This window comes from Lissotriton helveticus, chromosome 10 (genome assembly GCF_964261635.1).
Source record: "Lissotriton helveticus chromosome 10, aLisHel1.1, whole genome shotgun sequence".
NCBI classification, from domain to species: domain Eukaryota; kingdom Metazoa; phylum Chordata; class Amphibia; order Caudata; family Salamandridae; genus Lissotriton; species Lissotriton helveticus.
The window spans coordinates 328,586,438-328,658,526 of NC_136071.1; positions in this window are offsets into that span (position 1 = coordinate 328,586,438).

Below are 72,089 nucleotides of genomic sequence, written 5' to 3' on the forward strand. Positions count from 1 at the left end.
TCCTATTTCCCTCAAAGCAGATGGCTGGATTAAGCCCAATGAAGAAAGACTCTGCACTTGTGGGGGTGTTCTACTTCTTTGCGGGTGAGTTGACCGGTCTGGGGCATTGCTGTGAAGGTCTAATACCGGATAAAAGTGGTTTGGAGAAAATCAGAGCAGAAAAAGATTATTCTCTTTTGATCACTTGCCTGTCTTTGGGTGCTGTTTGGCGGGCTTTTAGGTTGTTGTGGGTGGGTTTTGGGGTCTGGGAGCACTGCTGGCACAGTCTAATGTTGATTGCATTTGTTTTTCAGGAAATCCATGGTGAAAAAGGGGAGTTAGGGCCTAGCTGCACAGTGTATTTGGACAGAATTGAAGGTAGTAGGGCCATTTTTGCTTTTTGCCTGTTTGGGGGTGTTCTGCTTTTTTGCGGGTGGCTGCAGGGGTCTGGGGCCATTGCTGGGAATGTCTAATACCGGATAAAAGTGGTTTGGACAAAATCGGAGGTGAAGATTTTTTTGCGTTTTTGCTTTCTTGCTTGTCTTTGAGGTGCTGTTTGGGGGGGTCACGGGTGTTTGTGGGTGGGTTTTGGGGTCTGGGAGCACTGCTGGGTATGGATACTTTTGATTGCAAGAGGTTTGAAGCAAATCCATGGTGGCAAAGGGGAGTTAGGGCCTAGCTGCAGAGCGCGCGCGGAGTGATTTTGGAAATTTGCCTGAAAATTTCAAAGTCCCCATTTTTGTAGTTTTGCTTTTTGGCTGTTTGGCGGTCTTCTACTTGTTTCCGCCTGGGTTGACGGGTCTGGGGCCATTGCTGGGAAGGTCTAATACCGGATAAAAGTGTTTTGGATAAAATACATGGTGAAAAAGTTTTTCACTTTTTATAGTTTTCGCTCTCTTTCGTGTTTTTGGGGGCCTGTTTGGGGGGTTCCTGGTGTTTGGGGGTGGGTTTCGGGGTCTTGGAGCAATGCTGGGTATGGATACTTTTGATTGCAAGGGGTTTGAAGCAAATCCATGGTGGCAAAGTGGAGTTAGGGCCTAGCTGCAGAGCGCGCGCTGAGTGATTTTGGAAATTTGCCAGAAAATTTCAGTTCCCATTTTTGTAGTTTTGCTTTTTGGCTGTTTGGCGGTCTTCTACTTGTTTCCGCCTGGGTTGACGGGTCTGGGGCCATTGCTGGGAAGGTCTAATACTGGATAAAAGTGTTTTGGATAAAATACATGGTGAAAAAGTTTTTCACTTTTTATAGTTTTCGCTCTCTTTCGTGTTTTTGGGGGCCTGTTTGGGGGGGTTCCTGGTGTTTGGGGGTGGGTTTTGGGGTCTTGGAGCAATGCTGGGTATGGATACTTTTGATTGCAAGAGGTTTGAAGCAAATCCATGGTGGCAAAGGGGAGTTAGGGCCTAGCTGCAGAGCGCGCGTGGAGTGATTTTGGAAATTTGCCAGAAAATTTCTAAGTCCCCATTTTTGTAGTTTTGCTTTTTGGCTGTTTGGGGGTCTTCTACTTCTTTCCGCCTGGGTTGACGGGTCTGGAGCCATTGCTGGGAATGTCTAATACCGGATAAAAGTGGTTTGGACAAAATCGGAGGTGAACATTTGTTTGCGTTTTTGCTTACTTGCTTGTCTTTGAGGTGCTGTTTGGGGGGGTTCCGGATGTTTGTGGGTGGGTTTTGGGGTCTGGGAGCACTGCTGGCACAGTCTAATGTTGATTGCATTTGTTTTTCAGGAAATCCATGGTGGAAAAGGGGAGTTGGGGCCTAGCTGCAGAGCGCATTTGGACTGAATTCCAGGTAGGCCCAAAGTTTTTTAAGTGTGGCTTTTCCCGGGTTTTGCCTTTTGGCTTGTTGGGGGGGTTAACCTTGTTTTCGCCCGGGTTGACAGTTCTGGGGCCATTGCTGGGAATGTCTAATACCCGAAAGAAAGTGTTTTGGAGACAATCCCTGGGGAAAAAGGTTTTGCATTTTCTGAGATTTCGCTCACTCTACCGTTTTCGGGGGGGCTGTTTGTGGGGGTTCCTGGTGTTTGTGGGGGGGGTTTGCGAGTCTTGGAGCAATGCTGGGTATGGATACTTTTGCTTGCTTGCAAGTGGTTTGACTACAATCCATGGTGGGTAAGGGGGGATTTGGGCCTACATTACTTTCAAAGTACGTTTTGTCACCATTTTCTACTAGGCCTCGTTTTTGGAGATCTGATTGGGGGTCTTCTACATTTTTGCGACTGGGTTTAGTAAGGGTCTGGGAGCACTGCTGGGAAGGTCTAATTTAGTTCTAAAACACAGTTAACAGTACACCTAGCTTGAGGGGAAAGATCCGCTAAATTAATTCGCCCATACTTCGCCCATACTTATTTATCCTTCAAAAGGAGACTCAGACAGAGTAGGCACTTTCAAAAATATTGTACTGTCTATTAGGAAACTCAAAGTGTGACTTTTTGCGCTACACAGCGTACATACCTTATATTTATTTGTCAGTGGTGTTCTAATATCACTTCCTGTTTTTCCATCAATAATTACAGGCCAGGTTTCAGCCTGTGCAATGGGAAAAAAAGGATGAAGTCAGGCTTCACATTAGCGAGCCGCAATTCAGCATCCGCCAGGCAGGCAGTGGACAGGGTGTCTTCTGGTCACCAACATTGATGGACGGAGCGACAGATGGAATGGAGGAGTCCCGCTAATAAGAGGAATGGTTGGATGCATGCAACTTACCAAATTCAACAGGACAACTACAACAACATACAGATACAGTATCCGTTCTTTTCTAATTATCTTTTAAGTAATGTTATTGCTGTGAACTTCTATGAGTGTGACTCTGCATTTCTTTGATCTCTGCTTCTAAATTCATCCCTACAGCCATTCTATAGGTTTTTCTTCTGCTATTTTTTAAACCTAATTTAATGTAAGAAGTGTTTCTCTGAGTGCAGAGATAGGCAAGTGAAAACGCATAATTATTACTGCAGCCCTGTACTGTCGCATTCTTTCATTCACGGTTGTCGAAAGTACTACTTACTTTTCAGTAACCATGCATGCAGTAGTGCATGCACTTCCTTTATGTCACTTAAAAGATTTATGGATAGCTTTGTACCCAAAGATTTGTTTATCTTCAATTATTGTTTGTCCATGCTGTGCTTTTTTTTTCTTCTCTCAACAAAACTTTCCCAAAAACCCCCATTCCCATCCATTTTCCAAACCCTAACCCTCTTCCCCCGGGCTGTGTGGTTTTGATTGATGTTTTACTAAATGACAGCAATAATTCCACACACTTGCTGCGGAGGATAAGGTCATAGCAACAGGCTGGTGAAGGAATCCGAGGATATATTCTTACTCAGCTTGACACTGAGTCACTATTGGCAAATGAAAGCAGATTTTCATGTGCGCCATCAACTTGATTGGTCATCAAGAACATCCTCCTCCTAGACGTGGCAAATTATTACGCTGCTGTGTCCTTCACCTTCAGTACTATTTCTTGTAGTAGTAGCCAATGTCAAAGAAATTCAACGCAAGTACTAATTATACTTTCAATACTTTACCATTTGTTAGGCTACATTGTGGCACTGTTCTAGTGTACTGTCACCTGCTATATTCTCTATCGTACCGTTCTAATGCTACGGTAAGGACTAACAAGGTTTCACTTTCTTTTTTTCAGATGCTGCAACTGCCACTGTGTAACACCACAAGTACCACCGCAATGATGACATTTCATCCGCCCAGGATTGGCAACCTTAATCGCCATTTCCCGTGCAGCCAGCCCTGTGCCTAGCCCTATTTCCAAACACAAATTACAGGTAAGATAAGTGTTTGGGGGGAGGTAGTATAATGGAGTATTAGGAGAGACGAGAGACTGATGGTCCTAGGACTATTGAATTCACTTACTCTGTGACAGGCACTTAGTTTTGAAAACATTTGGGCAATTACTAGTACTTACACAACTTGAATCAAGATGCCACTTAAGTTTCAGGAAAACAAACTTACTGTTAAACCCCCACCCACCAGCCTCAAAAGCAGTAAAAAACACGTATGCACAGATAAAGTTTAAAGTATATTTATATATCCCTAACATAAATAATCTCCCGCAAGACCACACCCACCCCCCTCCCGAACCCCAACGAATGTCCGTGAAAACGAAGTCCAAAAAAGTAGAAAACCCAACTCCCAATTCCCACCCCCCAGAAGTCTTTAAAAAAAGGGCAAGGGACAGTCTCCTCCTACTGCTGGCTGCTGTTGACTTTTCGGGCCAGGTCGGCATGCTCCTTGCGGAGGGTCTCGAGCAGGGTTTTGGTGTTGAGGAGCTCCTGCTCGAGGAAGGACACCCTAAGTGAAAGGCGGTGCATGCGTGCCTTGCACCTGCTGTGGGGGGCAGCTGATTTCTTTGCTGCTCGGCGGTGGCGGGTGGCTGCAGTACCCCGGCTCCGTACCGCTGGAGACCTGCTGCGCTGACTGGCTGACCCAGGGAGTGCGGAGGAGGATGCAGGTTTCGCCGTGGATGTTGTCAACGTACTCTGCGTGTCCTCTTCCTCCTGGGCCACCAGCCGCCGATATTCGGCGACAGTGGCCTCCAGCCTCCGTTGCCGGGCCCTTTTAGCCAGCTCCTTCCGTGTTGGTTTGGAAGGAGCATCTATATGAAGAAAGAAAGACATAGTCTGTAACCAATGCTCTTTAAGATTAACACAAAATGATTCAGCAGAAAGTGGTGTCACAGTAGAACTAGCAACTTGCAAGCGCAGTACATAACTATTGTGGCCAGTATCTATCTAACCTGCCACTTCTTCATCCTTGCTCTAACATTAGTGGGAGTTTAAGGAATCAATTCTACGATCACTATGGACTCACTCCATTAGAGTCGACTATGACAGTACACCAGTCTTCTTCTTCTTCTTCTCTCTTGTTTAGCAAAATTGGTACGTTAACTTCTGCAAGCCGGCATAATGCCAGCGCAGTCAACTTGCACCCGAGAAAAACAGACGCCCGCCATGATGAGTGAGACAGACTTGAGTTACTGTACCAGTCCAGTACATGTAGGTGGTGATGCTCTTACTTTTCTATTACGGGTGGCACTGAGAATACTCTGTTACAAGGGCTACTGCTTAATTAATTTAACTTTCACCCTACAGTGCCAATGAATACTAGAAAAGGAAAATGAAGAAGATAAATAATCTGATTATCTATCACTGCACATGGTATGTATTTGCTTACATATGGGATGACTTTAGGTGCTTTCCTTTTTATTGAGTGAACAGTGATACATCCACACATGAATGACCGAGTTCTACTAAACTTATTAACAGAGGTAGTGACTGGCCATCGTAATAGCCGGATATATGCTGTGCTTGCAATACAAACTACTGCTACTATTCATGGTAGTATTCGGACAAAATTACAACTTCTTTTCCTTGCCTTTTCTACACTGGGACGGACGTGCGGGTGCGGTGTTACATGCTCTTCAAAGTAACACATAGTTCATCCAGTGACCGTCTACTCTCTCAAGATACACATATGCTATCTAAGAGTCAGATAGTACCATGATCCAGGCATCCATCCATTCAAAGTAAATGTCAATCATTCTTCTTAATGTCTCAAGTGGACAAACCTTACGTTTTCTCACGGGAAAACAACCTTTTCATTTTATTTGGGAAACCGCAAGACATACATCCGTGCTTGACTTGCATTTGAATTTCACTAAAAGCATATATTGCGCACACATACAGTTTCTGTTTCACCCACCCAGGCTGTTCTCCTTCCACCCATCCTTGCTTCATCCTTCACCCAGCCATGCATCATATTCCTTCCCAGCCACCTCGGGCACCAATCAAACACGTATCATTCTTCTTTGTCAGTCATCATTACTTTTAACTTGCTCGTCCTTCCACACTTACTTACACCCTTCTTTCGCTTTTCGTTCATCCCATCCATCAAGTTCATCTCAGATCTGATTTGGATTCTCGAAAAAAAAATCACCGCTGAGTTGAAGTAAATTTAGAGGAGGCTACTACCTGGTTGATAAAAACTGTGTTCTAAATTTGAAAGTCTGCTTAACAGTATAGTAACTTAACTGTAGAACATATATACTACACCCGTGCAGAGAGCACACTATGCAGTCTGCAATCTCAATAAGTAAGGAATATAAGAGCTTACCACTGCCCGCCACTACCGTGGCAACCCGCACAGCAGTTTCGTCCGGCACTTGCACCGCCTCCTCCCCAGAAGTGTCCTCCTCCACCTCCGCGCTGGGCCCAGCACCAGATGTTCCACCTACAAAGTACATTTAAGAATGTTAGATGTCATAGACATACACCACTCACTAGTATTTTGTCTAGGAATGTAGAAATTTGAATACAGAAACCAATCTAATAATTTGTGACTGTCTACTCTAAAGTAAAAATGTCCCTTTTTCCAGGGAAGGGTGTTGTCTTGCTGCACTTTTTGGCACAACTGATGAATGCTTGCTTTTTAACACGCACCATTTTTCTCATAACAGACAGACGCTTCACTTCTAAGAACAAATCATCATCACTAGGACGGAGTGACCAACGATTCAGCACCAAAAAAAAAATTAAAGTTCAAACCAGGTGAGGGCTCGGCTCGCCCACAATAAATGTGTGAAATAAATCACTAAGCACTTTTCCATTTTTAATCAACCGTTTATGTTTTATGACAAGCTTGATTTTAATAAATATTTTTACTTTTAATAAAGCTTTAAAACTTAAATAGACTCTGTGGTTTTTGGTCAAGAGTGAATGAGCAAAAGGTTTTGCAATTTGCAAGCATGAGTCCGTGCCTCTGACACTGCTGGACTCTGACTCCGTACTCTTGTCCTGCGTTGGATAATCATCATTGGGGATCAATCATCGATGAATTCGGGAGCTAAATGACTCTGCCACACTATCTAGTCAGTAAGGAGATTTGGGGTTCTTCAAAGTCTGATATCACTGAGGTATGTGGAAAGTCTACCTGCGCCTATTATAATTGATAAACAATGCACTATTTAGTGTCCATAGTTCTGTTTGTGCAGATTTGTCCCTGCAACAGTAGTAGTATGGATTGTCCTCCTATCCAAACCAAAATTAAAGTTGTATCTTATTCTTTCTTGGTGGTCATTCACCTTTTTATTGTTGGTAATTGTCAAAGCATAAACATTTAGAAGACTTGAAAAGACATTATGGACAATCCCAGAGGACTGCACTCAGTGCATAGAGCTATTGCTCACTAGAATGGGAGTTTCGTTTAGCACCTTTTGCCAAATGTGCAATCTTAGTTAGCTACACAGACAGACTAATAACTAAGAATAATCTAGTAATACCACATGGAGTCATAGTAGAGACAGGATAAGAATATAGATACAGTCTACAAGAAGATCTAAGACGATTTAGAAAAAATCGAATGAGGAACGCTAGGAAAAAATAGGTACTCTATATTCTATATACTCGATATTCGGCGACAGTGGCCTCCAGCCTCCGTTGCCGGGTCCTTTTAGCCAGCTCCTTCCGTGTTGGTTTGGAAAGAGCATCTATATGAAGAAAGAAAGACATAGTCTGTAACCAATGCTCTTTAAGATTAACACAAAATGATTCAGCAGAAAGTTGTGTCACAGTAGAACTAGCAACTTGCAACCGCAGTACATAACTATTGTGGCCAGTATCTATCTAACCTCCCCCTTCTTCATCCTTGCTCTAACATTAGTGGGAGTTTAAGGAATCAATTCTACGAGCACTATGGACTCACTCCATTAGAGTCGACTAGGACAGTACACCAGTCTTATTCTTCTTCTTCTCTCTTGTTTAGCAAAATTGGTACGTTAACTTCTGCAAGCCGGCATAATGCCAGCGCAGTCAACTTGCACCCGAGAAAAACAGACGCCCGCCATGATGAGTGAGACAGACTTGCGTTACTGTACCAGTCCAGTACATGCAGGTGGTGATGCTCTTACTTTTCTATTACGGGTGGCACTGAGAATACTCTGTTACAAGGGCTACTGCTTAATTAATTTAACTTTCACCCTACAGTGCCAATGAATACTAGAAAAGGGAAATGAAGAAGATAAATAATCTGATTATCTATCACTGCACATGGTATGTATTTGCTTACATATGGGATGACTTTAGGTGCTTTCCTTTTTATTGAGTGAACAGTGATACATGCACACATGAATGACCGAGTTCTACTAAACTTATTAACAGAGGTAGTGACTGGCCATCATAATTTCTCAGGCCAATGAAATGAACACAAAATCGAAAACAAATAAGCATAGTAGCAACGCTACTAAGAAGGAGAGCAGTGCACCTGAAATGCACAGAAGATTTTGAAATATAATTTACCTACAATGTAATCGGCAGCATTATTGCTCTTGGTAAAAAACAAAAAATTGCAATATAATAAGACACAGAGCAGGACAAAACAGAGTAGTGATGAAATAGCTACTACTACTCACAAAGCCCGGGGATCTCGATGCCGAACAGGTTGAGCAAGTCGCGTTCCCGGTCCAGGAGATCCGTCCAACGGTGGCTGGCCTGGTTCTAGGTGCGCCGGACCCGAGAGTGTTGATACATGGACCGGCACACCTTCTCCCACCGCTTCCGGCACTCCCGGAGCCCGGAGCCGCTAGCGATCTTGCCGCCTGCCATGATGGTCCTGGGGAGGCGGCGCTGGACATAAAACACTAGTGCGGCCACCTCCTTCGCGCTAAAGATCTCCTGGGCTATGACTTGCTCCCCCCTCAAACGCCCGCACGAGAGCCGGGCACAGGGTGCGGGACCCTTCCCCTTCTCAGGCTGCTTCCCGGCTCCCTTTACCATGGTCTGGGCAGAAAGGAAGGTAAATAATAAATAAGAAATAGAATAGGGAAGAAGAAAAGAAAAGAGTTTTAAAAAGTAGTTTAAAATTAACCAAAAGTAACAGAAAACACAAAAATTTAGAGCTAGAAAAATAGAGGGATAGATAATAAGTAAAATAGATTAAAAAAAACTTCCAACAAGCAAAGGATGGCAGAGATTGACAGAGGATACAGAAAGCATGCCCAGAACCATAGCAATGAATGAAAAACAAGATGGCCGCGCCCGTTCACGACCGTGTGGGTAAGTTCGCGCGAGATTTCCCTCGAGATCACACGCAAACTTGTACTAGCGAGCCGCACACTTTGCGAGATTACACATAGCGCCCGGAAACGGAAATACGTCACGCAAACAAGATGGCCGCGCCCATGTACGACCGCTAGGGTAACTTCGCAACGTTGCGCTACAAGCGGCTTGAGAAAACGCAAAAAATCACGCGAACTAACACGGCGCAAAAAAAACAAATCGTATATTCGCACGAATTCGCGGCTACCAAATTCGATCTCGCACGAATTCGCGCCCTGCTAATCGCGCGAAATTGCAGAAAAACGATTTTTGCAAAACTGAAAGCACTCAGCAGGTGCAAAAGTTCAATCTTACCATTAGTAACCATTCCCTGTAGTGCTTCCTGAGGGGCACCTCCAGAGTTCAGTTGCCTACTTGCAACTATTCTATGACCCTGCTCTGACCCTCATAGCAGGCTCAGAGAATAGCTACAAGTATGCCACAAAGGTCCTGTTTAAAAAAAAATTACACTGCAACAGAAAGCAATTACAGATAAGGAAGCAGGTGCCAGACTGGAAGTTCAAATGCAGTGACACATTAATCAGCCCCTAATTCATTCATGTCAGTTGAGGCAGGGCAGGTGTGCTAACGAATTTTACAAAACTGAAAGCACTTAGCAGGTGCAAAAGTTCAATCTATCATTAATGAGGAAGCACTTACAGCTAAGGAAGCAGGTGCCAGCTCAAATTCAGTGACACATTCATCAGCCCCAAATTAAGTCATGTCAGTTGAGGCAGGGCAGGTGTGCTTTTCCCCCCATAATCTACAGTGATGAACCAGAGGGTGGCATGGGTGAGCCAGAGGGTGGCAGTGGTGAAACAGAGGGTGGCAGTGGTGAAACAGAGGGTGCTGTGATGAACCAGACGTAGAAAAAACATGGTCGCGACCGTTGCTACCCGACAAGTAAGTTCGCGTTTGCGAACTGGTAAAAAACCCTTGCGAAATGGCAGAAACACTTGCGAACACAAAAAAAAAATCCGCAAAATTCACGAGAGTTCGCAAATTTTGGGGATTGTGAATCTGTAAATACGCAATTTCGCGGATTGCGAATTCGCAAAATTCGCCCATACTTAATCAATATGCAGCATGTCTACGAGCCTCTGGGAGCAAGATGCCTGTGTGTAAATGCAGCACTTTGCAATGGGAGAAAATTCAACCGAAGAGTCAACTTGATGTTCATATCTACTTCGAATTTGGAAAAGCACCGCCTGATAAATGAATCCAATCAATGAAAGAGATAAATAAATGACTCTCTTAATGTCCATATACATATATACGCTGAGTCTCGATGTAAATTTCAATGCTTGTTTAATATTCCTTTTTTAGACAAAGCCAGCCAACGCGTTTTGTTCTGAGACAGAACTTCTTCAGGGCTGTAATGTTAAAAACACATAGAGAAACACAATTGGTAATATAAAGTCCACATTTGTAAAGCGCACAATCACCCGTAAGGGTCTCTAGGCGCTGGGGGCCGTCGGGAAGATTAAGCGAGCTATTGCCCAGAGTCACATGGTGCTGGGCTAACCTGCCGCCGGAGCCAGGGATCGAACCGTGGTCCCCAGATTCCAGCGTCAGTCGCCCTGGCCGCGGCGCCACACCTCTCCCACCTATACTATACATAACCTAACATAAATATATACATCTAATCACACATGTACAAATACAATAACATAAGAACATACAATAATCACATATTATATATACAAGATTGTATCTACAATAGAAACATTCTTTCATAGTGTGAGGTATATTCAAATAGATTTTTTACTGTGATTTTTTGCTATTAATCTATATATAAAAACACATGATGTTTTACGAGCATGGGAAGCAATATGGATGTTCATATCCTTTCCTTAAAACTCATCATTTTAATTTTCTCCCATTTATAAGTGTCACATTTGCAAACAGCAAGCACTTCACTCCCAGTGGCCTTTACATATGGTGCCTTATTTCTAACAGAAAAATATTTGTTTGAATGGGAGGAATTTAAAGTGAAAAAGCAGGCTTCATAAAATATTAAGACTTAAGACTTAATTGACTTAGCTAAAAGTAGGGGAAAAAATAAAGACTTGATGTTTCATAGAAACATTTTTCTTCACTTTACATTTCTCCCATTTAACAAATTACTTTTTAAGTGATGAATATGGCACTGTGTCTTCCAGCTACAGGGAGCAAGATGCCTGCTGTTTTTAAATGCCATTTTGAAATGGGAGAAAATCAAAATGAAGGTTAACTTTATCATTAAGTTAACATTTCATTTAAATTTTTTCCATTTAAAAGCATTCAGAAACATCATTTTGTTCGAATGCTACAAGGACTTTTATTTAAAAGTGAAATACCTCAATGTTTCAATTCTTCACCTCTGTGGCCTACCTGGGTCATAAATCTTATTGAGCACTGCTCATTATCAGTGTCTTCTATCTGCAGCCTGGAATAATGCAAAATAAGCATTGCATTTCCTTATCTTTAAAAGGAAACCGCAACACTTATTTACTGAAGTTCTTAGTTGAAAAGGAACCCAAGGCTGGGAGATACTCTGAAGGTTTCTACAAACTACTGGTAGCTCACTGGTTGGAGATACCTGTCCTACACTATTTAATATATATGTCACAGCACCGGCAGACTTGATCAGCTCTTTTGGTTTTTCTGTAGTCACTTATGCTGATGATACACAGATTGTAGTCTCAATTACCAGTGACAATGAAGAGGTAGCAAAACTGTTTAATAACTGTATGCTGAAGATAGTAGGTTGGATGAACAACAGATGTTATTACATTCAATTCAGACAAGACTGAGGATCTTCTTTTTGGAAATGATACTTCTTTCTGGACCCACATCTGGTGTCTGTTGACCACAGAATCTCCGTCCAATTCCCAAAATAAACTTGAGTGCCCATTTTGACGTAAAGGTAACCTTTTCTGATAAATCAATCAAGTTACATCCTCTTGCTTTCTGCTCCTAAGAACTCAAAAAAAGATTTTTCACTTTATCCCATTTGAGCTACAAAAACAGTTATCATTGCTATAGCAATGTCTAGGATCAACTACTTTAATGCTTTCTATGTTTGCATTCAATAAAGACTGTTAAACTTCAGGTCCTCCAAAATGCAGCAGTTCGCCTTCTTATGAAGATACCCAAATTTAAGTTGGTTTCCCAGGCCATTGCTGATCTACATTGGCTTCCAGTTCAAAAGTGTGTCAATTTTAAAGCCCTTTGCTTAGCCCACAAAGCCCTCCATGATTGTGTCCCGAACATCTTAAGAGAAAACTCAAATAGTATAATCCCAACAAAACTGTGGTGATTCCCAAAATCAACATGGTCTTATATGGGCAAAGGGGGACCAGAAGCTTTACTTTTTCGACATTTAAACTCTGGACGGAACTTTCTGCTTTTCTAGCTCAAAGCTCAGTCCAATCTAACACAATTCAGAAAACAGCTCAAGACTTGGCTATTTCTATGCTCTCTACCCCAGTAGGTTTCATTCTGGTTCCATAACAGACACCATCACCAAGACACCTATGAGCATATGCACGCTCTAAACACTTACTTACTAAACTCTCTCCAAGCATTAATGATGCTTTATATTATTATGACCTATTTTTGTAATGACTTTCAGACCTCTAATGCCATACTAGTTTATAGAGTAATGTGTACAAACAAAAGGTGGATGATGTTATTCGTAATGGCATAAATTATGTCATATAATATGTCATGAGTGATGTAATATGTGAGGTCACAAGCAGTGAGTGGTGGAGGCGCAAGTTGCTCTGCTAACTATAACTGGTGAATTTCTGTGTTTTCTTTTAGTTCAAAATGTTAATGTGATCATCCCCTGGGGCCCACATTAATTAAAGTTGGATGTCCCGGTGACCACCCAGGGCACCCACAGTGCACAGCACAGGGGGCTGTAGAGGAAAAGCCAGAGGGCCCCCTTGCACCAACCGGCTCTCCGCATGCTGCGAGCGATGGCATTGCTCTCGCCTGGAGGGAGCATCTATTTACGTTTCTCCCTCCGGTCGGGAGAAATATCTTAAGCCGTTTCCCTGCCCGTATCAACACAGATAGGAAACATATCACAAGTCTGCTCCCAGCTGGTGGAAACATTTTGAAAACTTCCGCCTGCAGGGAGCAGACTTTGCATTTGCCCCCGTTTGGTGGGAGCTTTAAAAATGCTCCCATCAGGCAAGAGCAAATACATGCCTTCCTGCCTGCAACAGTGTGAACTGTTGTGTTCCAGTGGTAACCTCCCCGAGACACACCATGTGTGTCGGCCACAGAGGATGGGGTCCTCAGGGCCATTAATGGCTCAGGGAGAGGGGCTGTGCGGCTTTTTTGGAAGTGCACCGGGGGTAGGCTGTTAGAGGACTATAAAGGTTGGAGGGTGGGGTCTCATTGCCCCTTTCCTTCAATTAAATATATGCTCCCAGTGGATGGTGCCCCCGGGCTGTTCAAAGTTTGGGGAGAGGGCTGTGTGGCCCCCTTCCCCTTTTGTGCACATTGCACCTTTAATTTATTTATTTGGTCCAGGGCTGACATTTTGTCTTACAACAGTTTCTGTTTTTTTCAATTTTGATTCCATGGGATCCCTCTGGGTCCCTACAATGGGACCCGAGGGATCAGGGTATCCCTACCCTGCTATATTTCTCAAGAAGTACTCCACTGGTTACTTAACCGTTAGGACAGGTTAAGTGTTAAGGACAGCTCCTGAACGAACACTGATGGAAAACCCTATGTGAAGCAGTGAATGATACGCCACTATGAGGTGGGAAAGGAGTCCCTAACCTGCCCCTTGTATCTTTATTTCTATCAAACTTCAGGACAGGGGACCAAGTCCTGGAGTTCTGAAATGTTTCTGATGTTGCTGGGAGCCAATAAGAAAAATTGGTACCACAGGAGACTGACATCCACGGGAGCAAAGCGGCCCAAGGGAAGTAATGCTCCCTGGACCAATCAGAATATACAAATATGTGTGACCCTTAATAAAAAAAACTAATGAACAGATTAACACTAAATCACAAAAAACACAATCTGTGAACTAAGATCTAGCTTCCTGTCAAATTGGTGTAAATTTGTTAAGTAGTTTTTGCTGTATCCCTTCTTAAAGAAGTCTATGGAAAATGCATAGAGATTTTGCATTTAGGGATCCCCCTTTTCTTTTTCGTGGCCCACGCTTGACTGATATATAATTTGTCGACTGGCGGTCACCAGTAGTTAGTTATTGTTGGGACCAATGTTTCCATAGGAAAAGCAGTTTTTGTTTTGCCGATAACTTTGGTGCTGCTTGACAAATTATCACCACATTTTTTGAAACTTCCCCTTTTTGGTTCAGCTGCTGTGTTGAAAGTTTCGGGAGATGTGGCACACCCTGGACAACTATCTGGGCTCACACAAACATACATCATACATAATCAAACATAATCATAAATCACACACCATAGGCAAATTACAGGGCTCGGGGCTCTCACGCACTCCCCTCACAGACGGAGAACTCCAGTAGGATGGCAACCAACAATAAGCGCCATCCATCCTGTCCTCTACTCTGTCTATCTTTCCTTACTTTTCTCTTCCTCTCGAGGGCAATATATAACATGGCCAAGTGCTAGTACGCTTAGTCCACGACAATGTCTATCTAACGATCGCGTGAACAAGCCTGACGTAGTGACGCCAACTGTAACCTCACTGGCGTACACTGACACCAATATTGCCTTTTCTATATCTGTACTGTACTTACAAAACGCTTCTAATAAAATCTTTTGAAATAGAACAAAAAAAGAAAGTTTCGGTTGATCCATCAACTGGGGGCGAGAAAAAAAAGGGGTGGCCCAAAATGCATTTTCCCCATATTATCTCCATGGGGATTTTCCATTTTTGGAATACGACTACAGCCTGAACCACTGAACGGAATTACTCCAAATTTGGCAGAAAGCTGGAATGGTTCAGAAAGTGTGTTTTTTGTGATTTGGAGTAAATTCATTAAATAGTTTTTGAGATATTTAACTTTACAAAATATAGATATCTGGGGACACGATTCCTTGCAGTGAACCTTTGGGTCCTACAAAGGTTACAGACATGTTATAGTTAGGAATTTGCATTTAAAAACCTTAAAAATTCACTGAAATAAAGGTTACAGGGACATTATAGGTAGGAGATAGAATAAAAAAAAGTTGAAATTCACTGGGAAAAAAAACCAACGTTTTTTAGGCTCAGGTTTCACACGTAAAAAATCTGTGAAATTCAGCAGTTATATATATAACTCGCGCCCCGGCAGTGCACTTCTTATGACCTCACATATTTAATCACTCATGACATAGTCAGTGACATCACTGATGACATCTCAAATGACATCACTGATGACATCACTGATTACATCCTCCACAAAATCATTAACACACCCACTCACACCCCAGAAAATAATTCATACACCTACTCCTGCACAACCTTTCTCAAATGTGTTCACAGACCCATACCAGTACTTACACACCCACTCACTGATTAATAGATCTGACCACACATCCACTCACCCATCCATACAACCACTTATACACCCCCTTACTCACTAATACAACCACTGACATATCCACTCATATACCCATGCAGCCACTCACACCATGAGTCAGTCACCTATAGAGCCACTCCCACACTTGCTCACTTACCCATAGTGTCAATCACACAACCACTTACTCACCCATACAGTTACACACACACCTGCTTACTTACTCATACGGATACTAACAAACACTCCAATTCAATTTTTTTTATTTTTTATTATGATTTGGAATTCCATGGAATTCCACATAAAATACAGAATAAAAACAGCTTTTTCATACAAGGCAAAGAGATAAAAACCAATTTCACAATTACACCTATCGATACAATATAATTAGCCTCGTAAATCTGGTTTACTAAAAACATCAGTTGTTAAAATACAAAAGTTAATACCTCATTTTCACTAAATTTCAACTGCGAGGGTAAGTAATCTAGTACGTCACATTGAAGGGCAAAAGCATCATATCAATCGGCTTTTAGTCTAAAAATCATCGGTTATCAGCAAAGATAAACATTTCGAAAGACAAAGGGTTTTAAAGAAGTTTTTTTGTTAGGAGATGATCTTGTCAAGAAGAGAATCGAAAATAGCAACAACTATTTTCAACAGTACTAACTAAAGTGCTAATGCATTAATTAAAGTGCAAATGCTTTACTAGTACTTTGTAATGCAACACACATAACATTCCCACAAATATGATCTGAAGCAGTAAGGGTTGAATGGTATTATTATTTTTAACGGTCTATCAAAGTGCCAATAGTGCTTCAATAAAAAATGATCACACAATATTTTTTACAATATCTACAGTTCACCCATACCCATTCATTTTTTCTTTTAATAGACATTTAAAAATTCTTTAAAAAAACAGAAAATTTTGCAACACATCAGTTCGCATGGGGGGAACATAAGAAAATTGCGGGCCTGTTCTGCCGTTGCAATGTTATACTGTAAAAAACCATGCCTTAAATATTTACGGCGAATTAGATGGAGTGCTGGACACACTATCAGGACATGATTAAGGTCTTGTACACCGCCATTGCATAGATTACAGCGTCTTTCATTTTTGGGGATACCCTCCCAAGCACCTGTCACAATCCTCAAAGGAAGCATGTTCAATCTCAATAATAAGAGCACTCGGCGTGCTCCATGATACAGGTTCCAAAATACATATGGCTGAGGTTTTTTGACAATAAAGCTCCCCATAATGCAATCTAGCCTTCCATTCACATTACATGTTTGCTGATCTCTTCTACTTGAGATCATATTTATAGATTTTTTTAATAATAAGCTTTAGAGCTGATTTATCTAAACGGAGTACTTCTTCAAAATCAAGATAAAAAATACTTAAAGATTTTAAATAATTTCTAAAAATTACGCTTTTCTTTAGCAGATTAACAAAAATTTCCTTAAACAATGCAGCCCTTAATAGATTCTCCTGCCCATTCTGCAGAGCCTTACACCACCGCAAACACGCTGCCATCGAAAGCACATATGTAGAAAGGAGGCCAAATTCAAGTCTAAGAGCTGCAATGGGCGCGGAATAATTTAGATTACATATTTGGCGCCAGATTTTTCCTTCCACCTTCTCAAACATTGCCCACTCACCTTCATCTATTGTTTCAATTGCATAGTTTAGAGTCGGAGGAATCTTTATTTTATATACTGCAATAGTGTGAGAAAAATGTATTTTTCCACATTGCAAGTAAAGGCGATTAATACCAGATGCTTGCGAGATGGCTTTACTTTTGCAATGGTCCAAATGTCTCTTAGCAGAGCATCTATTTGTAAAAAATGTTCCTAAGTACTGATAAAATTTTACTATTTCCATTCTTTCATCTCCTAAAAACCATTTCAAGTTTGGTCTAACCTTACAGCCACTATGACTAAAAATCATCACTTTGCTCTTCGAAATGTTTATCTTTAAAAAATAATCCTTAGTATACCTGACCAATTCCGTTAATCGCCTCTGGAGTCCAATTGGGGTTAGATCCATTAATATTGCATCGTCCGCATATAGCAGACAGCTTATTTTTAGATCACCCACTTGTGGAGGATCCCCCTTACATTCCCCTAACCGGCTTGGTAGATCATTTATATAAATTGAAAAAAGCAATGGGGCTAATAGGCACCCTTGCTTCAGGCCATTATTAGTGGGAATTTTCTTTGAAAGGCCCTGAGTCCCTTCTAACAAGACTTGAGTCCATGTTGATGAGTGGAGTGCTATTATTACTCTTAACAAGTTCCCGGGTATTCCCACAAACACTCACACACCTATACAGTCACTGACACAAGTGCACACTCACCCATTCAGCCACACTCACTGTCACTCACTCACCCATACAGTCACTCACCTATACTGCCTTTTACATGCCCAGTTACTCACCCATTTACCACTGACACATCCACTCACCAACACAGCTATACAAACACTCACCCATACCACCCCTCAAAAACACACTCACTAACCCACATAGCCACTGACTCACCCCTCATTCATCCATACAGGCAGTCACACTCCTCCTCACCCACCCAAACAGACACTCAGACACCCACACAGCTACTCAGCCAACCAATCAATCACCAATACAGCCACTCACATACCCCCTCACACACCCATACAGCCACTTAGACACCAACTGACAGACTGATACAAACATTCACACAATCGGTCACTCACCCATGCATTCACTGAGACAGCTAATCACTCATTTATGCAGTCAGTCACACACCCACTGAATCATTCATACAGGCACTCATACACCCACTGATTCACTAATACACCTTGGTATATATTTTTAACACTCATAAACGTTTTAAAAATACTCACAGTCATTAGATGATGCCATCAGGGATGTCATCAGTGATATCATTTGAGATGTCATCAATTATGTCACTGGTCATGTTATGAGAGATATAATAGGTGAGGTCATAAGCAGTGCATTGAGGGGGTGAGTTATAGTTATCTCAGCTAGCTATAACTGCTGAACTTCACTGGTTTTGTATGAGTGAAACCTGTCCTTAATTTAAAGTCCCTGTAACCATTGGCATTTTCAGTGAATTTCTAAGGTTTTTTAATTCCATTCCCTAACTATAACGTACTTGTACCCTTTGTTTTTTTCAGTGAATATATATATTGCATCTTGTACTGTGATGTCCATTGAGAAAATAAGGCTTGGTAAAAAAAAAATTGGTGACCCTCTTCTGGAAACCACTCCTTTCTGTGTCTCTCTTTAGAATGTCTCTGCCATGTACAGGACCTTTTTTAAAGGAACCTTTCTTCTTTACTCTAAGGATCCATGCAGACTGGTAAGCTTGATAAGAAAGGTGTAAGCACCTCTCTTCTTTGGGACAGCAGCGCTGTGGAGCTGGATGGCTGGGCAAGAATTCATTCAAAACCAGTGGCGGCTCCTATTCCACGGCAAAGGAGTGTTGCCCCACTGCTTTCTCGGAGTGCGAGAAGCAAAAACATAAAATGGAAATAACTTTTAGTTATTACCATTTTATATTCCTTTGCCAGTAGGAGGGTGTGCGGGGCTGCCCTGCTTATGGAGCAGGGCAGGGGGGGAGGGCTCTGCCCACTCTTGAGTGTGCAATGACTGTTTGGTCAGCCCTCTCGGACCACCCAAACCAGTCATGCACACTTTCCCCTTCTCCATGCAGGTTACATTGCAGCCTGCATGAAGGATATGCCCACCTGTCCAGCCGACACAGCACCCAGACTAATCACAATGCTGCATTGCAGTGTCGTGATTAGCTTAGGTAAAGAGCCTGGCTACCTGCTTCCTGTTCCTGCCGGATGCAGGAGAGTAGGAGAGCAGGAGGAGAGAAGACGAGGGACCCGGCATCGAGGTAAGTTTTTTTTTACTATGACCCCACCACTTGCCTGACACCCCTCCCCCCCATAACCAGCCCCTCCTGCGTGCCTCACCACCCGTGAGTCATGCCGGCCGCAACTGTTCAAAATAGTTTACAATTGACACTGGAAGCACACTCTGTTAAATGGACTCACTAGAAGGCAATCATGAATCTTCCAAGGACAGGAGGAACAGAGGTCAGTTTCAGCCTGCATTGAGTTTGACAAGATGAAGAAAACAGCTTCTTAACTGGGAATCACTTTTTTAGTCACATTTTTTTTGAGTAACGCTTTGTAATCACATTTATAAACTAAGCACTGCTAGCTGTCAGTTGACATGAGGGTCCTTGAAGTAAAATTCAGTCACTAAAACTAGTTAATTAGTTAGTGTGGTTCTGAAAAAATCTGGATTCATATTATAGTACTGGACTCGAGAATAAAAACTTCGTCGAAACAGGACGAATTTGGTATCAAAAGACCGAGAATGACGAGTACATCAAGTACATGTATTTTCGGCATATTCGAGTGACGATTTCACCTCGAAATCGTCATTTACCTTCTCAAAGCCCTCAGCTGCATGTTGCCCTCTACATAGGCCTTAATCCAGTCGAATTTGATTCCACAAGGACACATACTCCTTAATCGACTTCTCCCTGACCCCAGTACAAGTTAGAACCATTGCCCCAGGCCGAGCTCGTTAGGTCAGTTCCCTCCCAGTGGCCGAGCAAGATAGCATCTAGGCCCAACCAGCCATAAAACCATTTCAGCGCTCACACCTGCCATATCTCGCTCACATCTTTCTCCACTCCTTTTCTTCACTTGCTTTATGATGGGGAGGTGACCATTTTTATTAGGGGTCCAGCGATATCTGATGAAATGTTGGGCCTTGCCGGATGATTTGTTATGGGCAGTACGACGTGAAATATGTACATGTCATCATGACTCTGCTTTTCTTTTGTAATCAGTAACCATAAATGAAATACCACGAATCCAAGGAATGTATTGCTCAAGGCTGAATATTAGGTATAAGAAGAGAAGCCTGACTTTGTGAAAGTGTGCAGTCTCCTGAATATACTTGTATCGTACTTCTAGGACCCTGTCACCTTGGTTGCAGCCAATAAACTAATCTTTGACTTCACCTGGAAGACTCAGAAGTTTCTGTCGGTCTGACTCAGGAGAACCCGAGGTCTCTGGTGTGTTGATCCCCTGGCACCGCTGGGTTACCGGTTCTGTACCGGTTCTTAAAAACTCAGTACCTCATTTGGCGCCCAGCGTTTGGGGCGATTCCAGTGGTACCAATCAGCCTGAAGATCGTGAGGAGCTTCGTGTGAAAATTCCGTAGGAGGGCCCACCACCTCATCGACCCCTGCATGTCGACGTGGTCCGAAGGTCTTTACTGCGAGGTTCCCCGCTTCCCGACGGCTACAAGGACTGCTGCCCTGGCTATCGCCCTGATGTTGGACCCTTGAAATTTTCGGTAGAGCGAAACGCTGAGACGAGTCTTCTGGTGAAGCCATCGATATTTTTCAGTTAAGTATAAGTGGAGCGTCTCCCAGTCCTTAGTTGGACTTACTTTGTGGTATCTTGGAGATACATAAAGGTTTTTATTGGTTCTTGCAAGCACCATAACCGAAGGACTCGTGTATTCACGAGAAATATCGTAATCGATAAATCCTTTGAAGTTTTGGAACTAGACTAGAGAGCGAGGATGCCTAGTCTTAGACTCGGGAATTGGTTTTGTCTTGGTAGTAATAATAGGGACTCCCGATTGGAGGACTCATGTCCGGTTCCTCCAGTTGGAACTCCGACTTACGAGCTGTATGTTAAACATGGGGTAGGCCCCATCGTTTACAACGAGGTATGGATTAAATACACTAGGAAAGACGGTGTTTTAAAATGGCCCCAATATATGGTAGCTTTGATTCTGAAATCTTAGACAACCTTGAAGTTAAACTCTTCAAAAAGAAAGCCCGGCCGGCGATGTTTGACTCTTTCCGCATATGGCGCAAAGAAGCCAAACAAAAAGAAATTAAATTAGCTAAGAAAAATAAGAGAGAAGGGGGACTTTCAGTAATGCAAGCTGCCGTGCAGTTTAAAGGTAATGAGGAAGAGCAGATAAATGAGCAGTTGCACAGGCAACGTAAAATGGCAATAGATAAGTGTTATCCAGTTTTGCCGTCTCTTCAGCAAGGGACAGCAAAAGAGCGTGAAAAAGACCAATTAATGTCGCAATTATTAACTTCGCCACCCCCCTATGCGCAGAATTTTACAGCACCCCCGCAACCTTTAGTTGCACAAACTGCGCCTCCGGCTCTTCCACAGCACTCACCAGCTGTTCTTCAGCTGGCTCCTACTTCTTCGGTGCAGCCTCCTCCAGGCCCACCGACCACTTCTGTTTCATCTATGTTTTCTACGATTTTGCCTACTGTACTTTCTACATCTCCTAATGCCCCTTCTATGATTTTGCCTAGTACCACATCTATTATTCCTCATACGCCTTCTGCCATCTCTACCCCCGCCTTATCTCACCCCGTTTTTTCATCTGTTTGTCCTTCCGTTTCACCTTCCCTTCGGCAGAAAATGGCCAGCACTGTTACTAATCTTCTTTTACCCCTTTTCGGGTCGCCTGCTACGACCCCTAACATAAGTAGAAGACAGTTGCGAAGTCAACTGCCTGATTATCAAGAGAGAGATTCCCTGAATAGTTTAGCTCGGAAATGGGTCTTGGACACTGCAAAATATGATTTACAGTCTGTCATGGAAGTTTTCCATCAATGGGAAACAGCGACACAGAGATATGTATTCGAACAGATGTGTGTTTTTCTTGGCGAGGATTTAGAAGACAATGATCAGGATTGCCTCCCACAAGAGATGTGTCGTATAAGGTTTAAATTTAGTCAGGGTATGATTGTAGGTCCCGATGTGGAAAAAGCAGTTGAAATGCTATTATCATATCGAAGTAAGGGAAGTAGTTCTGGGTCACCATCAGAATATAGTGCATCTAGTAGGAAAAAGGCACGACAATACCCTATGAGAGAAGTTCCCCCACAATGGAGAGAGGGTGACGCGACAGCTGTCCCACCTGTCCTGCCCCACTTTCACCGAGTATGGGTACATGTCCCATGGAAGCGAGCTGAAGTTTTAGCACTCAAACAAACACTACCAGATCCACGTAAAAATCCTGCAGGGTACTATAAAGAATTGTCGCAAACTGCTGGGTCATGTATAATGAATTTGGCCGATATCGATATGTTATTCGGGAACGTTGTTCCACAGCCCTTATGGGGAAAAATTCGTCATGTAGATCATGACCAGGAATTAGGTGACACGTGGGCTAATATTACTGCTGCAGACGCACGACAAGTTGGTGGTGCCAAGCCTGAGCCCCTGATAGCGGAACTACCTGGTAGAATAGTAGATTACATGAAAACGATAATGCCTGCAATACGCGTAAATTGGGATAAGTTATCTGCATGCAAGCAAAAGAAAGAAGAAACTGTTTCAGATTTCTTCACCAGATTTGAAGAAACATTCATTGACCACAGCGGTCAAGATATGACCACAGAAGGTGGTCAGAGATTGTTTGTCGATAAATTTGTGCACAATTTACTTCCAGACTTGTGTAGAAAATTGAAATATTCGGAAAGTTCTTGGGCAGTCTCATCTTCAGCCCAGATATTAGCTACCGCACAGTACTACGAGAATAGAGACAAAGATGAGAAAGATAAAGTAGAGAAGAAAACTAGAGAACTGAAAACGAAGGTTTTGCTACAGCAAGCCTATCCTCCACGTGGTGGTGGTAATAAAAATAATAATGGTCCGAATCACTATCAGAACACTTTTCAGCAGCCTCAGAGAAACTTGCAGAGATTCGATTACAATCAAAACCGCGTAGGTCCCAACCAGTGTTTATACTGCAAACAAGAGGGTCACTACAAATATGACTGTCCTGCCCTGCCACAACGTGCGAATGGATTTTCTGGTGTAAGAGGTCGTGGTAGTCAGCAAGCGCCTAGAGGTAGAGGGCGTGGAAACGCCCCTCAGGACACACGTCCCCTTCCACCACAAAACTCTATGAACAGGTTTGACCAGCAAAATAACGTATCTGACAGGACAGCTCAATACTACGTTGACGAGTATTACACAGAAAATGAGCAGTGGGAGAATAATGATTGCTAGGACAGCCTTAGACAAGGAGAGGGAGTTGTTTCAGTTCCAGTAGATCAGAGTGGACCTTACGTTGAGGTGATTACATCGGGTGTGTCAGAACCTTTTCTGTTGGATACTGGTGCTACAAAGAGTTCTATTATGCACTCCAAACTCCCTGGCGCACCTTTGTCTGGCGAAATGAACGTTTCCGTAGGTTTTTCTGGCGCCCCGGTTAGAAATCCGATTTCTGACCCTTTATCTCTTTCTGTTGGTCCTTGTGAATTCGAAGCACCCCTTATTTTGACAACAGGTTGTGGTGAAAATTTGCTAGGATTAGATTTGCTAAAAAGATTGTATGCGACTTTGTACTGTTCTCCTTCAGGAGTACAACTTACTTTAGGTAAGAAAGTGGTTTCTCCCATGTATTTGTCGAGAAATGCACTTCCAGCAGAATTGGCACTTCTTCCAGATATTCTTTGGGCTACTGGTCCGAATGATGTAGGTCTTTTAGAAATTCCACCGTATGTTGTAACATTGAAACCGAATGTCAAAATGCCACGAATTCCCCAATACAGAATATCCAATGAGGGCGAAAAAGCTTTGCTAGCGATTGTTTACGAGTTGATTGAAAAAGACGTAATTGAAGAAACACGAGGCAATGTTTGCAATAGTCCTGTTCTGCCTGTTTTAAAACGAACTGACCCTTCTCAGCCACCTGTGTATAGATTCGTGATTGATCTTAGGGAAGTGAATAAGATAGTGGTGCCGCAATTCCCAGTTGTCCCCGACATCACAACATTATTGACTATGACTCCAGCATCTGCATCCTGGTTTTCGGTGATTGACCTGAAGAATGCTTTCTTCAGTATCCCGATTGCTGAGGAAAGCAGGGATATTTTTTCCTTTAGTTTAGGTGGTCGCAGTTTCCGCTTTAAACGCGCCCCTCAAGGCTACTGTGAAAGCCCCTCAATATACAGTCAAGCTCTGAAAAGTCAGCTCGACGCAATGGTTTTGCCCAAAGGTTCCACTCTCGTACAGTACGTGGACGATTTGCTCATAGCTGCGGATACTGAGAAAATATGTAAAATGGCCACGTTGACATTACTGCGCCATCTATGTGATCTGCACCACAAGGTGTCACTTTCCAAGCTTCAATATTGTCGACAAGAAGTGACCTACTTAGGTCATCTCTTATCGAAGGAGGGAAGGAAACTGACCCCAGAAAGAATTCAGGCAATAGCTAAATTGAATGTGCCAAGAACGCAGAGAGAAGTACGCGCTTTCTTGGGCATTACATCGTACTGTAGACAGTGGATTCCAAATTTTTCGTTATTAGCCAAACCCTTATTGGCACTAACGTGTACAAATACACCCAATCCCATTCCTTGGTCTGATGAGTGTCAGAAAAGTTTTCTCGAATTACGCACAGCATTATGTTCGGCCCCTGTGTTAGGTAACCCCAACTACAGTAAGCCTTTCACATTATATGTCCACGAGAAGGAGGGTTGTGCATTGTCCGTGCTGACTCAGTTATACGGAGATAGACAGCGGCCATGCGCCTATTTTTCGTCAACTTTGGATCCGGTAGCACGAGCATTGCCGAGTTGTCTAAGGGCCACAGCAGCAGCAGCTGTTTCTATTCGACAGTCTGCAGGTCTAGTAATGAATAATACACTAATCGTGATGGTCCCGCATGCAGTAGACACATTGTTAAATAGGACCAAGACACAGCACTTAACTAGTGCTCGACTGTCCAGTTATGAATTGACGCTACTAGCGAGCCATGTGCACATCAAAAGGTGCAGTACCTTGAACATAGCCACATTGTTACCAATTGCTGAGGAGTCAGATGCTTCAGAGCAGCACGATTGTTTCCTCAGAACGGAGGAAGAGATGAAAGGGAGAGTTGATTTATTCGACACTCCTCTTGCTGAATGTGATGGTACATTATGGGTGGATGGTTCATGCTTTAAACTCCCAAATGGTAACGTGACTACAGCATATGCTGTCACAACTTTGCACACAATCGTTGAAACTGCGCGAATACCACATGGTTCAGCTCAAGCCGCTGAACTCGTGGCATTGACGAGAGCATGTGTGTTATCCAAAGGAATGAAAGTGACTGTCTATACCGACAGCCAGTATGCTTTTGGAGTGGCTCACAGTTTTGGACGATTGTGGAGAGAACGTGGGTTCCTGACTTCGCATGGAGCTAAGATTCAGCATGGTCAGTTGGTGAATGAGCTTCTTGAATCACTGACGTTGCCCCTGAAAGTAGCGATCGTGAAATGTAGTGCACACAAGAAAGTGATTGATGATGTTGGCCGTGGAAATGCATTTGCTGATGAAACTGCTAAGGATACGGCAAGGAATATGATGAGCCGAATGTATGTTGCGAGCCCAGAAAGATGGACTGGTGATGTTGGAATATGTGAAGACACGATAAAAAATGTGAAGTCCATCCAAGCTGAGGCCACGGAGAAAGAGTTAAGCATGTGGAAAGAAAGTACAGGGAGAATGGATGCAAATGGTTGTTGGATTGAATCGACAGAGCAACAGAGATGGTTGTTACCCGATGCATATGTGCCTGCAGTGGTTACAATGGCTCATGGGATGGCCCATATCAGCGCGAAAGGGATTTGCGAGTTGTTGGCCCCAGTGTGGAAGAATTCAGGGATTCCCAAGTGTGCAGAGAATGTTGTCAAGAATTGCATGGTATGTCTGAAGCACAATCCTGGTAGGGGAACCCCAACTCCAGCTGGTCATTTTGCACCTCCTACGTATCCGTTCGAGGTTTTGCAGCTAGATTTCATACACATGGAGAGGTGCAACAACTTAAAATATGTGCTCGTGGTTGTTTGTGCCTTCTCAAGATGGGTAGAAGCCTATCCCCTAAGGGACAATACTGCCTTGTCCACAGCGAAAGCCCTTGTGAAGGAGTTCTTCCCCAGGTTCGGAATGCCTAGAATGGTCTGGTCGGACAACGGAAGTGAATTTGTGGGTTGTGTGATGAAAAGAGTGTGTGAAGGGCTAGGCATTAGGCAGAAGTTTCACGCTGCAAATCACCCCCAATCAGCTGGATTAGTGGAATGTTACAATGGCACGCTTAAACTTAAATTGGCCAAAATCCAAGCGAGCACAGGTCTTAAATGGCCTGACGCTCTACCCTTAGCACTCCTATCCACCAGAATGACTGTGCATTCGCGAATGAAACTCAGCCCCTATGAGATAATCTTTGGTCGACCAGCCAACATATGGGGAGTGCCTAGGCCCATAAAGTTTAGCGAGCTGCAACACCCTATTTTGCTTGACTATTTGTATGAATTGACGGCTAAATTGCGTGTTTTATATCAACAGGTCCACAACACCTTGCCTCCGGTCTCTGAGACACCGGGTCACTCCATTGACCCCGGTTCCTGGGTATTGGTCCGCAATTTCCAGAGAACAAGAAACGACCAGCCCAGATGGACCGGGCCTCACCTCGTCCTCCTGTCTACAAGGTCGACTGTTAAAGTGGAGGGGAAGGCCAATTGGGTCCACGGGATCCATTGTAAGAAAATACCCTTCCCTCTGCCACATGACCAATGGGTCCGAAAAGGAGGCACTGACTCAGAGCGCACAACTGATGAACGTGTAAAAGAAGCTAAACGTGATTGTAAGAGTGGGAACATTTTTCAAGAAACTACGCCGCCATCAGAACAATTGAACTCTGTGGAACCTGAGCTACTATTTCTGGACCAGACAGTACCCGGGAAAAGACGCTACAATTTACGACCAAGAAAAACAGACTAAAGTAAAAGTGATTTATTTTATGAACCGAGAGAAAAAACCTGTGGACTAATAAAGAGTTTTTTCCCCAAAAATACTATTTTTGAAAATGCAGATTCTCCCATCTAGGTAACTTGCTTATTTTTGTTTTTTCGAACCGCCATCCGGGTTCCGCTGCTAGGGTCGCGGTTGATTAAAGACTTTTGGGTGCAGCTGACGACAATAGGTCGCTGGTTCCAGTTGGTCCAAGGGAGCCACCCTAGACTGACGGAAGCATCCTTTAGCAGAAACAACCTACCGCCGCGGGCAGCACCTTAGAGAGGATGGAGTTTCCTGATGTGGAGAGAACTGCCAAACAAATGAACTTTAAGCAGAGACTTTTGAAAACAATAAGGAAGAGAATTTTTATAATAATGTGTATTTTTATGCTATTTAGCGTAATGGTCTTTTTGATAAGCTATGTTTTATTCTCTTTTCGTGTGACATTCACGCCCACTACATCACCCATACCTCCCCCTACTGTTTCCTCTCATTCTTTCCACCCTTTGCCTGACCACGAATCAAATAGGAGATTAGAGTTCATTAATAACTTCTTCGTTCAGCTATTACACCAACACCAACTTGTAATGAACACAACCAACTGTTGGGTGTGTGGTCTCATGCCCCACACCACGGATAGAGGTATCCCCTATTTGGTCCTGCCATTTAGTCGCAATGGGTCAGTATGGGCATATAGGACAATATTCATATATGCACGAGAAATCCAACCCCTACGTTCGGTAAAAGACAACCTCAAGACTAGCGCCCTAGTCAAGGGTATAGTTGACATGATCAAGGAAGTAACTTCTTACGAAGATACCCCGGATGATGAGATACTCGCATATGTAGGTTGGAATGTGACCGGATATGGCACTACATTAAGTGAGAAACATCAAGCCAAGAGATCGTCCCCTATCTGGATCGTACCCCATCAAGGTCACCTGTGTCTGCAAGGTATTGGTAAGAATCCAAGAGCTCAGCTAGGGAAGAGTGTCTGTACAGAAACGTACGTTTTTGGATCTCAGACTTCCCCTGCCTTTTTAGCCGCTAAGGGTACTTATTTCATCTGCCATGATAGAGCCTATACATGGTTGCCCCCTGACTTCTCGGGCTCATGTTTTGTTTCATTCCTGTTACCTCCCACCTACACAGCAGCGGCGGGTTACCATCGGACAAGGGTAGTTAGAGGTGTTTTGAGTAAAGAAGACACTGCAGGTCAAGAATTTGGCGACTTTGCAATGGGTTTTCTGCCGTTCTGGGGAGCCATGGTTAACAGCAGAAACATAAGGCAATTGACAAGGGTAGTTGAATCCACCGTGATTGAAACTGCTGGTGCCCTTAGTAACCTGACTGCTGAGCTCCAGTCGGATCGACTGATGACCCTTCAGAACCGGGTCGCTTTGGATGTAATACTGGCGGACCGAGGTGGAGTATGCAAATTGATCCAGTCCAGTTGTTGCATTTTTATTCCAGATAATGCTCCGACAGTGTACGGGGCCATCTCCAAACTACATAAGATTTCCGAATCTATTCATGTGGATAAAGGAGATTGGTCATTAATGGGATGGTTCTGGGGACTGATATCTGCCTGGGGATGGAGAATTCTGATGGTCATTGGGATGGTCTTAGCCATTCTTTTCCTGTTCTGTCTATGCATACAGTGTGCTCCTGCAATATGTGGCCTCTGTGTTACATCATGTGTAAGGAAGCCTGTGTCAAGACATGAGCTCAGCACTAGAATGATGTTGCAGCAACATCTCAATGACTTTAGGAATATAGATCTGGACTCAGATTAACATGAGGATAGATTAATTGCCTATGTTAGGGCAAAAGGAGGGTCTGTGGTTCTGAAAAAATCTGGATTCATATTATAGTACTGGACTCGAGAATAAAAACTTCGTCGAAACAGGACGAATTTGGTATCAAAAGACCGAGAATGACGAGTACATCAAGTACATGTATTTTCGGCATATTCGAGTGACGATTTCACCTCGAAATCGTCATTTACCTTCTCAAAGCCCTCAGCTGCATGTTGCCCTCTAAATAGGCCTTAATCCAGTCGAATTTGATTCCACAAGGACACATACTCCTTAATCAACTTCTCCCTGACCCCAGTACAAGTTAGAACCATTGCCCCAGGCCGAGCTCGTTAGGTCAGTTCCCTCCCAGTGGCCGAGCAAGATAGCATCTAGGCCCAACCAGCCATAAAACCATTTCAGCGCGCACACCTGCCATATCTCGCTCACATCTTTCTCCACTCCTTTTCTTCACTTGCTTTATGATGGGGAGGTGACCATTTTTATTAGGGGTCCAGCGATATCTGATGAAATGTTGGGCCTTGCCGGATGATTTGTTATGGGCAGTACGACGTGAAATATGTACATGTCATCATGACTCTGCTTTTCTTTTGTAATCAGTAACCATAAATGAAATACCACGAATCCAAGGAATGTATTGCTCAAGGCTGAATATTAGGTATAAGAAGAGAAGCCTGACTTTGTGAAAGTGTGCAGTCTCCTGAATATACTTGTATCGTACTTCTAGGACCCTGTCACCTTGGTTGCAGCCAATAAACTAATCTTTGACTTCACCTGGAAGACTCTGAAGTTTCTGTGGGTCTGACTCAGGAGAACCCGAGGTCTCTGGTGTGTTGATCCCCTGGCACCGCTGGGTTACCGGTTCTGTACCGGTTCTTAAAAACTCAGTACCTCATTAGTTACACAGATATCCAAGACTGCATATAAAAGCAAACACAGATTCTCATCTGCTAATTTTCAGCTTATGACTTCCACTGAGAAAGACAATTGAAACTAAGGACCTGGTATATAGTATGATGGTAAAAGAAACACCCCATTTCCTATGGAAAACTCTAAACAGAGTAGAATCCTCTGGCTTAGTTTTTTCCCTCGTACATCACTATTATAGCCAGGTCTGGCGGCTCTGTGGATTAATGCGTCCTCTCAAAGGATCCAGGGTCACAGGTTGAGATACTAGTGGCTTGTATCTGCCTTTCATCTTCCCGAGATTGATAAAATAAGCATGATTGAGTCAGGTAAAAATAAACATTCTTTATAGATAATTAGTGTCAGGCGACCTCATTTGAGGTAAACATGCATGCTGTAAATTTTTTGTTGTGTTTATAAAAGAGAAACTCAGGCATTAGGAATATTGTGCTATGTGCATTGCACATACCTTGGAGCTAATTTATAAGCCCCTTGTGCCGCCTGTGCGTCACGTCGCGTGATGCACTGGTTGCGCAACATGTTGCGTGATATTTACAAGCACAGGTAAAACCACCCTACGTGGCTTTACCTGTGCTTGTAAATATTGCCCCTTTTCACATAACACTTTGCCAGTTAGGGGTGTGGCCTGGATTTTGCTGTGGGTGTTCCCATGCAACACCCATGTCGACTGATGCATTTCCAGATTTTCGAGCAATCGTAAATCTGGAAATGCATCAGAACGCTACGCCACCCTGGTGTAGCGAGGTTTAACGAGGAGAAATGCTTCAATTTCTCCTTGGTTTTTCCTCACTCAATGTGTGCTGCATTCTACAGCATGCAATGGAAGAGGAAATCACCTCAATTGATTGTTTTTGTGCTGGAAGGTGCCCCTTCATATTCAAAAACAATCTCACCACGACGCAGGCATCCTTGCACCATGTTGCAAGGGTGCCTGCACTGGCGCATGGCAGTAGTTTGTGCGCAGCGCAGGGGGAAGCACAGAAATTCGACATATTGTTGTAAAGATGTTGCATCCCTGTGCTTCGAAACGCAGCAAAATGACTTGCACCACGCTGCGTTAGTTTCTTGTAAATCTGCCCCTTCGTTTTTCTTTTGCTGATCATGTAATAATGTTCAATATGGGAAAATGCTTTGGCAAAACGCCTGACAAAATGAAAAGTTCAGTTAACACCTTTCAAATGTGAAACCTATTGCCTTTGCCAGTCCTTGTTCCTATTAGAAAACTTGCCAGTCAGAGTGGACTGTGAGCAATACCAAAAACTAATGACCCCTAATCATTAGGGGGAATCTCCCAGCGTTTCAGGGTCATTGCTGTTTGATTTTCAGAAAAAAAAACAATCCTTTGACATTTTTTGTAAACAAAAAAAAATCCCAGCTGACATCCATACCATAGCAACTAACCCTCATATTTTGTGAACAATGTATTGTTTTAGCCCAAGTAATATCCTAACAAATGTTGACCAACTAAGCTGATTTAACAAGCACTTTTGCATTTAATACATAATTCTGCTCACATGAAATAGCATTAGCAAACCAATCAAATTAGGCATGTTAATTGTACGAATGTTGTACTATTGTGAGTGAGTTGCACTATTATAACTGGGACCTTCGTTCTCGCGAGATCCTTTCATCAGTTTTCGAAGGAGAGATTCCTTGTCATTGTCAGCCACAGTTGCAAATGTCTTGCCCTTTTGACTCTGTATTTATTACATACTTAACATAAGCCTTCGTATGACACCTCGCTCTGGTAAACCAGCAGCCGGTTTTGGATAGCTATTTAAATCCTTGTATGCAAACATCTACCGTTGCCACTTCCTTTAGCATCTGACTAAAGATGAGCTAGGCTAATTCAGAAAGTGAAGTATTGTAACATTTTTCTAACCACATTGTACATAATACCGTTTCTTATAGTTCTAACCAGCTTGACGGAGAGAAAGAGAAAGAATGCCTCCTTTAATCTGCCTCTCTGCTCTCTCTCCCTGGTGATGACAGTTCACACAGCCGTGTTTCCCAGCTGGCACTGCCTTGAGGGTGTTTCACCACCACTGCCCCTGAAAGGCTCCAATCTTCCTGGCTCCTATCAGCGACTCCTCTGACAAGAATAGGGAAAACCCAAGCAATGTGTCACGTCATCTTCCTGTGCCCCGCCCTCCGAGGCCCGGCTTTGCCTGCCTGAAAAATCGCAGCACTGTAGTGAAAGGAGGGGGGGAAACTGCTGCGACGCATTGAAGTTGTCAAACGATGGTGTAATCTGTGCCCAGGGACATTTTAAGGATTTTGGAGGCCCCTGTTCAGAACAGCTTTAATGATGTATTCTAATTTCTGCTCTTTCGTGCTTTCTTTGACCAGGTCACTGAGTGCACAGGCAGACTGCTCAACATTCTAAATGTGTTTACATCTAATATTCAGGTATTTTTTTATTTATGCGTTTTTATATAGCGCGGACTTTACCCGAAGGCGTCAGAGCGCTTCACAATAGGAACAGAAAATTACAAAAGAACAAAATTACAAAAGCAGATGATAAGTTACATGAGGTAAAAGTGACAATTGTGAGCAAACAATACATGAGGTAGCAAACAGTGCAATGCAGGAGGAAATAGTGACAAGTGTGCAAGTTACAAGAGAAAACAAAGTACAATTAGAGGTATAATACTGCAATATATGCTAGACACTGAGACACAAGAACAAACTATATGCTAGACACTGAGACACAAGAACAAACGTTACGTAGGCAATGGTGGCACTTGTGCAAGTATCAAAAGCAAACAAACTGTGAGAGGTAGCAAACAGTGTGTTACAGGATAAAAGTGACGAGTGCAAGTTACAGAAGGGTACCATACACAGGTACAAGGATAATACTGCAATAAATGGTAAACACTCAAACTACCAGAACACACTGGGAAGGCACTTCCATAGTGCATGTATGTTCAATATTGTAACACAGCAGCAACTCACTAACATTACCGCGAATAATCTCTATGACACCATCTCATTTCTCATATTTCAGGTCCTGTTTTGATCTAAAAGAAACTTTTTTATGGATTTTACTTGAAACATAAACACAAAAATGATCTGCAAAATATCTGTAATAGACTCTCACACATCATCCACATTCAAAACAAATTAAAGGAAAACATTTTCAAAAGAATCTGTTTGAGAATTATTCAAGGTCATCAGGGTAAGACTCTCTGCAGAACAGAGCTAGGTTTATCAGGGGCCCCCCTGAAAGGTTGGGGCCCTTGGCCAGAGCCCGATTTGCCCATGCCGTAAAACGTCTCTGTCTTGCCATAAAAAAACAGGTTCCTTTGCACCACGTGGAGCGCAAGGGCATCCTTGATTTTTTTTAACCTCATAAGCAATCATGCAGTGCTAGTTTTTTTTAAATTGGAGAATAAATCCCCCTAAAAATCATTGTACGTCATATATTCAACAAAATATTAGGATGTGAACAATATCTCAAACGCAGAGAAATGACAGGTCATTGTGCATGGTATAGCGTGTCATTCTATAGTAAAGTGTGGCCTGTCATTTTATAGTATGGTGGGGCCTAACAATGTACAGTATGGTATTGTATGGCTTGTCATTGTATACCATAGTGTAGTAAGGTATGGTATGGCCTGGCCTGCCCTGTAATTAAATACTATGGTATGGTCTGTCATTACATGGTAGGGTATGGCCTATTGTATGGTATGGTGAGCCCTGTCATTGTATAGTAGGGTATGGAATGGTGATCTTTGTTACAATGTACACATGAAGCTACGAGAGGAAGTGCAATAGGAGTAGTTAATTAGCAAAAAATCTACACAATACTACTTTTCATGCTCTATCTAACCCATAATTATACAAACATTTTAAATCACACCCTGTTTTTTGCATTAAATATTTTAATCATGCCCAAGATATCCTATAAAATATGAAATACGTCCCAAACAATGCTTTGTTACAAATTAACCAATCGCAAAAGGTCATGAATGTACTTTGAAATCATCATTAAAAGTGACCCTAACAACCCGTGGCCAGCTGGTGGTAGTATGCTGCACCAAAGAGTATACAGGGAGAGGATGGAAAGTAAACGCGAACTAACATGAGAGATCAGTGGTGAAAGCAACAGGGGGGAGCAAAACAAAGAGCAAGACAACCTAAAAACACAGGGGCTTATTTACAAGCCTCTTGTGCCACCAGTGCGTCTCTTTTCTCCATATAAAATGTGGCGCACAAGGTGGCGCAAGGGGCTTGTACATAAGTCCCACATATTCTTAGGAAGTGCTGCAAGTGGACGAAAAATATAGGCTGAGACAGAAAGCTGAAGGACACATTCCAAAAAAGGAAGCTGTACGTGATCCATGCTCAAGGGACTGGGGAAACGCACAAACAGAAAGCGAAGCCAAAGTGAATTCAGCATGCACTGACCAAACAGGTGCCAGCAAATAAGAGTGACAAATGAAGCAAACATATGGTAAGTAATGGGCGGGCTATAATTCCCTTATTTAAACTAAGGGCCATATGTATCAAAAAGTCATTTAGCAATTCTCAAATAGCGATTTTTTGTGAATCGCTATTTGAGAATCGTAAAATGCTATGTATGTAGGATTTGCAATAAATTTTGCGAATCCTACATATTCCTTAATTGCGAATCGCAAATTGCGATTCACAATTAAGGAATACCTCCCCATTCATTCCTGTGGGCCTAGAGGCCCATAGGAATTACTGGGAAGACATTCTCAATTTGCAAATCGCAAATTGAGGATGCAATTTCAAGGGTGCAGGGGTGTCAAAAGGACACCCTGTTGCACCCCTGAAATAAGCATGGGTGCACATGTGGCGAACATACATGCCCTAAGGGCATGTATGTGCTTCACATTGCACTTTGAAAAATGCAAAAAAAGTGCATTTTTCAAAGAAATCGCAAATTACCACCAACTTGAAGTCGGTGGTAATTTGAGATTCCTTAAGGCCAAATTGCACTTTTTTGGTGCTTCTTACATTGCATTTAAGGAATCGCAAAATTTGCAATTCCTTAAATGCAAGCGCAAAATAAGGAATCGCAAATTTTGCGATTCCTTATTTTGCCTTAATACATACCATTTGGCAAAATTGCATTCGCAAACGCAGAAATTCTGCGAATTTCGGCGTTTGCAAATGCAATTTTGCTTGATATATATGGCCCTAAATGTCTATAAAGTGACGCACAAGCACTATCTCAGGTGAGACCGAAAATAAGCAATGGGCGAGGTGCCTAAGTTACACAAATTACTACTTGAACACTCACTTGCACCTGGTTTGACTAGCTAAAGCCAGGCCTGGCAATTCTACTTGATATGGCTTTCCGTCATAACTAAGGGGTGACTGCGTGGCTATGACACAGACATGGCCCCTTTATCAGGGCATACTCATTGGCAGAAAGGGGTTTTGCTCACCTCATGGGTCAAGTTTCAGCACTAATCGTAGCTGGGTATCCATTGAGGTTTTTCTCAAAAAGTAAACATGCATTCAACTACCTAATTCATACTGTTAGTTTATGATCTACATCTTTATACATAAACAAAAAACACATGAGCATAACATCACAAAGAAGCCTTGCCGAATTCAGTTTTGTGATTACACAAATGAATAGGCAAGTTTTTTTGCAAGTCCCATAGAGAAAATCCAGGTGAATGAATAAATATCAGCTTTATTGTGGTTTCTGATTATATGTTCCTGGCAAAATCAGTTTGAAAACATAATTTATTAAAGAAAGACAGAGACGCCAAAAACAAGCTGTAAGTGTGAGAAATAGTTTATGCATAACACCTAAATAGGTGAACAATAACTTTTGTTTCAGAGACTCTTTCCTCCTTCATGGAGCTAATTTTTTGCTGTGATATTATGGCTACGGATTATGGATAGGAAATGTGGATTCAGGCTCGAATTTTACAGCTTTCCTCTAAGATAGTGCCTAAAGGAAGGATCAAACACCACCCTTTATCAATAGAAAGGAGAGGAGCCCACTGTCCCTTAAAATGCATCTCAAATCAGCAGGAACTGACACCAGAGATAGTTAGCAAAGTATTGTACGCTACCATTTGAAAATACAGCCAGTAAGGCCATCTTCCACCCACAAGGTGTTGAGGAGGCATATATCAGTTTAAAATCAGTTGCCCACCTTCTCCTAACCAGTTCATGGCACAGTATGAAGCCCAGGTACATTAAATCAGGGTTTGATTAAAACAAATTGAGGGGGCAAACTCTGGCTGAGTGAACAACTTCAAGTTACTTTCATGATGGAACGGGACGGGGCAACAAAGTTGAGGTTACCTCACATGGCTATATTTGAAGAAAGCATTGTGAATGCACATAGCCTCTTTTGTGTGATAGACAAGAGTAAAAGTGGGCTGCCTCCAGGAAGGTCTCAGAATCAGGAGCAGGCATAGCCAAGTGCTGGGCTGCCATGGGCAGCTCATCCATGTGGGTGGAGGAGCGTCACCCCACTGCATTCTCGCAGTGCAAGAAGCAGAAACATAAAATGGTATTATGAATACCATTTTATGTTTCTGCTTCTAACACTGCGAGAAAGCAGAAAGTAGCGTTTGGTTAGGGGTGGGAGGGTGAGCGGTCCTGCAGCAGGGCAGGGGTGGAGTAGTTTGCCCACTGTTGTGGGCCCTGACTGTTTGGCCGGCCCCAGGATTGACCAAACACACTCTCCCGTTTGTTTTCTCCATGTAGGCCACATGCAGCCTGCATGGAGAAAACTGGCTCCTCATAGATGCCTGTGCGGTCTGCATCCCAGCCAATCACAATGCTGCCATTGCAGTGTTGTGATTGGCTTAGGAAAGGAGAGGGAGACTGACTGCTTCCTGGGACTTGGAGAGCAGAGAGAGAAGGAGACGTGATGTGGGACCGGAGGCGAAGGTAAGTTTTCTTTTTTTTTATCATTAACGCCCCCTCCCCGTGACACCCCCTGCCCCCCCACCGGCTAGTCATGCCGGCTGCGACTGTGGGCGGCTGCATGCAACCTCTCCTTTCTCAGACCCTTTGCCATATGTATTGACTGGTGTGCACAGCCTTTCTGCTCACTCAAACGCAGGTCATGCCAGTACATCACTACACACCTGTGGCATTATTTCCTTATTTCAACAATTTTGTGATGTCCCACTCTGCCTGTGATAATGAAATAATTCCTGTTTGTCAAGGATAGAGTTCTTAACTGGGAAGGAGAGGGCCCCTATCAAATTTACTAAATCTACTCTAAGTAGATTACAACACAATCCTGAGAGAACCTCTGTTCAATCCCTGGTAGCTATGCTACAATTGCAGACACTCTCCAGGGAATTTCATGTTAAATCCAAGCAGTATCAGCAATTTTAAAGTAAGGTATAAAATACAATAACATTCATTAAAATACAAAATAATTAAGTTCTTAAAAAATCCAAAGGTCATTGAAATTGTTGGTTAAGAGGAACTAGATTAATTATTTTTTAACCCCTTCAGCGCTGATGACAAAGCCAGCTCGTCATGGGCGTTACCTGCGCTACGCGCATGACGAGCTGGCTTTGTCACGATACGCTTTTTTAAAAATTTCAGCGCACAGCGGGAAAACCTGCTAGCGCGGTAGAGGTTAAAGTTTTAATACAAAACAATGGCTAGGAAAAAATGGATTGCTATAGGAAACAATAGGTTGTGGTTTACAGGGACCTACGCACAATTTCAAGTTGAATATCATAGAGCGGAGGGTGGGTACATCATGGAGGTGATTCTGGCCAAATTTTCTATCTTCAGCCTTAGTCTTGAAATGGAGGTCAAAATCTTTCAAAATCTTCCAGCTGGCCAATTCCCAAAGATGTTGCCAGCGATGGTCAGTTGTAATTGGAGATGTTGCTGAGCTTCTGCTAAAATTGTTGGTTTGACGACCAAAGCTCAGTGTGTGAAAATCCTATTATCTGGTAGCTACAGAGGTCGCCTTGCTGATGAGATACAATTGCTGTCTTGCTTTGGTCCAATGGGTTTGGACTTAATAACTATTTTGGAAGCCTAAAGCAGGGCAAGGCTCGATGGCTAGAATGTGAGTTACCACAAATATGAGTTTTCCCTGTGCCTATTGTCTTTCTTGTATAACAGCTGTTTGAATTGCAGTCAATATTTTTCTTGTAGGTGCAAAACAAATTTCAGCATTTGAATAGAAATGCGATTTACATGCAATCAGTACAGTATTACCTTAATTGAAAGTGACATATGTGTAGGCATTGCACCCACAATTATGCAGATCACCAAATTTGTGGTGTTGACACGCGTATGTAAATGCCAGGATGCAAGCATGTCTGTTTGCAGTGCTCTCAGTATCTGTGTATGTTCTGGTGTTCAATGTGTGCTTGAGAAGTTTTTCAGAATTAATTCATAAAGGATTTCACTTATTGTGCACAATCGGGTATGTATGCTCTACCACAATTTAGGAAGGCCAAACGCTTCTTTTTTAGTGTTTTTGGTGGTTGTAAGAGTGCACATTTCTCTAGGAAATGTGGTGCTAAGTTTTTGACTTCATTTGATAACTCATATCCCAAAAATAGGTCACTGAGATAGGCAATTTTCCAATATGGTGACTGCACTCAAATACAAATACACCTTGATTATCCTTGTATGATGTGTTTAATTATTGATGTCATGATTTTAAGGTCTTTTTGGAGCACCCACATCATGTAAGTGATTCATCTGACACAAGCATGTGCACACATTTCCATTTCGCAGGTACGTTGTTATGGAGCCATTCTATGGCACTGCCTTTGATTATTTTCAAGATGACAGCAACACGCTCTGCTGGTTGCTGTTTGCCGGTTCCCTGTGTATTAACAAGTCTTAAAGGCTTTTTTTCAAGGTGAATGCCTTCATTATAATTGTGTAAATTAAAATTGAGTGCTGTCTCCTCCATACCCTTTAACATGATGGCTTAAATTTCACGGTTCTGACTTTAGATGTAGATTTCCTTTGCCTAGGTTAAGGAGTACCATGTTCTAGCTTCATGTCCCACAAACCATAATCAAATGGAGGTTTTGGTATTTTTATCTTTATCACAGTATACACAGTCTTTCAACTTCATTGTCACCTAATAATGATCCTTAGTGAGTGACTGACAAAATTTCTCTTAGGTGTATCTCTGCTCTGAATACCCCTATTCTGTGCATGCACACTGCTCACAGTTTAAGCTTAAGATGCTTATGCGCATAGAGCTATCATTCATGGGGCAAGATAAGCTATATGCAGATACAGTGAACAATGTACCTTTGTGTTAGAAATGGGATTTCTGGTTGGCTAAGGTTTGCAGCAATGCCAGGCAGAAACCACCACTCTAGTCACAATAAGGGAGTTACACTCCTAAAATAACCCCTGCTCGCCCCCTTGGTAGCTTGGCACGAGCAGTCAGGCTTATCTTATAGGCAGTGTGTAAAGCATTTGCACATAACCAACAGTAAGATAGTGTAAGACCTACAAACGGACACCACACGAGTTTTAGAAAAATATCCAATATTTTTATATACTTAAACAAGGCTAAATACGATAAAAATCCACGATACGGTACTTTAAAAATAGTTGCGTTGCAAAATGTCTTTAGATTGCCAAGTTAAGTTGAAAACACAGTTCGTACGAATAGGTAGCTCGGTCCGAGCCTACCGGGATGCTGAAAACAACAGAGTCTCGTACGGGCCAGCAACAGCGGGACAAGTTAGTTCACAGTACTTTTCTTAGTGCGACTCACACGGAGGTGCGAGTCAGTCTTGCCGTCCGTCGTGGTTGCGATGCAAAGTGGAAGCGGTGCACGGTGTGGTGCCTTTCGATGCGCTGTGAGCAGCGGCTCAGTGACAATCATCCAGACGGCGTCGGTGAGACCAAGGCTTACAGTACAGGGTGAGACGGTGCTCGAAGCGGTGCAGGTGACAGGGCCGGTCGTGCGTCCGTCGCGGTTGCGATGCGAAGTGGAAGTGGTGCACAGTGCGGTACCTCTCGATGCGGTGCGAGCAGCGGCTCGGTGACGATCGTCCAGACGGCTTCGGTGAGACCAAAGCGTGCAGTGCAGGGCGAGACGGTGCTCGATGCGGTACTGGCAAGTTGCGATGCAAGCAACAGAACATGTTGGTGGGAATTGGCACTGGCCGAGTTGGACAGCTGTGCGTGACGAGTCGGTCACGGGTGTCGAGCCAGCAGCGACCGTGTCAGTGAGCCCAGGCCAGCGAAGTGAAGCAAGGCAATGCAGGGTGTGGTACCTCTCGATGCAGTGCAGGCAGCGGCTCGGTGGCGGTCGTGCCGACGGTGTCGGTGAGACCAAGGTGTGCGGTGCAAGGCAAGATGGTGCGGTGCCTTCAGGACACAGGGCCGGTGACGGAGTCGGAAAATGGAGTCGGTCGCAGTTCCCTCTTCTCTGTGGCAACCGAAACAACGGTTCCAGGAGCGGTACCCAGAGGTTGGTGAAGTCTTTGCAGGCCCTGAGACTTCTTAACAGGAGGCCAGCTCGGTTTCAGGCCCTTGGAGATACTCAGCACAAGTAGAGAAAGTTCAGTCCAGTCCTTTCACTGCCCAAGGCAGAAGCAGCAGCTGCAGGCCAACCCAACAAAGCAACAACACAGCAAAGGGAAAGTACTCCTCCTGGCAGCTCTTCCAGCTCTTCTTCTTAGCAGGTTAGTTGATTCCAGCAAGATCTTAAGTCTTGGGGTCTGGGCCCCAATATTAATACCAGCAATTCCTTTGTCCTCTAAAGGTAGAGGGGCCTGGACCTAGTTCATACCAGTTTGGGGTGCATTCTGCCAGGGTGCACCTTCTCTCTTTGTCAATGTGGGCCAGGGTCCTCAGATACACCACAGGAGGTGGAGCCAGCCGTGTGGAAGGCAAGCCCAGTCCTATTCAGACCCAGGTGCTACTCCTCCCACCCATCTATGTGTATATGTGCCTATTCAGCCCTGCTGACTCACCCTGCCTTCTCTAGCCCCTGTCACTCACAAACCAGACAGCTAATACGCAAGCTAGCAGAGGCACGCTGGATGGATAGGTCAGAAAAGACCTACTTTCTAAAAGTGGTATTTTCAAACACAGAATGTTAAAACCAACTTCACTAAAAGATGTATTTTATCATTCTGAGTTCTTGCATACTAAACTCAAATTTCTACCAGGTTACCTGAATCAGTTAGGATCATAGAATGTAATGATCAAACTGCCCATTCTGGCCTCTGGAGAACAGGTAGCCTTGCAATAGTAAAAACGAAGTAGGCTGTAATTCACTATCAGGATATGCCACACACACCAGGGCATGTCCTACCTTACGCATACAAGGCACCCTGGCCACCGGGGTACCTTGGGCCTAACAGAGGGGCGACTCACATGTAGCAAAGGGAAGGTTTAAGGACTTGCAAGTGTGTGCACTTGCCAAGTCGACATGGCAGCCCCAGGCTGCGCACAGGCTATGCGATAGCAGGCCAGAGTTACACTTTATGGGCTGTTTACGTGGGTGGCACAATCCAGTGCTGCAGCCCACCAGCAGCATTCACTTTATAGGCCCTGGCACTCGCAGTGCACTTCACTAGGGACTGATACATAAATCAAATATGCCAATCATGGAAACACCAATCCATAGCACATTTTATACAGGAGCACTTGCACTTAACCACTGGATAGCAGTGAGGAAAGTGTGCAGAATCATTACACTAGCAAAAACAGAGTCAAAACCGCAAGGTCAGGAAGACAAAAGTGAGGGGAAACACGCTCTCTCCACCAGCCTTGAGTTCCCATACTTCAAAGCTGAACGTGTTTCGCAGCTGAGGGTATGCGTTTTTTTTCTCCACATTTCAATTTTTCTCAACCTCCATACCTTACTGTCTTATCTCCTCTTACACTTTTCCCTTGTTGCAGCCTTTTTCTTGGCAGTGCACAAGCTTTTAACTGGGTACGCATTTCTTCAGTATTGGGGTAAAATCCTTTGGACTTAAGGATTTTCTTCAAAATATGCTTTTGGCAAATAATTATTTTGAAATGAGATCCCTTATTTTAATGTGATGGCAATCCTATGATGCACTTCACTTAACAAGAAAGCACAGTGTAGTGGGTGCATGCGGCTCAGAATTTTATATTTTCTGCAAATCACAACTGTATAAAGCACCTCAATAGCAATTAACTATTCTTTTCACAACATTTGAGTCAAACTTAAACAAGGTGACTCATTGGGAGCTTATTTGATGACACTATGGTTAAACTATAGTTGAGACACACTGATGTGAAAGCTGTGAATAGTTTTTAAGTGATATTGTTTATATTCTTGTGATTTTGGCTCATTTGTATGTTAAAAATATATTTACAGGTTCTCCACAAGACTAAATGTCGAGAGGTGGCTCTTTCCCTGAAGAAGGCTCTTTTTCGCCAAAACACGTAGAGAGAAACATAATGGACATCAATCTGCAGTCACAACAGATAGGACTGTTTAAAATACAGTGTAAATTATGGACACATGAAAGATAAGTTAGGTCCATATAAAACAGTCCAGTGACTTTCCAGCTTTGAATACAATTTATGTCAAACTGATCTATGATTCATGTCAGATTTATTTAGTTTGTTTTGTTATCCGATAAGATGCCATATGTTGACTTTTTAATAATATGTGTTGGATTTGTATGTTTGGTGTGAATGAAGGTCAGAGAATTTGCATATTAGGATGTTGAGCAGTTTAAGACATTGTGTCCCATATGCACTTGATTAATATGAGAAGTTATGCTTACAATAAATATATAAGTTTATAGTGTAGTCTCTCTTTCTGAGCCATTATTTTGAAATACAGATTTAATTGAATCAATAAGGTTGCCAAGGGTTTTTTTTTACAATGTTAGGTGCGCGTTTAAGTCATCATTCGTAAGGTATTTGTCATTGATATAGACAATGCTTCTCAGTCAATTTCATGTACAATTGGTGTTACTCGGGCAGAGAACAAACCTGGACTGTTCTTATACCCCTGAGGGAGTTGAAAAATCATCCTGAGACCCTAATACTGTGAATGCGGTTAAATACCTGCTTTGAGGTGCTATGTTTTGGAAGAAAAAAGCCATTTCAAAATGTCTAATGTTGCTTTGTATTTTTTTGCACTATGTTGTTCATTAGTGCTGCACCATGTAAATTTTATAGTGAAAATGAGTGTATGACTGTTTAAATGTCTGTAGTCTAAGACTAAGCGGTATGAATGATCTGGTTTCGCTACTGGAAACAAAGGATTGTTCAAGGGTGCCTGCATTGTAGGCAAGATTGTTTTTGTGCAGTAAAGGTCACCTTCCAGCACTACAACAGTCCTCAGGGGCATTTTCTCTTTCTAAGTGTGCTGCAGAATGCATCACCTTGTGTGACCCAAGTCCAACATAAAATCTTTATAAATTTGGCCCAGGGCTCACTCTAGTCAGGTTTCCTGCAATGTCCAGTCCTTTGCGGTCAGCTACGCTCTCTTTGATTTGAGGGTCGTGTGGGAAGCTGGCTCTGTATATACTATACCAAAATGAAGTTTAGTGTGCACAGAGTACAGTGGAACACTAAAGGTAGGCAGAGGTAAAAGTAGATAGCACCTTACTCTCTCTTTGTGGTAGCGTGGGCAAGTAATAAGGCTTTATCAGAGGGTAGTGTTAAGCATTTGTTGTACACGCTCTGGCAGCAAATTATGCCACACACTCAAAGATTGAACTCAGACAAATTTGCTAGTATAAAAAAATATTATTTAGTCATATTTCTTTTCTAGAACTAAGCAAGCCTGTTACAGGTAAGTGTAAATGGTACTTTTCAAGGCAGGTTGAACACTACAAGCAAACTGAATGAAAATGTCTTTGTTACAGGTTTGTAAATCTTTTCAATACCGTGGAAATTACTGTTAGATTACTTTTGATTACTTTACAGATTACTTTATGGATTACTTTTTCTACTCAGTGTGATATACCTAGATATCAAGCTGGGACATTTCCTAGAGAAAAGGTAAGTAAAGCAGTCTTTAGTTATTTGCAGTTTTTCAAGTTCTTATACAAAGCCAACTCCACACTTAGTTTTCAAGGAAAACCAGTCAATGTACTCCTATGGAGAAAATGTAGTCATCTGTTAACAGGTAAGTACTTGGTTGTGGGAGTTGGTATTCTGTGGTAAGAACCAGGGTTCCCCCAGGGTCAAGGATGCACTCTCAAAGCACCCTCAGCGGCCCTTTGGCGGGTGGGTGCAGAGTGCTGAGGCCCAGTGTTATCCAATAGGGGATAGGGGGCCTTCGGTTGGTGGCTGCTCACAAGCAGGCCACAAGGTTGTGGGAGCAAAGCTCCTGGTGTTAGGGTCAGGGCAAAGGGGGATCCGAGTTAACACCCAAAGTACGCCCACAGCGGCGCAGGGGCAGCTGGGTGAAGGGTGCTGGTTTGGCATCGGGTGCCCTGTTGATTTTAATGAGGATTCTCTGGGTGCAACAAAGACTGCAGGCTCGGGGACGAAGATCTTATTGAGTTGGCCACTGGTTGGAGAGGTCATTTGGGATGGCTTGAGATGCTGAGACACCGTTGGTTGGGCCACCCAAGGCCAGAGGACGTTAGGTGCAGAACGTTAGGTGCAGGGTTGTCTTTAGGTGTCAGGTTTTTCTTAGCAGCTGCGGTCGCAGTGGGAAGGGGGGATCCTCCATAAAGAGGCTGCAGGCTTTGCTTGGAGATTCGAGGCTGGTCCAAGATCACCAGCTCTCAGGTCAAGATTGCCAGGGAGACCTCCTCGTGGTGTTGGGCTACTTGAACTCAGACCGAAGGCATCAGGTGCAGAGTGGTGCAGGCTTGCAGATTTGTCCGGAGCTAGAGTCTGTGGGTGAGCAATTCCGGTGCTCATGGGAAGCAAAGTCTTTGAATTAGAAGGCAGGGCAGGTCCTCAGGGTTCCTTGGGTTGCTTGCTGCAGTCCACACCGGGATTTCACTGGAGCAGGTTCGAGGTGGGGACAGGCTGGTAGGGATGGGGCCAAGTCAGTGGGCATCCTCCACTTCTTAGTTCAGCTTCGGTCCTTCTTCTTTTCTTCTTGTCGATACTTGTTGATTCTTGTTTGAGGAGGCAAGGTTCAGGGTTGCCCCTAAATGCTAGATGTATGGGATGTTACAGGTAGGTAAAGGTTTGGACCAATGGGTCCTTTCCTTGGGGTGGGTACACCCCCTATTAGGCCACCCTCCAGTGGAAGGTGGAGATATGCCTCACTCTGGTTGGCTGGGTCCCCCCTTCTGCAAGAGGGTGGGGAGTGAGAGTGCTTCAGCTCGCCTCCCCCACCAGAGGGGTGGGATTGGCAAAGGTGGGCACACTGGTGGGAGCCAGTTGCTGAAAGCAGCAAAGTCCTGGGAAATTCACAAAGCAGCAAGCCTTTGAAACTTCCCTTTCATCGACCCTGCCTATCCTGGGGGAGGAGGCTTAGCACCTCATCCCAGGATGTGCATTGTTTCAGACCCCTGAGAGCAGCAGGCTCTCGATTCAGGGGTCCAGAAACATCTGGTGGCAGCTGGCGAGCAACCACTCTGCCTGGACACTAGTGTTAGGTAATTTTTTTGGGTGTCCTCTCTAAGATGCCCTCTAGTTTGCATTTTCTATTAATTCCCACACTGGCATCAGTGTGAGTTTAATGTGCTGAGAAGTTTGATACCAAACGCCATTATGATGCTGTGGAGTTCTTAATGACAAACTCCCAGCACCTTATACTCTTAATGGCATTACTGCAATTACAATGTCTAAGAATTGGCTAAGACACCGTAGGGGTTCAGGTTTCATGTGTCTGTACCCTCAACACTGTATTGTGTTATATTGTATTGAGTTCTTATATAGCGTGAAACTGTCACCCTACGAGTATCCTGGCGCTTAGACTTGAAGACAGCCACCACAAGAGCAGACAGGATTATCGACGGGAAGGTCTAAAGTTCAGTCCTTGGGAATAGCCAGGTTTTCAGACACAGGTGTGGTGCAGCCAGCTAAAGGGGTGGCGGACCTATGCCAGGGCAGTGGGTTGTAGGCATGGCATACAGGGAGGTGTGCCATGTCGACTCTTCACTTTGTTCTACACCAAAACATGCAGCCTGCAAAGGCAGTGTGTGTATGTGTGTGCGTGTGTGTATGTGTGTGTAAAAGTACGGGGCCTCTAAGGGTGGATCAATATGTGCTGCAGCCCTTAGTGGCAATCCCTGACTACAGTGCCCTTGGTACCTCTGGTACCATTTACAAGGCACTGACCTGTGGCCAAAAAATGGCAATTGTTTTTTTTTTTTTACTGCAGTTTTAGCGAAAGAACATAGGCCCCGGGCACATGTTTGAAAGGAACCCAGGGCACACGTAGTAAAAGTCATCAGCAGTTTAGCAAAAAGTGGGGGCAACCATGCAATAAGAGGGCATTTTCTTACAGGTCCTTCTTATTTTATGTCCTTGAAACAAACAGGGAAACAGGACCCAACTACTCAACCCTTGGAGAGCAGCTTTATTCCTAGGTGCCAGCACAATTGAGAAGTCCTTGAGTGAGTCGTCTACTTCCTGTAGGAGTCAGGCGTCTTCTTCCAGCAGTGTCACCTTCTTTAGGTGGAGTCTTTCCTAGGTCAAGGAATGTGCTTAGGAGATGGTGGTTGAGCTACCAGATATATCCTGTGCACTTGGCATTCATTGGAGAACTTCCCAATCCTTACTATTTTCTCATAGGTTTTAGTTTATCTATTTTTACTTTAGTTATGATCACAGAACTTCACAGAGGTCCACATAAAAACACAAAATCACATACATGTAAATAAAAAATGATTGTTATTTACACTTAAATACACATAATATAAACTTCCACCCCACCAGGAGATCAGAGAATCTTAAACAATATACAAGGTCCATAAAACTTTCATTTGGCAGGATTCTAACAAACAGCTGCAAATAATACAGAGCAAAATATATAGTGACATTTGTGCCATCAATGCAAGAGTTAAAATAATATATATAGAAAAAAATTATTTATTTACCATAAAAACACAATCAAATAATACGTAGAAGATAAAAATTGCCCACATAGAAAAAAGCAACCTCTACACCCTACAGTACTGATGCACCTTAATATAATTTTAAAATCACTTAAAAAAGTTAAAATTTCTATGACAAAGCAGGACAGATAAATAATACATGGTTATTGTCTTGAAGACAATTGTTGCACAGGTTACGGATCTCTGATGAACTGTACTGCTAGAAGGGGATTTAAAGGGAGCATGTCCTGCCTCAACAATAGATTCCATGAAATATAAGCCTGTACTTTATTTATCAAACAGTAATCAACAGCCATATGGTTACCTTCCTTTAAAATGCAAGCTTCCTCGTCACTAGTAAGCTTAACGACCAAGGGGCCTGTTTCAAAGTAGCTTTTACTTGGTAATGCATCAAAGTAAAAATCGAAGAATTGTTAAATTGCAATAAATCTATGGCATTCATAAATTTTTTAGAAATTAATTACTTATCCTTAAGACATTCTAAAATTTCTTTTTGCAACCAGACCCACGTCCCAACGCACCACCCCTGCAAAGCCTCAAGCCTCCCATAGTCTCCCTTCTCCTTTTTCAGAACTTCACCTTTGTCTTACTGTGGAAATTCAACAGAAATCCCTGTTTCAATATACAAAATGTTTCTGCCACAAGGCAGGTATGGCTTTAGCCCCTTAGCTACACCCCTATTTAGATGAGCTCTTCTCCCAACTGACAGGGTCTAAAATGATATTCTACCCTGATGTAATAGGAGAATGGTTGTCTAGTAGGGACCTCAGACTGAATATGAGAAGCCCTCCCTGGTATCTCCAAGTCAAATGAGGCGGTAATATGACTTCCCTTTGTTCAGCCAACTGTTCCTATTCACTCAGGGATAGATAATCGCTGTAGATGGTCAGCACTTAATACTCATTTGTACTTCCAGGGCTCAGAGGCAAGTTATTGTTGTCTGAGCCAGAGTTAACTATCGCCCCCAAGGATGTGTATTTCAGCTTTGAAGGGACTAAGTGCAAAACTGGTCTTAGAGACCTCTTTTGGATCAGCAGTACAAAGTAGATCTTTATAAGGTTACTTTTTCCTTATGTGATCAAAAACAGATTTCACCACTAAATCACATTATCTTGAAAAATAAATAAAAGTTACTTTGATTACTTTTTCTAAGCATTTTCCTAGTCTGAATTGAGAAATAAAGATTTCAACCCATCTAGGCCTGTTCAGAGTGAAGTCTAGCAAAACCTACACAGTGAAATTATTTTGGGGTTTTATTTCACTCTGAGAGCACACTAACCCCAATAAGTAGTGTTCCCTGGGTTAAAATGTTATGTCCCTGTCCTGTGGGTTACAAGCCACATTTAATGGGTTACTTACAAATGCATAAAAATTGTCTGTCCACAGGGCAAAAGCACTTTCCTCCTGTGGGTCACTGCAGTGCCTTTATAATGCAGCCCAGCCACAGCACAATGGTGTTCCTGGTAGACATATATTTTGTCATATATGTGGGTGGTGTTAATAGACACTACAGCCCATTTATGTCATTAAACTTCCATGCCATAGTTTAATTTTCATCATCTGCAATCGTCTTAAAGGGCCATTAAAAAGACCAATTCGGTGAAAATAATTGTACCTATACCATTTTAGGGCCAGAGTACGCACACAGTGACACTGCTTAATATTGGCACAAGGCAAAGAGTCCTACTAGCAGCCAAAACAGTGTCCACAAAAGGAAATAATTCTAGAGCGACCATACAGAAATGTGAATGTGTAATAAAGTTGCATTGTAAGATTAGAATCTCAAATGTACAAAGCAATGGACATAGACAAATATGAAGTAAGAGTATGCTGATGAAAAGAAAGCAGCAAGTTCTATATATCTTTGTGGAGACAGTTCTGTGATCATAAGACAGGGGGAGTTCTCCTGTAGTTCTGAAAATTCTGAACTCATGAATAAAACTTTGTCATAGCATGACGATTTTTATATCAAAAGACCGAAAATGGCTAGTACACTATGTACAAGCATTTTAGTCATATTCGAGTGACGATTTCAGATCGAAATCGTCATTTTCGTCTTGAACCCTTGACTTCCATTTTGTGTAAGGCAGCCATTTTGTGGGTTGCCCTCACATAGGCTATAATACAGCTAAATTCGATATCAAAGGACACGTACACCTTGATTGACTTTTCTCTGACCTGGGCAAGCTGAAACCTTTGCCTCAGGCCGAACCTGTTTGGTCAGTTCCTCTCCCAGTGGTCGAACGAGATAGCATCAAGGCACAACATGTCATAAACCCTTTTCATCGCACACACATCCTGCCGAATCTTGCTCACACCTGTCCCTGCTCTTTTTTCTCTCACTTGCTTTATGATGGGGAGGTGCCCGTTCTTATTGGGGGTCCACCGGTATCTGATGGAAATGCTGGGCCTTGCTGGGTAATTTGTTGTGGGCTGGACAAACTGAAATATGGGCTTGTCATCATGACTCTGCTTTTCCTTTGTAATGAAAATATGTGAATGGTATACTGTAAATCCAAGAATGTTTGCCTGAAGCTTAATATTCTGAATAAAAAGAGAAGCCTGGCTTTGTAAGATTGAGCAGTCTCAATCAATCAATCAATCAAGGACATTTATAGAGCGCACTACTTACCCGGAGGGTCTCAAGGCGCTAGGGGGGGGGGGGGTGCTGCTACTGCTCGAACAGCCAGGTCTTGAGCTTCTTCCTGAAGGAGAGGTGGTCTTGGGTCAGGCGCAGGTCGGTCGGGAGGGAGTTCCAGGTCTTGGCGGCCAGGTGGGAGAAGGACCTTCCTCCTGTTGTCGTTCTTCGGATGCGGGGGACGGCGGCGAGGGCGTGACTGGCTGATCGGAGGTGGCGTTTGGGAGCGTAGAAGTTGATGCGGTTGTTGAGGTAGCTCGGGCCTAGATCGTGTAGGGCTTTGTGTGCGTGGGTGAGGAGACGGAAGGTGATTCTCTTGTTGACGGGGAGCCAGTGCAGGTCTCTCAGATGTCCGGAGATGTGGCTGCGTCGGGGGATGTCGAGGATGAGTCTGGCTGAGGCGTTCTGGATCCGCTGGAGTCTCTTCTGGAGCTTGGCGGTGGTTCCGGCGTAGAGGGCGTTGCCGTAGTCCAGTCGGCTGGTGACGAGGGCCTGGGTGACCGTCTTCCTGGTCTCGGTGGGGATCCACCGGAAGATCTTCCGTAGCATGCGCAGGATGTTGAAGCATGACGAGGAGACGGCGTTGACTTGTCTGGTCATGGAGAGGGAGGAGTCCAGGATGAAGCCCAGGTTGCGTGCGTGGTCTGTCGGTTTGGGTGCGGTGCCCAGGGCGGGGGGCCACCAGGAGTCGTCCCAGGCGGAGGGCGAGGAGCCCAGGATGAGGACTTCTGTCTTCAGACTTCAGTCTCCTGAGAATATACATCCCGTGTTGTTGTACTTCTTGGACCTGTTACTTGGTTGCAGCCAATAAAATCGATCCTTGACTTCACCTAGAAGACTCTGAGTTTCTGTGGTCTAAATCAGGAAAGTACTCGAGGTCTTTGGGTGTGTTCCCTGACACCACTGGGTGACCGGTTCGGTACCGGTTCTGAAAAACCCAGTACCTCAGTTGGCGCCCAATGCGGAGCGATACCAGCGGTACCGGTCCAGCCAGAGGTTCGTGAGGAGCAGCGTGAGAAAATTCTCGAGGAAGGCCAACCACTTCATCAACCCCTGCATGTCAACGTGGTCCGAAAGTCTTTGCTGCGAGGTTCCTCGCTTCCCGATGGCTACAAAGGACTGCTGCCCTGGCTATTGCCCTGATTTGGACCCTTGACGTTTGGTAGAGCGAAACGATAGACGAGTCTTCTGGTGACGTCATCGATATCTCAGTTAAGTATAAGTGGAGCGTCTTCCAGTCCTTAGTTGGTCTTAGTTTGGGTATCCCCTTTGGGATCACTTTGTTTGGAACTTGCAAGTGCCAAAGCCAAAGGACTCGTGTATTCACAAGAAATATCGTAATCGATAACCCTTTGAAGTTTGAAGCTAGACTAGAGAGCGAAGATGCCTGGTCTTAGCAGACTTGGAAATTTGTTTTGTCTTGGTTGTAGTAATAGGGATTCCCGATTGGAGGACTCGTGTCCGGTTCCTCCGATTGGAACTCCAACTTATGAATTGTATGTGAAACATGGAGTAGGCCCCATCACATATAATGAAGTGTGGATCAAATACACCAGAAAAGATGGTGTTTTAAAATGGCCCCCATATGGTAGCTTTGACACGGAAATCCTAGATAACCTCGAAGTTAAAATTTTCGAGAAGAAAGCCCGGCCGGCGATGTTTGACTCTTTCCGCCTATGGCGTAAGGAAGCCAAACAGAAGGAAATTAAATTAGCGAAGAAAAATAAGAGAGAAAGGGGTATTTTGATAATGCAAGCTGCCATGCAGTTTAAAGACAATGAAGAAGAACAGATGAGTGAGCAGTTGCACAGGCAACGTAAAATGGTGATAGATAAATGTTATCCAGTTTTGCCGCCTCTTCAGCAAGATGCAGCAAAAGAGCTTGAAAAAGATTAGTTAATGGCGCATTTGTTAAGTTCGCCACCCCTCTATGCGCAAAACGCTACGGCACCTCCGCAACCTTTAGTTGCGCAACCTGTGATTGCATTGCCTCCTGCTCCTCCACAGCACCCACCAGCTACTCTTCAGCTGGCTCCTGCTCCTCCGGTGCAGCCTCCTCAAGGGCCACCGACCTTTACATCTGCTCTTCCTTTACTTCCTACAACTTTGACTACTATATCGACTACCACTCCTGGTACTTCTCCTGACACTGCCCCTGCATCTGCCTCGTCTCACCCTGTTTTTCCGCTTGCCTTTTCATCGACTTCTCCTTCTGTTCGTCAGAGAGTGACTAGTACTGTTTCTAGTCTTCTGCATCCTCTCTTTGGTGCAACAAGTGTAACTCCTGACACAGAGTGCAAACAGTTACGTAGTCAACAGCCTGATTCTAGGAGAAGGAAACGTTGAATTATTTGGCACATAAATGGGTTGCTGATACGGAAAGATATGATTTAGAATGTGTTATGGATGTCTTCACCCAGTGGGAAGCATCAAAGCAGAGATACGTTTTTGAGAAAATGTGTGTTTTTCTATGTGAAGATTTAGAGGAAAATGATTTGGACTCTAATCCTCCTGAGTTGAGCCATGTACGGTTCGAGTTTTCAAAAGGCGCAATTGTGGGTTCAGATGTTAAGAAAGCAGTTGCGACGTTGTTGTCGCTTAGGACTGAAGGTGTTTCTAGGTCATTGTTTGAGTCTGATTCCTCGGTTAAAAAGAAGGTGAGACAGTATCCCATGAGAGAAGTTCCTCCACAATGGAGGGAAGGGAACGCGAATGCTGTCCCACCTATTCTGCCACACTTTCAGCGTGTGTGGGTACATGTCCCATGGAAGCGAGCTGAAGTTTTGGCTCTTAAACAGACATTGCCTGATCCCCGTAAAAATCCCGCAGGGTATTACAAAGAGTTGTCACAGACTGCTGGGTCATGTATCATGAATTTAGCAGATATAGATATGTTGTTTGGGAACGTTGTTCCACAGCCTTTATGGGGAAAGATTCATCATGCAGATCATGATCAAGAGTTAGGTGACTCATGGGCTAATATTGCTGCCGCAGATGCCCTACAAATTGGTGGTGCTAAACCTGAGCCTTTAGTAGCAGATCTCCCTGGTAGGATAATTAATTACATGAAAACTTTAATGCCCGCGATGCGTGTGAATTGGGATAAATTGTCTGCGTGTAAGCAGAAGAAAGATGAAACGGTCTCAGATTTCTTCACTAGGTTTGAAGAAACTTTTGTCGACCACAGTGGTCAAGATATGAGCACAGAAGGTGGTCAGCGACTGTTCGTCGATAAATTTGTGCACAATCTGCTTCCAGAGTTGTGTAAGAAGTTAAAAGATTCAGAGAGTTCTTGGGCAGTTTCCTCTTCAGCACAGATATTGGCTACTGCACAATATTACGAAAATCGAGATAAAGATGAGAAAGATAGAGCAGAGAAGAAAACTAAAGAGTTGAAAACGAAGGTTTTGTTACAGCAAGCATATCCTCCACGTGGTGGTGGTGGCCAGAACAATGGTGGTCAGAATAACTATCAGAATAATTATCAGCAGCCTCAACAGTATCAGAGGAACTCGCAAAGAGTCGAGTATACTCAACCACGTGTCCCTGTAGGCCCCAATCAGTGTTCATATTGTAAGGAAGAGGGTCATTTCAAGTATAGTTGTCCTATTTTATTACAGCGTGCAAATGGTGCTTCTGGTATAAGAGGTAGAGGTGTTCAGCAAGCGCCTAGAGGTAGAGGACGTGGAAATTTCCCCCAGAACACACAGTCTCTTCCACCTCAAAATTTGATGAAAAGGTTTGATCAGCAGAATAACGCGTCTGGTAGGACGGGTCAGTACTATGCTGATGATTACTATGCAGAAGATGAGAATATGGACGGTAATGATTGCTAGGACAGCCATAGACAAAGAGAGGGAGTTGTTTCAGTTCCAGTAGATCAGAGTGGGCCTTACGTTGAGGTGATTACATCAGGTGTGTCAGAGCCTTTTCTGTTGGATACTGGTGCTACAAAGAGTTCTATTATGCACTCCAAACTCCCTGGCGCACCTTTGTCTGGTGAAACAAATGTATCAGTAGGTTTTTCTGGCGCCCCAGTTAGAAATCCGATTTCTGACCCTTTGTCTCTTTCTATTGGTCCTTGTGAATTTGAAGCACCCCTTATTCTGACAACAGGTTGTGGTGAAAACCTGTTAGGATTAGATTTGCTGAAAAGATTGTATGCGACTTTGTACTGTTCTCCTTCTGGAGTACAACTTACACTGGGTAAGAAAGTGGTTTCTCCAATGTATTTGTCAAGGGACAAACTTCCAACAGAATTGTCATCTCTCCCTAATATTCTTTGGGCTACTGGTCCTAATGATGTAGGTCTTTTGGAAATACCGCCATATGTTGTAACATTGAAAGCCAATGTTAAAATGCCACGAATTCCCCAATATAAAATCTCTAGTGAAGGTGAAAAAGCGTTGTTAGCGATCATTTACGATCTGATTGAAAAAGACGTGATTGAAGAGACAAGAGGCAACGTTTGCAATAGTCCTGTTCTGCCTGTTTTGAAGCGAACGGACCCTTCTCAGCCACCTGTGTACAGATTTGTGATTGATCTGAGAGAGGTCAATAAAATAGTTGTGCCACAATTTCCAGTTGTCCCTGACATTACTGCCCTATTGACTATGATTCCAGCTTCTGCCACCTGGTTTTCGGTGATTGACTTGAAGAATGCTTTCTTCAGCATCCCGATTGCAGAGGAGAGTAGGGATATTTTTGGCTTCAGTTTAGGAGGACGAAGCTTCTGCTTTAAACGCGCTCCACAGGGCTACTGTGAAAGTCCATCAATATATAGTCAGGCTTTAAAAACACAGCTTGATACGATTGTATTACCTGATGGTGCTACCCTCATTCAGTATGTTGATGATTTGCTTGTTGCTGCAGATACTGAGGAAATCTGTAAAGAAGCCACGTTGTCATTGTTGCGTCATTTGTGTGATTTGCATCACAAAGTGTCTCTATCAAAATTACAATATTGTCGACAAGAAGTGACCTACTTAGGTCACCTCTTAACGAAGGAGGGAAGGAAACTGACCCCAGAAAGAAATCAGGCAATATCGAAATTGAGTGTGCCAAGAACACAGAGAGAAGTGCGTGCTTTCTTGGGTATTACATCATATTGCAGGCAATGGATACCACATTTTTCGTTATTAGCCAAACCTTTGGTGGCATTAACGTGTAAAGATACACCCAATCCCGTTCCTTGGTCTGAAGAGTGTCAGAAAAGTTTTTTTGAATTGCGCACAGCATTATGTTCGGCTCCTGTGTTAGGTACACCCAACTACAGTAAGCCCTTTACATTGTATGTCCATGAGAAAGAGGGTTGTGCATTATCAGTGTTGACTGTTTGGAGACAAGCAGCGTCCATGCGCATATTTTTCGTCGACTTTGGATCCAGTAGCTAAAGCATTGCTGAGTTGTTTAAGAGCAACAGCGGCAGCAGCTGTGTCTATTCGACAGTCTGCTGGTCTAGTGATGAATAACATGTTAGTCGTGATGGTTCCACATGCAGTGGACACATTGTTAAACAGAACCAAGACACAGCACTTAACTAGTGCTCGATTGTCAGGTTACGAGTTGACATTGTTAGCGAGTCATGTGCACATAAAAAAATGCAACACCCTCAACCCAGCTATGTTGTTGCCAATTGTAGAGGAATTAGATGCCTCAGAACAGCATGATTATCTTCTTAGAACAGAAGAAGAAACGAAAGGGAGAGTAGATCTCCAGGACACTCCTCTTGCTGAAAGTGATGGTACATTATGGGTGGATGGTTCATGCTTCAAGCTCCCGAATGGTGATACGACTGCAGCATATGCTGTCACGACTTTGCATACAATTGTTGAAGCTGCACGTATTCCACATAATTCAGCTCAAGCAGCAGAATTGATTGCACTTACAAGAGCATGTGTGTTGTCAAAAGGAATGAAAGTGACCATCTACACCGATAGTCAGTATGCGTTTGGAGTGGCTCACAGTTTTGGACGATTGTGGAAAGAACGTGGGTTCCTGACTTCGCATGGAGCTAAGATTCAGCATGGTCAGTTGGTGAATGAGCTTCTTGAATCACTGACCCTGCCTTTGCAAGTGGCGATTGTGAAATGTAGTGCTCACAAGAAGGTGACTGATGATGTTGGTTGTGGAAATGCATTTGCTGATGAAATCGCGAAAGAAACTGCAAAAAATTTGATGAGCCGAATGTATGTTGCAGGCCCTGCAAGAAGGGTTGGTGATGTTGGAATGTGTGAAGACACGATAGAGAGTGTGAAGTCTATTCAAGCTGAGGCTACAGAGAAAGAGTTGAGCATGTGGAGAGAAAGTACGGGTAAAATGGATGCAAATGGTTGTTGGATTGAATTGTCAGAGCATCAGAGATGGTTCTTACCCGATGCATATGTGCTAGCAATGGTTACAATGGCTCATGGAATGGCTCATATCAGCATGAAAGGGATTTGCAAGTTGTTGGCTCCAGTATGGCAAAATTCAGGGATTCCCAAGTGTGCAGAGAATGTCGTCAAGAATTGCATGTTGTGTCTGAAACACAATCCTGGTAGGGGAACCCCAACTCCAGCTGGTCATTTTGCACCTCCTACGTATCCATTCGAGGTTCTGCAGCTAGATTTCATCCACATGGAAAGGTGTAACAATTTAAAATACGTACTCGTTGTTGTTTGTGCCTTTTCAAGATGGGTGGAAGCCTATCCCCTAAAAGACAACACTGCCTTATCCACAGCTAAAGCCCTTGTGAAAGAGTTCTTCCCTAGATTCGGAATGCCTAGAATGGTCTGGAGTGACAATGGGAGTGAATTTGTGGGTCGAGTGATGAAGAGAGTATGTGAATGGCTAGGCATTCAGCAAAAGTTCCACGCTGCAAATCACCCCCAATCAGCTGGATTAGTAGAATGCTACAACGGCACTTTAAAACTTAAACTGGCCAAAATCCAAGCGAGCACTGGTCTTAAATGGCCTGATGCTCTACCCCTGGCACTCCTATCCACCAGAATGACTGTGCATTCGCGAGTGGGACTTAGTCCCTATGAGATCGTATTCGGCCGCCCGGCCAACATATGGGGAGTGCCAAGGCCCACTAAGTTCAGTGAAATAGAACACCCTGTTTTGCTTGATTATTTGTACGAATTGACGGCTAAATTGCGTGTTTTGCATCAACAGGTCCATGACACCCTGCCTCCGGTCTCTGAAACTCCAGGTCACGCCATCGACCCTGGATCCTGGGTTCTCGTGAAAAATTTTCAGCGAACCAAGAACGACCAGCCCATGTGGACCGGACCGCACCTCGTCCTTCTTGCCACGAGATCAGCTGTTCGAGTGGAAGGGAAGAAGCACTGGATCCACGGAGTCCACTGCAAGAGGGTACCTTTACCCCTGCCGCGCGACCAGTGGGTCCAGAAGGGTGTCGCCGACTCAGAGACTGAAACTGTGCCACGTTTTCTGCCTTTCAGTGATGCATGAGTAAAAGGAACACTTACTGAACAAGAGAGTGATAACATTTTGCAACCAGCTGTATCACCATCAGTTCGATTGGACACTACAGAACCTGAACTCCTTTTCAAAGACCAAACAGTACCTGGGGAAAAAGCGCTACAATTTGAGGCCGAGACCTATGGACAAATAAAAAAAAAAAATTCCCTGCTATTTTTGAAAGCGCAACTCTCCCATCTGAGAAACTTGCTTATTTTTTTTTTTGAACCGCCATCCGGGTTCCGCTGCTAGGGCCGCGATTGCCCAAATTCTTTGGGGTGCAGCTGACGACGTTAGGTCGACAGTACTGGTTGGTCCAAGGGAGTTGCCCTAGACTGACAGAAGCATTCCTTAGCAGAAACAACCTCCCATCGCGGGCAGCACTTTAGAGAGGATGGAGTTTTTCGAGATGGAGAGACCTGCCAAAACCATGAACTTTAAAGCCAGGATTTGTAAAATAATGACAAAGAAAAGCTTTTTGATATTGTGCATTTTCATGTTATTCAGTGTGATGATATTTTTAATAAGTTAGGTTTTATTCTCTTTTCAAGTAACATTTGCACCCACTACATCGCCTATACCTCCTCCTTCCACTGTTTCCTCACATTCTTTTCAACCCCTTCCTGAACACGAATCAGCTAGGAGATTAGAGTTTATTAATAACTCCTTTGTTCAGCTTTTGCACCAACACCAACTTGTAATGAACACGACTAACTGTTGGGTGTGTGGTCTTATGCCTCACACAACGGATAAAGGTATCCCTTATCTGGTCCTGCCATTCAGTCACAATGGTTCTGTGTGGGCATACAGAACAATGTTCATATATGCACGTGAAGTCCACCCCCTACGTTCTGCAAAAGACAATCCTAAGAATAGTGCTCTAGTTAAGGGTATAGTCGACATGATTAAGAAAGAGATTTCTTATGAAACTACCCCCGAAGATGAGACACTTGCCTATATAGGATGGAACGTGACAGGATATGGAGCTACTCTGAGTGAGAAACAGCAAGCTAAGAGATCTTCCCCGATTTGGATTGTACCCCATCAGGGTCACCTGTGTCTGCAAGGTACTGGCAAGAATCCCAGAGCTCAGTTAGGGAAGAGTGTCTGTACTGAAACGTATGTTTTTGGGTCTCAGACTTCCCCTGCGTTTTTAGCAGCTAAGGGTACCTATTTCATCTGCCATGATAGAGCCTATACATGGTTGCCCCCTGACTTTTCGGGCTCATGTTTTGTTTCGTTCCTGTTGCCTCCCACCTACACAGCAGCGGCAGATTACCACAAGACAAGGATAGTTAGAGGTGTCTTGAGTAGAGAAGACACTGCAGGACAAGAATTTGGGGACTTCGTAAAGGGTTTTCTGCCGTTCTGGGGACCGATGGCTAACAGCAGGAACATAAGGCAATTGACAAGGGTGGTTGAGTCCACCATAATTAAAACTGCTGGTGCCCTTGGTAACTTGACTGCTGAGCTCCAGTCGGATCGTCTTATGACCCTTCAGAACAGGGTCGCATTAGATGTCATACTTGCAGACCGAGGTGGGGTATGTAGATTGATCCAATCGAGTTGCTGTGTTTTCATCCCAGATAACGCTCCAACAGTGTACCAGGCCTTCTCTAAACTGCATAAGATTTCCAAATCTATTCATGTGGATAAAGGAGATTGGTCTTTAATGGGATGGTTCTGGGAACTGATACCGGCCTGGGGATGGAAAATTCTGATTGTCATTGGGATGGTCTTAGCCATTCTTTTCCTGTTCTGTCTTTGCGTGCAGTGTGCTCCTGCAATATGTGGCCTCTGTGCTACATCATGTGTAAGGAAACCTGTATCAAGAGATGAGCTAAGTAATAGAATGATGTTACAGCAACATCTCAATGACTTTAGGAATATAGACCTGGACTCAGATTAGCATGAGGATAGGTTAATTGACTATGTAAGGGCAAAAGGAGGGTTTGTAGTTCTGAAAATTCTGAACTCATGAATAAAACTTCGTCGTAGCATGACGATTTTTATATCAAAAGACCGAAAATGGCTAGTACACTATGTACAAGCATTTTCGTCATATTCAAGTGACGATTTCAGATCGAAATCGTCATTTTCGTCTTGAACCCTTGGCTTCCATTTTGTGTAAGGCAGCCATTTTGTGGGTTGCCCTCACATAGGCTATAATACAGCTAAATTCGATATCAAACGACACGTACACCTTGATTGACTTTTCTCTGACCTGGGCAAGCTGAAACCTTTGCCTCAGGCCGAACCTGTTTGGTCAGTTCCTCTCCCAGTGGCCGAACGAGATAGCATCATGGCACAACATGTCATAAACCCTTTTCATCGCACACACACCCTGCCGAATCTTGCTCACACCTGTCCCTGCTCTTTTTTCTCTCACTTGCTTTATGATGGGGAGGTACCCGTTTTTATTGGGGGTCCACTGGTATCTGATGGAAATGCTGGGCCTTGCTGGGTAATTTGTTGTGGGCTGGACAAACTGAAATATGGGCTTGTCATCATGACTCTGCTTTTCCTTTGTAATGAAAATATGTGAATGGTATACTGCAAATCCAAGAATGTTTGCCTGAAGCTTAATATTCTGTATAAAAAGAGAAGCCTGGCTTTGTAAGATTGAGCAGTCTCCTGAGAATATTCATCCCGTGTTGTTGTACTTCTAGGACCTGTTACTTGGTTGCAGCCAATAAAATCGATCCTCAACTTCACCTAGAAGACTCTGAGTTTCTGTGGTCTAAATCAGGAAAGTACTCGAGGTCTTTGGGTGTGTTCCCTGACACCACTGGGTTACCGGTTCTGTACCGGTTCTGAAAAACCCAGTACCTCACTCCAATCACTCCCCTTTAAGTTAAACCTGCAAAAGGAAAATGTACAGTTTTGAGATTTAACCTACAAGGAGGGTCCAACAGTAGAATCTCTTTGACTTTCAGTAGTTTCACCTGCTCCAAGTGTTCAGCCAGCAAACAGTCTACATAATAGTATAAAGGCCTGATTTACAACAATATTTTAAGAGTTGGTGTAACCTATTTGTGGAGTTTTACGTAAGCCAAGAGTACTCCAAGAAATTCAATAGTAGGTCATTACACCTGCTCACAGATAAACCATTGTTTTTCAGGTCCTCAGTATTTTTCTCAAATTCTGGATACCAAACCCATCAAGAACAGTGTTGTGCAAAATATCAATCCATACTTTATGGAATTGCAAGAATTCCTTTTTGTTATCCAATGGAAACCATGACATTTCCTAGCAGCACAGTAATATTAGCATGCAAAATCTATCAGCCAAGAAAATTATAGGACATGTCAGTCAAACACACAAAATATTACTAATGTGTTGAAGATATTGCATTACAATCTAATATTGACTTATATTGTCATCAAGAGTTTCTGGTGACATAATAACCCATTCATTTGAGGCAAACCTATATTGGGTTCCGATTTTAATATAACCATAAACTTTTTCTATGAACTTATGAAAAATTATGTAGATCAACACACTTCAAGTTAAAATCAAATGAAATTTCGAGTAGGTTGATGTGTTGCCTAAATTAATTTTCGGAGGACTATTCACAAAATCAAAACTGGGGAAGAAATTGTTCAGATGGAAGTCCTCCGCATGGTAATTGACGTGCAGCTCTGCCCTGAGTGCCCCAACTGTTCTGATGTTTGGATCTCTAATGCTGCTATTTGTTGTCCTTGACAAACCTGGATCATGCTTGACCACCATGACATAGGCCTGTCTCACAGATTGTGATTTTTTGGACCCGGAGGAGTACCTCAAAGTGCTACCCTCATAGCAATAAGAGGCTACAGTCTTCACCAGGAGTTAAGTAGCACAAGCGCATTGGTGGCATATTGTGTAGCGATTAGAAGGAGTTAATAGGTCCTTTTTAACCAGTGAAGCTAGTGTAAGGTCTGTTGCCTCACTTATTTAAAGTTCCACCGCTGCATGCTAAACTCACCCTTTCGCATACATCCTTTTGATATTTAGTGCTGTGCAGTGCAGGAGAGGTGTTTCTGCAATGGTGAATGTGTGCCTGGCAAAGTTACAAAACAAGGATAATGCAGTACTGTGCAGTGTGTGCATGTTGTATGCATGTGTTGAGTTTGTATGTGTGCCTCTGAGTGATGCAGTACATCAAGGATATAGTGCTATGCAGTGCATGTATATTACATAATAAGTGCATGTACTGGGTGTAAGTGTTCCTGTGGAGGGTACAATACATCGCAGAATATGGGCTCCGTTTTTTGAGACGCAGGCCTGCATGGTGAAACATGAGGAGAGGAGGTAACAGAATTCCCCCTAGACAGGTTTGTGTATGGCTGCATTTCTGTAAGATGGGTGGAACACACTGGAGAGCCAGGCTTTCCCCATATACTTCAAAGGGTGGTCTGTGATTCATAGAGGCCAAAAGGAAGGGGCCTGGGTGCATCACAGGATGGAGGAGGGGATGATAAGAGAATCATAAAGAGTAGGGCTGAGGTCCTGGGCTAACCTTTTGATACATATGCCACTTTGACTGGCATCCAGTTGTGAACTCTAATCACACAAGTATGTGTGCAGTGTATTTTGTAAAGAACACAGCTGCCCCAACGGGGCATCCCGGCCCTGTATAATGCTGTGGAACCCTTCCTGGCTCTCCCTGTGAGATGCCTCTCCTGGGCACCCCCAAGGTGAAGCCAGGCATCCCAGTGTTGTAGGGGCCGTTGTGGAGATTAAGCAAGCTATTGCCCAGAGTTGCAGCGTGGGACCCATGATTAGAGTAGGCGCCAATGCAAGAATTATCGAGTCTGTGGACATTGAGCCCAAGACCCTGCCGCATCGGGACTTGAACCCTGGTCCCGGGCCTGATCTCTGCTTCAGAGTCTGCCACTCTAACCAGTGAGCTACACTTCTCCACAAATGGCCTGTGTTGTAGAGCTATCAGATTTAGAGTCACTCTTGCTGTGTCAGGCTGATTTCAAGAGGTAGAGAGGAGAGAGGAGTGGGAACTTTAAAACAAGCAAACCTCCAACATAAAATAAAAAGATGCAGACTCTAAATCAAATGTTGTGTTCAGAAATGCACTATAAGAAAGGGAGCTTAACACCCCTAAATTGTTGTCTGCCAAGCAACCAGACAGGCTGTCTGAGAAGAGGACGCTCTGCAAGACTTTTGATGTGACCAGGACTGGGAGAGCAAGGTCTGCTAGACTGCCTGCTGGGTGAGGGGACATCATCCAGGGAATCCAAGACCACCTGCCCTGCAGCCCGAACACCTGCTTGCTTGCCAAGACCAGTGTGCCCTGTGAGGAAGAGGAGAGACTAGTAGGGAGCAAGTCCAGGTGGGAGCCCTGTCTAGTAGACTTCCTTTGTGAGTAGTGAGAAGACAGCTTCTGCATTGATCGTGTCATTGTATGTGTTCAGGATAAAGTTGGTGACCCTCGTATGCCAGAGGGCCACCGTGAAGTGTCCACTATACCACTGGATTCAAGCTAGTCTGGATGATGAGGGGTGAAACCCCGAAACCGGTCCCAGAATGCTTGTTTCTGGTCCAGGGAGGACCTGGCTTGGCAATTCAGGCTGGACTGTTCCCATGAGGAGACATGGTGAGCAAAAGAACAATAGATTTAACTCGGATCCCTTGACTGGGGGGAATATTTTGATGTGGTCTGCATTCTATTCATCATTTGTGTGTCTTTTGCTTCCTTGCCCTAAGTGCTCCAGCTATGCTCAGATGTGGGTCCCGGGCTCACTGTGACACTGGATTCAAGCTAGCCTGGCTGATGAGGGGTGAAACCCCGAAACCCGCCCCATGATGCGTGTTTCTGGTCCAGGGAGGACCTGGGTTTGCAGTTCAAGCTAGACTGTTCCAATGAGGAACAAGGTCATGACTGATTTGCATATGGATGGTCTAAACGGGGGTGGCATGGTGAGCAAAAAAACAATGGATTTAACCCAGATCTCTTGACTGGGGGTGAATATTTTGATTTGGTCTGCATTCCATCCATCATTTATGTGCTGCAACCCTGTATTCCAGGTGGGGCTGCCACTAAGCTCTTCACTGTGCTGATTGGGAAACAGCCTGTGTAAAGTGAGGATGCAGTGATCCCATATGCCAGATGGGGACACCAGGACTAGCAAGACATATTACCTGGTGGGAGTTGTCACTGGAGGAGTGAGATTGCGGTGGGAACCCCTCTGCCCCTGCACCAGGACAAAGGATTCATACCAGAATATTTGCACCCCCAATGTGGGATGACCAGAGACTTACCCTGCAATGCAGAACCGCAAAGACACTCCGTTCGCTGCTGTGGCACAACTGCTCACCTGAATCAGCTTCTACCGCTCCAGCATCCACAGAAGAAGTGCGCTCAGGAACTCCAATTGCTCCAATCCTGCAGTTGCTGGTAAGTAGGATTTGGGGCCAGTCGGCCCACTGGGTACTTTCTTGCTAGATAGCACTGTGGCACTGGAACACTGTTGACTTTATTATAGAGTCAGAGTGGCCTTTTGAGATTCGGACTACTAGTGGCTCTTAACCTGGATGTTGGCTATAGTGAATGGAAAATAACCACTATCGCTAGGAGCAAGGAGGAAGTGGGGACCTGGGAACCACCTATAGAAACACCAGAGCCCTGACCTGAGGGGGACTGTGTAGTTCTTTGTGAAAGTTGTATTTCCCTTTGTGTTGTTAGCAGTCAAATAGAACACTTTTATCGCAAAATAATGTTTCTGAGGAACCAGTTATTACTGCACGCATGTTAAGTTGTGAGCTTGTGCTCACCCCACTGTATCCACCTCCCTCGCGCCCTCTGTGTGACCCTTGGACTGCTTGACCACATTACAGCTGAGAGGCAAGTGCGAAAGTAGACCTTGGCCCATTTACTAAGTATCCATTGTAGGTCAGGCCCTGGGACATCAGGAGTGAAAGGCCTCCACCCCCACTGTTGGGCCCAGTATCCCCTCCTTCCCCAGTGGCCCTCTGAATGGGGTTCTCATTTTTCTTAGTCACATCAACGTGTTTGTGCCTTTGTCAAGGTAACTTTCCAACTTTACCTGACTTTAAGAGGTGACACTATGCTATACTCTCCCCCACTTCTATTGTCTCTTTATTCATAATTAAGCCACTCTTTCTTATTTTAGTTTTGTTGTAGATTGTGACACAACTCTTCATAGAGAGTGTTAACAGCACAAACAACAGCTTCCAATATTGTCTAGAGGGAAGGACAAAATGTGGGACATCATTGCACACATGGTGTAGGTATCACTACCTTACATGGGCATCCTACGCTACATCCAGTCCAATACTACATTGTGTTTTATTGCTAGCATTTGCTTCCAGCCCATTGACTGCCAATTTAATGGATTTATAAAATGATGCAGCTACTGTCGAGCATGAGTGTTAGACTGGGCCCTCCTGAGCCTTTCTTTGCTGAACCTGATTTTCTTGGCTTTTAGGAATCTGTACATTGTACTCCTGCTAACCAGTGTTAAAATACTTCAGTTCTCCAATCTAAACATGGTGAAAGCTGACCACACCTGATTGGTACATTGAGGTTCCTACTAAATGGTACTGTATGTACCTAGGGCCTGTAACTTAAATGCTACTAGTGGGCTGTGGCCCTCATTGTGCCACCCACTAAAGTAACTCTGTAAAACATGTCTCAGGTCAGCCACTGCAGCCTTTAGGGCAGTTTTAAAATGCTCTTTCAACCTAAGCCTAAACCGTTCTTTTTAATAATTATATATCACTCCGAAACTAGGCCATAAAAGGTCATACAGAGGGGGGCATGGTATTTAAAAAGTAGGACAAGCATTTATCTTTTGCATGTTCTGAGAGTAAAAACTCCTAAAGTTGTTTTTCACTGCAGCGTCTTTATCTCTCCCATAGACTTACACTGGGTTATCTTATTACACTTAAGTGATAACTTCAATTTGAGAACAGGTAGAGAAATTCTTCTTCCACTCATTTGAATGGTAATTTAAAATGCTCTTTGATCAGAAAATGTGGTCTTAAGTTATTATCTGTAAATTAGAATTTTAGAAAGTGGTATTTTTCTTCTGAAACCAAATGTGCCTTTCTGTCTGTGTACAGTGTCACATGACTGTGAATGGCTCTCCTGAGGTGCGTCGTGTATTCCTTCCAGACATGGAAACAAAAGGGCCTTGGGTGTGGGGCTTGGATTCACTCTCCTGAACAGAATGGCCTGTGGGGTTCTACTCAACTCTTCCAGAGCTTCAAGGGTAGCCTGATGGCTGTTCCCATCCTTTCCTTGACTTGTAAGGCTGCATGCCTGCAACTAATAAATGCAGCTCACACCTATGCTTGCCTACCCTTTGTTACACCAGACAGTTTGGAGCCAGACCATTGAAAGGGGGAAGGTTAGACAAAGGTCACAATCCCCTACCCACAAACTGGCACTGGGTATAGGAACGGCCTTCTCTTGACCTCTTATCAGAAAACTCCTGGACCTGTGGAAGATTCCAAAGGACTGCCCTGCTGTATGAAGAAGGAAAATCGAACCAGCTTGCATTGAACCCAAGATCGACATCAGTGACTCTAAGGGTTAGTTGTCTGACCTCCTATTTGAGCTACAGGGACGCAACAATCTTCCAGAGGTCTCTCCTGCTTCTCAGTTGACCAGACCCAACTGGTTCTTCTGACCTGGTTCCCTCTGCTGGCCTTTGTGGGAGTGACTCCTGAACTACCACTGTACCTTTGGCTGTAGGCCTAGTGTACTTCTTCCTGCTCTTAAGGGTTCACTGGATATGATGCAGCACAGTGCATACCAACGCAGTGCCTCGCATCGCAGCATCTCGCAGCGCCTGATCAGGGGGCACAGACAGACGCAGGACTTCACAGCTTCTGAGTGGCAGCTTCACCAGATCTGATGCAGAACAACTGAACTGCATCGCAAAGCAACACTGTGCAGCTCCTGTTCGGCGGCTCGACTGATCCGATGCAGCACAAAGCTGAGCTTTGCAGTGCAGCACCGTGCAGCACCGTGCAGCACCGTGCAGCCCGGCACCACAGACAAAAGATACAACTTCCAATGGGTCGCACTTGGTCCTTTGTCCAGGCCAAGCTTTATTGTGATCAGTCTGAACTTGTGACTTTGTCCTGGTCTGGATCGAACAGATACCCACAGTTGGCGCTTTGCATCTTTTATTGGTGCTATTTTTCCTTAAACTTTAAAACTCATAACTCTGGTGCTGCTAATTAGAGTTATATTGTTTTGGTGTAATTTAAAAAAAAATATATAAAGTTAACTTTATTTTCTTAAATGATTTGGGATTTTTCTTGTGTTGTGTTTTCATTTTGTTACTGTTTGAATGTTGCATAAATGCTTTGCACATTGCCTCTAAGTTACAGCTGACTGTGTAGGTGCCATGCTACCAGAGGGTGTACCACAGATTTATTTAGTGACTTTTGTGGTGCACCCTGTCCATGACAACGATTGGTCTCTCACCCGTTCACTAATATAACATTTCTTAGAAGTATACTTTCCTGTTTTTTAGTCATAGAAAGAGCAGAATTGATTACCTAATTTCCTTACAGTAGAGATTGATTTCAATAGTGCGAAATAAGGCTGCTTAGAGTCTTTTTTTTGTAATTAATCACTTCGCAGATTTGAGTTAACTACTGCTAATTGCTATCGTTTTCGGCCTGTCTTTCATAATTCCAGGACAAAGCAATAGGCACTGAAAAACTTCAAACTACATAGTGAGACAGTTAAATAGTACAACCAAGGTTCCAAAACCAAGCATAGTCAGAGTTTAAAGCCATTCATGCTCTCAAGGGTTTGAAAGTTTCTGGAATTTTCTTTAAATGTCCTCTTTATAATTATAAGCCTTTTCTTCCTGTGGCATGCTGCACAGTCTCTTTTTTTGCCAAAAATCAATCATTTGTCTGGGAATCTAGTAGAAACCACGGCATCTGAGCCTTTAATCATCTAACGTCAAATTTCTACAGCAAATAAAATGACTATTTTTTTAAAAACAGAAATGAAGCGAGATTCCGAAAATTTGACATAAAAAGCCAATGACTACAGACTGCTCTTTCCGCACACCAAAATAAATGAAGACAGAAACCAACCAGTGTTCGTTTATTTACTTATTAGGAACGGGCAGGCGACCAGCAGCCTACCACAATGAACCAGAAAACGCAGGGAAACCCTGGAAGCAATTCATGGAGAGAGAAGCCACTTCCGATCCTGCTGCTTTTGAAATGAGCCAAGCACTCCCAACTTATTAATAAAGGGCTGTGACCTGGGGCATCAGAGTGCAGTCACAATGTAATCACATAAACACGTGGGTCTTCAAAGGTTAGGTCTTCTGTTACCTAATCCAATTGTTGTGAGCACTCAGAAAATTGAGGTGAGGGTGTGCAAGTCGCATCCAATATAAAGCTAATTTACATGTCAAAGGCTACGGCCTTTATTTTGGGTGTCCGAGTGTTGGAAATGAGACTTGCATTACAATGAAATACTGTCCACAAGACAATGTTCAAACCTGGTTTTCCTTATTCTTCCTGCAGCTTCTTCCACCCCCACACAATTACAAGAACCAACCTATTATAGAGTTCTCTTAAGCTTAAGGGATGAGATGATTACATAGTAACCGGCCCCACTATCTCATTGAGAGCAAAGCCCAAGCAGTCTGACTCTGCCTCCCCAAGTCGCATTTTGCAAGTTGCCACACAAAAGGATTGCCAACAAGAGAACTGGGGCCTCATTTATGAGAAATGACGCATCGCTGAGTGAAAGCAGCGATGCGTCACTTCTCAGTACACACTCCTTGCGACATCCCTGATGCGTCATATTTAGTGCATGACGCATCATGTCGCAACGAGTTACAGATACGTCAGTATTTCTGACGTATCTGTATGGCGCAAAAGTGACGCTTTGCTGGAGTGTGTCACAAAAGTGACGCAACTCCAGCAATGTGTGCTTTCACATGGGGCAAGCCCCATGTGAAAGGGCCGGCGTCAGTCTTACGCCTGCAGTGAGGCAGGCGTAAGAAATTGACGCATTTGTGTCCTAGATGTGGCGCAGTGAAATCTTATAGATTTCACTGCGTCACTTCTATGACCCTTTCTGGCATCAGAACGCCCCTCCCTGCATACATTATACCTGGCGTAGGTATAATGTAGCGCAGGGGTTTACAAAGTGACACATCTACCTAGATGCGTCACTTTGTAAATATGGTGCAACAAGGCACATTTTTTACGCTGCTGGTGCGTCACAAAAAGTGACGCACCGGCGGCGTAAAAGTGACGCAGGGCCTCATAAATGAGGCCCTTGGTGTCTACAACTACTCTACAAGCAAGCATAAGTGGCGCGCATCCTTCTGACTAAAAAGCGGACCCTACCTCCCACAACCTCCAATCACTCGTTCTAACACACTCCTATTACTTCACTCATTCCCTCTTACCCACTTCCAATATAAACACACTCTCAAACTCAGATTCTCACTCACCTTTACTCTCTAACACTCAAACATACTCACCCACACACTTTCATACAATCTCTTTCATGCCCAATCGCTCACAAACACACACACACACATGCACACACACATGCATAGAGAAATAACATTTTCTTTTTTACTTAGCTGGCAACTCGGACGCTCCATGGCAGCAGTGGAGTAGGAATCTGGTGCTGGGCATTAGAACCAGCAAGCTATGATTCCCAGCGAGAAGCCAGATGAGCAGCAAAGGCAGGATTAAGGAGAGGAAGACACACCTCAATCCCTTTCCAGCTTATTGAAAGGACGGGAAGCACAGCTGTATAAGAAGCTCAGATAATGGCGGAGATCCTGCCCCTACTGCTCTGTGTGGCTTTTCATTAGCTTCAGGGATGATGCACTCATGTGCACCCCGAAAGTCACGTTTTAGCAGATATACTATCCTGTGAGAGGCATGTGCAGCATGTCTGCTAAATAAAAATTGATTGTGCCTATGTTAGGGGATCATAGTTGAACTACACCCCACAGACAAGGGCAATCCAGACATCCAGCTACAGAGTGAGCTAGTTTGAAACACTCTGTAGCTGGATCAAGCCCCAGCCCCTTCCTCCTCCTCCTGTCATCAGAAGCCTGGAGATGAGGAAGAGATGGCCAACCTACCTGGGCACTGGTAGTGTTTATAAAAATGCAAAGTTTGTATTTTGATCAACACTGGGGGAACCTTTGCTGACCTGCCCACGGATTGCTAGCGGGATCGCTGCCTGTCTTCTGCTGTCAGCGCACCCTTCCTGGACGCTGTCCCGCCACAGGAGCCTCCTGTCTGCCCATCACGCTAGCGTGGCCGCTGAGTGGAGAGCGGGCTGGGGACTACATCTCCCATCAGCCCATGCGGCCCACTCATCACCTAACCGCGCCAGGAGGCGCTTAAAAAACCGTGTAAGCCCCGCCTCGTGGGACGCCGGGCGAAGCCCGGGCAAAGGGCGGGCCGTCTGTGGCCGTCCGGGGCCGGACGAGGCTGGGCTGGGCCATCCCTTTTGGTCTATTTTTATTTCACTTGCTCCAGCCTGCGGATTGCAAACTTGTAAATACTGCCTTTTATTTAATTTATAGTTATATACTGTATTATTGCTATTTTTAAATTTTTGATGCAATCATTAATACTGTATTTTTAGCGTGTTTATATAGTGAATATCTCTCTGTGCTATCATTCTAACACATCTAGATCTATCGCTAAAAGACATGGGGAAAAATACCCCCATTCATTCAAATGGGAAAACAAAAGCAGTTGTTAATCCCCCCCTACCTACCTTGACAGCAATAGACCGAATGCTGCAGTAGACGATTGGGGTGGTCGCCTCTGCTATTGAAAGCACAGAAAGACGTTTCTCTCTGCCACTGGCTTCCTCCCCCCTTAGCTAATACAAATATGTCTATGCTAACTACTAACTCCCAGGATTCCTTACTAGCCCCCTCTTTTGTTGCTTTGCCTGGAAGAAATAGTATTACACCAATAAATGAGAGGTCACTTAGGGATCACACGGATGTAACTGAATTATTGCCTCTAACTGCAAGGTTATCCGTGACTCCCTCTCTATGTGTCAGCAATCAGATCAGTGACCCCGTCCTCTAGATGAGGACGTCTCAGGCAAAGAGGGACATGACATCTCAGGGAGCCCAATCCCTATTATGAATATTAGTGATAGCCCCTGTGTGAGAACTTGAGGACAGAAGGCTAGATCTAAGCAAAAACATACTGCTAGAGAAAGGCAACCTAGTAAAACAAATAAAACTAGTAAAAGGAGTACCAAATCCAAACAAAATAAAGTTATGGAAAACTTAAATGGGAGTAGAGGGAGTAGAGGGAGCGAGGAGGATGATCAGATCGAGACTGTCCCTTTACCAACTACTAATAGGGACCTAAAATATGATTAATTCTGGAAGAAAATGGAAACCCTTTTAACGACTCTTTTAGAATCTATTACTCTAAAAGTCAAACATATAGAAATAAGGCTAACTAATATGTAAATGTCATGGTACTTATAGAGCGCACTGTCACCAGACGGTCACCTTGCGGTGTCGCCTATATGGTTTCCTGGCGCTGATACTCATACCGCTGTGGAACCCCTTCTGGCTTTCCCTGTGAAGTGTCCACTCCTGGGCACCCCCAGGGTGAAGCCAGGCATCCTTAGCGCTGTTGGGGCCGGTGTGGAGGCTAAGCAAGCTATTGCCCAGAGTTGCAGCGTGGGGCCCATGATTAGAATAGGCACCGAGGCGAGAATTAACAGGACTGAGGAAATTGAGCCCGAGACCCCGCGGAGGCGGGAATCGAACCCTGGTCCCTGGCCAGAACTCTGCATCAGGGTCTGCCGCTCTAACCATTGAGCCACACTCCTCCACATATCGAGGGTAAGCTGGACAAGCAGCCGACCCCAAGTGAGGTTAAGTCTTTACCTCACATTAGTGTCACATGTTCTAAAACTGGCTCATTAGCCCCCGTTAAAGTGTCAGTTCCAGCCAAAGTGGTAGTTCCTGTTAAAACATCAGCTCCAACTAAAGTACCAGCTAAATCCAAACACCTCAATCCAAAGCTTACTGATCGCCCTCATCACAAAGGCTCAAGAGGAGACACTATAACTCATGGTAATGGGTCTGTTGACTCACCTATGGTAGTCCCGAATGTGTCCTCGTTTGTACCACCTCAACAAAACAGAACATCAGAGGACCATTTTGAGGAAGGAGTAACCCCGAATCTCTTTAATCTAAATCTCCCGCCAGAAGCAACACCATATGCTGTGGTCTTGGCGAATGTACCTCCACTTCCCCCTAATACTGTTGAAAACTGGTCAACCCTGAGAAATAAATCTCTTTACTTCTTATCATCTAGGGTTGGACTTAAAAATCATCTTTTCTCAGAGTTCAAAATGGCTAGACGAGCAAGATGGGTAGGCACATCGAATAAAACGTTGAGGGGTGACTGCGTAGTTCTATCATTTAGGTCCCGTCAACTGGTCAATACAGTGTTGGAAAGAGTGGCCATGGGGACTTATGATTCACAACTTGTTAACATTCTCCCCCTTGGTTACTTTTATTCCCCTCCTCGACCAATCAGACGCATAGCCCCCGTCCGCTACCTGCCAATGAACTCAGAAGAACCATGGGTCAGAAGATATGGAATTCCTACATTTAATTACTATGACACCCTTAGTGGTTTGGAAAATATCGACTGACTGCGGTTGGTTATTACTAACCCCACTGCACCAGGTTTTGATGAAGTTTCTCATCCTAATTTCTGTATGAGTGAACATGTAGTTGCATCTGGGGAGAAATTACCACCAGTAGTGCCAGTAATGTGTGAGGATGTGGAGCTTGGGGGGGG